The sequence below is a fragment of the Pezoporus flaviventris genome, unplaced genomic scaffold, assembly GCF_033815535.1.
Source record: "Pezoporus flaviventris isolate CSIRO_AGI_PZ_B2104156 unplaced genomic scaffold, CSIRO_AGI_Pfla_v1 ptg000046l, whole genome shotgun sequence".
Lineage (NCBI taxonomy): Eukaryota > Metazoa > Chordata > Aves > Psittaciformes > Psittacidae > Pezoporus > Pezoporus flaviventris.
In genome coordinates, this window is record NW_026892594.1 from 1,145,311 (window position 1) to 1,207,375 (window position 62,065).

General features: G+C 50.7%; 3 protein-coding genes across 9 annotated transcripts; 2 read left to right on the forward strand and 1 right to left on the reverse strand.

Annotated features, from left to right (window-relative positions):
* Positions 1 to 3,805: 3,805 nt before the first annotated feature.
* Positions 3,806 to 13,305, forward strand: IL15RA (interleukin 15 receptor subunit alpha). Of its 3 annotated transcripts, XR_009745995.1 has the most exons (8): positions 3,806 to 3,986; positions 8,468 to 8,668; positions 8,777 to 8,854; positions 9,682 to 9,867; positions 10,276 to 10,305; positions 10,555 to 10,612; positions 10,725 to 11,033; positions 11,899 to 13,305. XR_009745995.1 is itself a non-coding variant. In XM_061467952.1 (7 exons), the coding sequence occupies exons 1-7, from the start codon at positions 3,914 to 3,916 to the stop codon at positions 10,828 to 10,830; spliced, it is 732 nt and encodes a 243-aa protein (XP_061323936.1). In that variant the 5' UTR covers positions 3,806 to 3,913; the 3' UTR covers positions 10,831 to 11,277. The 3 variants fall into 3 exon arrangements, 2 of the variants coding, with proteins under 2 accessions (XP_061323936.1, XP_061323937.1); XM_061467952.1 differs by lacking the exon at positions 11,899 to 13,305 and having other exon boundaries at positions 10,725 to 11,277; XM_061467953.1 differs by lacking the exons at positions 8,777 to 8,854; positions 11,899 to 13,305 and having other exon boundaries at positions 10,725 to 11,277.
* Positions 13,306 to 13,385: 80 nt separating this feature from the next.
* FBH1 (F-box DNA helicase 1) lies at positions 13,386 to 42,848 on the reverse strand. 5 transcript variants are annotated; one of them, XM_061467949.1, is made up of 21 exons: positions 42,644 to 42,848; positions 39,933 to 40,088; positions 37,322 to 37,827; positions 34,862 to 34,992; positions 32,717 to 32,852; positions 31,884 to 32,074; positions 30,017 to 30,130; positions 28,455 to 28,546; positions 26,347 to 26,515; positions 25,333 to 25,561; positions 24,398 to 24,485; positions 23,635 to 23,721; positions 21,239 to 21,375; positions 20,067 to 20,166; positions 19,798 to 19,919; positions 18,345 to 18,420; positions 17,347 to 17,544; positions 16,465 to 16,590; positions 15,804 to 15,910; positions 14,802 to 14,936; positions 13,386 to 13,702 (listed from the first exon to the last, which is right to left on the reverse strand). In XM_061467949.1, the coding sequence occupies exons 1-21, from the start codon at positions 42,651 to 42,653 to the stop codon at positions 13,583 to 13,585; spliced, it is 3,030 nt and encodes a 1,009-aa protein (XP_061323933.1). In that variant the 5' UTR covers positions 42,654 to 42,848; the 3' UTR covers positions 13,386 to 13,582. The 5 variants fall into 5 exon arrangements, 2 of the variants coding, with proteins under 2 accessions (XP_061323933.1, XP_061323932.1); XM_061467948.1 differs by having other exon boundaries at positions 39,933 to 40,091; XR_009745994.1 differs by lacking the exons at positions 13,386 to 13,702; positions 14,802 to 14,936 and adding an exon at positions 16,149 to 16,346 and having other exon boundaries at positions 15,806 to 15,910; positions 39,933 to 40,091.
* Positions 42,849 to 43,619: 771 nt separating this feature from the next.
* On the forward strand, positions 43,620 to 60,296 carry ANKRD16 (ankyrin repeat domain 16). The gene is made up of 9 exons (XM_061467939.1): positions 43,620 to 43,693; positions 44,596 to 44,943; positions 45,478 to 45,698; positions 49,410 to 49,452; positions 50,814 to 50,922; positions 52,479 to 52,640; positions 57,282 to 57,360; positions 59,191 to 59,390; positions 59,811 to 60,296. The coding sequence occupies exons 2-8, from the start codon at positions 44,699 to 44,701 to the stop codon at positions 59,349 to 59,351; spliced, it is 1,020 nt and encodes a 339-aa protein (XP_061323923.1). The 5' UTR covers positions 43,620 to 43,693; positions 44,596 to 44,698; the 3' UTR covers positions 59,352 to 59,390; positions 59,811 to 60,296.
* The last annotated feature ends 1,769 nt before the right edge of the window (positions 60,297 to 62,065 follow it).

A 62,065-nucleotide genomic window follows, 5' to 3' on the forward strand; every position in this document is an offset into this window, starting at 1 on the left:
AGGAGCTTTAAGGTCCCTTCCAACACAAACCAGTCTGGGATTCTACATCCAATGGAGTTTCTTGTAAGTGTGAATAACAGTAATAAAGGAAAGTTTTACAGATGTCTTTGGAAAATCTAGTGTGTGAAACAATAACTCACGAAAGCAGCCTGAGGTCCCAGGAAGAACTTTGTCTTATTTGCTTCTGCTTTTGAGAACTTAACTGTAGTAAACCTGCTAATAACAAAGTGAGCTGCCGTTTTTATGGGTCAGGGAGCATAAGGCAGGTGGGTATTGCATCACCTTGGGCCCAGCACATCCTGTTCCTCAATGACCTGGTGCTAAAGCAGACTTCCTGGTGTTTCTGGCAACCCCAGCTGTTGATTTAGGGTGAAGTAGGGCCTCTGTAGCTATTGAGTGCCTTAATACAACATTTACTGTGCTGCTTCCAGAGAAGGAGGTTTATTCTTGGGCCCAAGTACCTGGAGTGTGCTAGTCGAGACTCCCATCACAGCTCACCTGAGCACCATTTTAAACCCAGGGGTAACAGGCATGGTGGCTTAGCAGAATGGACAGCACAGGGGAATGAGAAGCTGCAGAAATAAATGGGCTAAAACATCGGTGCGGGATTGTCCTTTCTTATCAGCCAAAACCATTTGAGGATCTTGAAGAACACTCAAATAACTTGCTCTTCTCCTTGCATTTAGAAGAGGCAAATAATAGCTTTGCAGCTTGCTCCAGGTCCTTTCTTAGTCACAAATCAAAGTTGTAGCTCAAGATTCATATTCATCCTCTGGCAGGGATGATGTAGGAAAGCAAAGGTTTCAACTGCACCTCAACATAGAATGTTTCCCACTTATTTCCACAGGAAAACTTTCCCTTGGCTCTGCCCTCTCCTTCCAATGTGTCTTCAGTGAGGGAAAGCGCACCTGACTCTTCCAGTCCTCTGGAAAAGAATGGATAACACCAGACTAGGTAGAGGCAGATTGAAAACATCAACCTCAACACAAGAGAGAAGCTCCTGGGACTTATTCAAGGTACTATAAGGAGGGTTTTGTAGCAGGAATGAGGAGGTATTTCTGTGAGAAACTGAAAGTAAATGGAGTAACCGTTAAAAGAGGGAAGCAAATGAGTCTGAAAAGGGGGAAAGTAGGGAAGTGAATGCACCACCCCAATGCATGCAAGTGTTTCATTATCTGAAATGATGATGTGAAGCCAGCAGACATAATGTAAGTAACACATTTTTAGTTGTTCTTTGCTGTTTTCTGGTCTTCTGTCTGGATTCTGGAGTTTCTGTTTGCTGGCACAGAGACCAAAAATCAGTTTTAAAGACAAAACTAAGGTCACTGTGTAATTCCACAACACTGAAGCTGGAATTCATCTCACCTAACTTCATCTATCCAAAACTCAATCATCTCAGCTGAGCTGCTCTTCCAGATTTCCTCTGGATTGAGTAGATGGTGAGAGAAGGAGGCACTGCACAAAGCACCCCATTTGAAGATGGGGACACAGCCACAGGATGCTTCTTCCCACACGTCTAAGCTTCCTCTATGATCTCTTTTGACATGAAGGCCTGAATGAGGTGGCTGTAGTTATACCAGATGACTCCTTCACTTAGACGTGAGAGACTGAAGACAGCTTTTACCAAACCCTGCCCATGTTTCACTGCAGCCCCCAGTGCTCTCCTGACACAGCATTTGCTCACAGGGCTGATCTTCTCTAGACCCCTAAAATGTGTTTGCAAGCCCCAGCTAGCCACAGCATGCTGTCCCCTTCCCTTGACCACATCACATGCTTTTGTCATTCTCTCTACAAAGCAAGCAGACTCAGAAGACATGAGTGAAACTGCAGGCTCAGCACTGCTCCAGCACTGATGCTCAGGTCTATTTAGACTCTTATCTCCATTTTGCAGTTGAGAAATGGTAGAACATGATAGCACCATATGCTGCAGGAGGCGGAGGCATTAGTCTGTGTTGTGACCATAACCCCTTAACTAATGGGACCAGTTTTGTTGTGTTTTCTTTACCTTGGATGTGTTTGGTCCATGGTATCTGCACATGACTGGATGCATGCAGCTGAGCTCCAAGCCAAGCTGATGAAGCAAAGGTGAAGGAAAACAGCAAAAATGAGGCAAGAATGGTCTGTCCTGGCAGGACCACTGAAGTGTTACAGACTTTGGCCTTAGAACCATCCAGAACTGAACCCACAGTCTGTGGCTATGGTTTCTTGTTATCATAGAATGCTTTGGGTTGAAAAGAACCATCAGATCACCTAGTTTCAACCCCCAAATGTAATGTTTAATACAGTTTCAGTGTGGAGCACCCCAAAACCCACATCCTCTTCCCACTCCTAACTCCATGCTCTAGTTGAGCCCACTGTGGAGCACAGCTAATGGATTGGTTTGTTGGACATTAACCCAGAGGATATGATTTAAATTAAATAAGTAACTTGAACTGATGCACTCAAACCCATACAGTAATCAGCCCAAAGTTCATCCCAGTGCACCAAAAGTTACTGCCTTCCTTCGAGCTGTGACTTTCCATCCCTCAACAGACATTCTGGATAGTTTAAAAAATGACCTTGCTCCTTCTGTAATGAATGGCTGTGGAGTATTTCACTGTTCCACATTCCCATTCAGTGGAAATCAACGTGCGGTTACAATTCTGCTCAAGAAGGGGACGATTTGTTATGATCAGTGTTGTCTGATCTTGATTGAACAGTGAATGTCTGACCATATCCACCATGTGTCTTCTGCAGTCACTGAGATCTTTCTGAAACACATCAGTGTAAAGTCTCTCTCCTGTACCAGGGCAAAAGGGAGGGTTGAATTAGAAGCACTAGTTCCATGCAACATCATAGAATCCCAGACTGCTTTGAGTTGGAAGAGACCTTACAGCTCATCCAGTTCCAGCCCTCTGCCACAGGCAGGGACACCTTCCGCTAGAGCAGCTTGCTTCAAGCCCCATCAAACCTGGCTTTAAACCTGCTGCTCACGCTCTGGGGGTGCAGCCCAGCACATGGGGGATTTCTGGGCTCAAGCACACAGTGAAGCTGTGTCATGGAGAGCTTCTCATTGACCAACACCCCTGAGTCCTTCTCCTTAGGGCTGCCCCATTCAGTCTCCCCCAGCCTGTGTTTATACTTCAGATTGTCCCAGTTTGCACTTGTCCTTGTTGAATTCTGTAAGGTTCGCACAGTCCCACCTGTCCAGCATGTCCCGGTCCCTCTGAATCCCATCCCTTCCCTCCAGTGTGTCAACTGCACCATATAGCTCAGTGTCATCAGCAAACTTGCTGAGGGAAATCCATGTCACTGACAAAGGTGTTGTTCACCACTGATCCCAGCACCAAGCCCTGAGGAATACCACTCATCACTGATCTCCATTTGGACATCAAGCCATTGACCACAACTCTTTGAGTGGGACCATCCAGCCAATTCCTTATCCCCCAAATGGTCCATCCATCAAATCTGTGTCTCTTCAGTTTCATCCTTGAGATAAGGATTAGTGGTGAACTTGGCAGTCCTGGGGGAATACTGGACTTGGTGATCTTAAAGATCTTTTCTAACCTCATTGATTCTATGTAGTGTGGGAGAGCATCAAATGCTTTGCGTGTCCTCCCCGACACCCCCTCACCCCTCGCCCCATCACTGCATCCCCACCCGGACCTGCATCCTCCCTCGGGAACTGCATCCTTCTCCCCGGTTACCGAGCCTCGCCCGGAGCACTGCACCCCACCTCCCCGAGCTCCCCATCCCGGCAGCGTGGCGCGTCTCTCCCCGTCGCATCGGAGCAAAAGCGAAAGCGAAAGGAAAAGGAAACGCCGGGTACGTCCGACGGCGGCGGCGTGCAGCGGGGAAGCGCCACCGAGCCGCGGCGGGAGCCCTCAGCCCCCCGGCCCGGCGCCCGTGCCGCCGGTGCAGCCGGCGCCGTCCCATGGAGCGGCCGCTGCTGCCGCTGCTCTGCGGTACCGTCGCTTTCCTGCTGTCCTGGGTCGCCGCCGACAGCGGTAAGTGTCTCCCCGGGTGCTCATACCCGCCGCGGGGTGCCCACGATGTCCTTGGGCTGCTCGCTCTGCTTCCCAGGGTGGCAACGCTGCTCCCTGGGGTACCCATCCCGGTCCCTGCATGCCCACGCTTCTCTCTAGGTGCCCCACAAGCCACTGTGAGGTGCCTACACGTACCCTACAGTGCCCAGTCTGCACCCCCTTGTTCCCCTTGTGCCTTCCTGGAGGCTCCTGCCACCTCCCCACCGGTGTCCAGGTGATTTTTAGGATCCATATGATGCACCCACAGGAGATGTATCATGGTGGGATGTCACCCTGGTGGGCTCTGTGGGGTTTCCATGGGTTCTGTGAGGTGCTCATGGCTGAGCATCGCCACTGGGTAGGAATGTTGCACTGCGTCATGCCTCTCCAAAAGCACAGTCATAGAATTATGGACTCATGGAGTTATTTAGGTTGGAGAAGACCCTTAAGATCATTGAGACCAATTGCTAACCCAGCACTATGGACAAACTATGTCCCCAAGAGCCACATCTACACATCTTTTAAACCCCTTCAGGGACGGTGACTGCAGCCCTGCCCTGGGCAGCCTGTTCCAATGCCTGAGCACCCTCTGGGGAAGGAATTGTTCCTCAGCTCCATCTCAACCTGCCCTGGTGCAGCTTGAGGCCGTTTCCTCTTGTCCCATCCCTTGTTCCTTGGGAGCAGAGCCCAGCCCCTCCTGGCTCCATCCTCCTCTCAGGCAGTTGTAGGGAGCCATCAGGTCCCCCCTGAGCCTTCTCTTCTCCAGACTGAACCCCCCAGGTCCCTCAGCCCTTCCCCATCACACTTGTGCTCCAGGCCCTGCACCAGCTATTGGACACCCTTCACTATCTTTGGACACAGCAGCTTTGGGAAACACTGTCACAGATCAGCGCAGAGAGTGGAGGATGCCAACAGCACCAGGGAGCCACTGGCGGCAGTGGAAAGACCATTTAGGAAGCACTTAATGAATTGAAAACGTGGGAATCATGAAGGATTTGTGTGGAAGCACAGGTAAAAAGGCTGGAATGTAGCACAGAGCTTCAGGACAGCTTTAGCTTCTCCAGGTTCCCGTCTGCTGCCAAAGCTTCAGTGCTCTAGGATGTAGATCTGTTTCTCAACAGCCGGGTGCGGGCAGGGCTGTAAAATACTCCAACAGCAAAAATAAGGCCAGAGAGCTGTGTTTACTGCCAGGGATATGCACTGGAATGGGCTAAAAATAGCTTTCTCTGAAGGCAGTACCCCCAGTGGCCCCCTCCCGGACCTGCAGGCAATGTTCCTGGCAGTGGTGATGCAATTGGGACTGCCTTGGGGCTGATAATGTGGCTGAAGAACAGAAAGTGTTCATTGCTCTTAGTTCAGTTGAATCCATCAACTGAGTTAAAAGCCCCAATACAAGAGGGACGTGGAGCTGTTGGAGCGAGTCCAGAGAAGGCCACGGAGATGCTGCGAGGGCTGGAGCAGCTCTGCTCTGGAGCCAGGCTGAGAGAGCTGGGCTGGGTCAGCCTGGAGAAGAGAAGGCTCCTGAAGGGGAGACCTTAGAGCAGCTCCAGTGCCTAAAGGGGCTGCAGGAAAGCTGGAGAGGGGCTTTGGACAGGGGCCTGTAGGGACAGGCCAAGGGGAATGGCTTTAACCTGCCAGAGGGGAGACTGAGATGAGCTCTTAGGCAGAAGCTCTTCCCTGTGAGGGTGCTGAGGCGCTGGCACAGGGTGCCCAGAGAAGCTGTGGCTGCCCCATCCCTGGCAGTGTTCAAGGCCAGGTTGGACACAGGGGCTTGGAGCAAGCTGCTCTAGTGGAAGGTGTCCCTGCCTGTGGCAGGGGGCTGGAACTGGAGGAGCTTTAAGGTCTCTTCCAACACAAACCAGTCTGGGATTCTATGTAGTTACTCTCCAATGGGTTTATGCATGGTAATTAGATTATATGTGGCTTCTCCCTTCTACTGATAATTTTCCAAGAAAAATGCCCAAGCTTTCCTAGTGTGGATTCTCTGCTGTCTAGTTGTGGTTGTGCAGCCCATTGGATCCCCACAAAGCCAACCATGGCTCTCCCCATCCACTCACATTTTACACCCTTTCCTATTCACTGCTGAGGTATAAAAGAAAGGCTAAATCTTGGCCACACATCAAATCAGGCTGTAGCAGCACTGGGAACCGAAATTCCCAAAGACTTCCTCCCTTTCTTCTCCTTGGCATGTGTTTCATCTCATGAAACAAACTGAAATCAGTGCAGCAATCCTGGAAACCAGAGACATGGGGTCTTGTCATCATGACAAGATGATGATCAATGATGACAAGATGATGATCATAATTTTGGGCATTTTTGGAAAGAGAAGATCATTTTACAGCCAAGTCAGCTGGAAAGAAAGTGTTTTGGTGGGATTGGGATGAGGAGATGAGGTGTAAAAGCTGAAAGGCATAAGCAGGACTCACAGGTCCATGTTTTTCCTGGATTTTGTTGCTGCTTCTAGCTGGAATTCCCTCTGTGCTCCCTTTGTGGACATGGCTGTGAGTTACCTTGGCACTGGAAGGGCTTTTCCTTCATGTTATGGCATGGCTTCAGGTCTGGCAATGTGTGAGGAGGTTCTGAAACAGCCTCACCCCTGCCCTCCCCCATGCAACTTTTTGGGGTGTCCCCATGCCAGGAGACCCTGCACAGACCCACCCAAGCACTGATTAGATTCTCCCCAGGATGTCCTGGGGATAGATAACAAATTGGGGCAGGAGATACTTAGGATTAAAGAGATTTTCATCTCTGGGTGTTTTGGGTGCCTGGGGGAGCACGTTGTGGTCCTGTTCCCATTCACATAGTGCTCCCATCCCTCTGCCATCACATTCCTGTCCCCATCACTGGTGCATTCCAATCCCTGTCGTGCTCCCATCCCCACTGCCACAGCACTCCCTTTCCCACTGTGCTCCCATCATCATCCCATTCCCTATCCCAGCCCAACCAAGCATCCCTCCCTACTAAATGGACACCATCTCTGCTGTGCATCACTCCATTCCAGCTCTGGACCACTCATTCCAGCTCTGGACCACAGAATGGCTGTATACTGCTTTATCCCAGCCATTCATTGTTCCATCCCAGCTCTGGACCACTCCATCCTGGCTGTATACTGCTTTATCCCAGCCATGCATCACTCCATTCTAGCTCTGGACCACTCCATCCTGGCTGTATATTGCTTTATCCCAGCCATGCATCACTCCATCCTAGCTCTGGACCACTCCATCCTGGCTGTATATTGCTTTATCCCAGTCATGCATCACTCCATCCCAGCTCTGGAACATGACCATCACGCAGTGGCTTACACTGGGGGATGGGAGCTGACAGCAGCTGTCCACATGTGGTAATCTCTGGGTAACCAAGAAACTTTCTCCATCGTGCCAGAAAAAGAAGTGAACTTGTAACATCCTCTTGCGAAACTGACCTCAAATCAAGGCCACAAGGGAAGCACAAACCTTTCTAGGAGGAGGAAAAGCCAGAACTCACTGCCCATCGCAGCCCCACTGCCCAGCCACAGGATGATAATTGCCTTTCAACCACCTCCAGGGCCATAGGCTGCAAGCTCCAGTGGGAAAACTGCTGGGAAGTGGCTGGAGAACTCGCAGAACACCTAGAAGTTTTCACATCCAGCTGCAAAATAAACAGGAAATGGGGGGTGGTGAATGCAGCCAGGACAGAGCAGCTGGTGGTGGGATGGAGCCTGGATGTCTGAGAGAAGCCTTCAGTGACCAGAGGAGCTGCTTCAAATGGATCTTAGATCCCAGACTGGTTTGGGTTGAAAGAGACCTTAAAGCTCATCCAGATCCAGCCCCCTGCCACGGGCAGGGACACCTTCCACTAGAGCAGCTTGCTCCAAGCCCCCGTGTCCAACCTGGCCTTGAACACTGCCAGGGATGGGGCAGCCACAGCTTCTCTGGGCACCCTGTGCCAACTCCAACATCTTCCATTTTGTCAGGGCCAAACATGACCCAAGTCCTGAATTAGGCTTCATACACCCTTGTTTTCCATTCTGCAACGTGCCTGTGAGCACATTACCATGATCCATACCATCACTCAACTAATTCCCTTTCTACACAAGGTTCATGTGAAACAGCAGAACCACTCAAAACAGAACGCAGCAAATACAGAAGAAACCCAAGGAAAACACCCCAGCTTCAGATGTTTGAGAGTACCTCATCTGGGGTCTTTCTTTTACGTACTTACAACTAAAAGGTGACTGCAAACATGCTGGAAATGGAGCTTTGCCCTTCTCCATCCCATGTGCACAGGCACAGCCATCTCACACTGTCTTTCTGCAAGCTGGATGAGGCTTTTCCAACCCCCGGGCAGCAACAACTTCCCATACCCCCCCTCCTCGGGCAGGATTTGACCACCTTGGTTGCTATTCATCACAGTGAGCCAGGGCCAGAGGGTGCCCAGTCTCCCTGTTGTGACCCCCATCTCTTTGTTTCTTCTCTCCCCTCCAGTGCCAATGCGATGCAGCCGCCCCAAGGACGTGGCCAACGCTCACATCGACGTGGGCAACAACACCCTGCTCAACACCCGCCTGCGCTACACCTGCAACGCCGGCTACAAGCGCAAAGCCGGGACCTCCAGCCTCATCCAGTGCATCCTGCGGGATGACTCCAGCGAGCCCGACTGGACCCACACCACGCTCCAGTGCATCCGTAAGCCTTTTCTGGGCAGCTGGGATGTGATGGGGAGGTGGTGGAGGAGGATGAGGGATGGTGTGGGAGCTGCTGCTGATGGTGTCTCCACGTTGTGTCTTCCCAAAGGGGACCCAGCTCTACCTCCGGAAACCCCCAGCCCTGAGGTCCCAATGGCGCCGCACACTGAGAGGATGGCCCCAAAGGGTGAGGAATCATAGACTTATCTGGGTGGGAAAAGCCCTTTAAGCTCATCCAGTCCAACCATTACTCCAGCACGGCCAAGGCCACCTCTGACCCATGGTGCTGAGGGCCTTGCCTCCACGCTGTGTGAACACTTGCAGGGACGGTGACTGCAGCCCTGCCCTGGGCAGCCTGTTCCAATGCCTGAGCACCCTCTGGGGAAGGAATTGTTCCTCAGCTCCATCTAAACCTGCCCGGGTGCAGCTTGAGGCCGTTTCCTCTTGTCCCATCCCTTGTTCCTTGGGAGCAGAGCCCAGCCCCTCCTGGCTCCATCCTCCTCTCAGGCAGTTGTAGGGAGCCATCAGGTCCCCCCTGAGCCTTCTCTTCTCCAGACTGAACCCCCCAGGTCCCTCAGCCCTTCCCCATCACACTTGTGCTCCAGGCCCTGCACCAGCTCCGCTGCCCTTCTCTGGCCCCACTCCAACACCTCAAGGTCTCTCTTGCAGTGAGGGGCCCAAAGCTGAACACAGGATTCAAGGTGCAGCCTCACCAGTGCCCAGCACAAGGGAATGAAACTGCAAACACAACCCATGGGCTTTGGTTTGGGGTCACCATGGTCGTGGCCATGGCAAACCTACAACCACCATGGTGTAGAAAGCAAACAGTTTGATGGTGTGATAGAATTACTTCCATTGTGTGAAATCACACCGTTTTGTAGCTGCTGGATGGGCTGTTCCCTCACCATAACCTCCCTGAAACAGGCAAAAGGTTGAGCACTGAAAAAATGGTGCTGTTTGCAGGGTGCCTTTTAACTCCTGAAATTGAAAGGTTTTACACTATTTTCCCAGCAGGAACCACTGAAACCAGCTCGACCTCCAGCCCCTCTCCAGCAGCAACACCTGCACCCCCAGCACCTGATGGGACATCACCAGAGACACTTCCACCCCTGCAGCCATCCACACTGGGAGAGGAAACAGCTCCAGGGTCATCGCTGGGGACAACCACACTGCCTGACATCCCCCCAGAGCATGCTGCAGGTTGGGCCACCTCCTTAGGGAAGACAATCCATCAAAGAGGGGTAGGGCCAACCAGCAAAGGCTCTCCTACTTCAGTGCATTACTTCCCTTCTCTCCAAACCCCTTTTCAGTGAGAGTACCTCCTGTATTCCCGGCTTGTCATAGAATCCCAGACTGGTTAGGGTTGGAAAGGACCTTAAGCTCATCCAGTTCCAACTCCCTGCCAGTGGCAGGGACACCTCACACTAAACCATAGCACTCAAGGCTCTGTCCAACCTGGCCTTGAACACTGCCAGGGATGGAGCATTTACCACTTCCCTAGGCAACCTGTGGCAGGGCCTCATCACCTTCACAGGGAAGAACTTACTTTTTCCTTAATATCCAACCTGCATTGCAACTAAAAATCGTAATTTCTCTCTTCTTTTCCAGTTTCCATCCAGACCCTGGCCTCTTCCATTGGTAAGATGAGGAAAAAGTGTATTTTGGCAAACAGGGATTTATTTACTTTATTGCTTAGCTTAAAAGCCCTCCTTGGGGCTGTGGGTGGTTTCTGCCATGGTCAAGGGCAATGCTTTTGATGAGGAAGGATGCAGCACCCAAATTTCTTCACAAGACCACCTTGTGAACGTGCACAAAGTGGTTTTGGCTATTTGAGGAGCTGTTTTGTCTGAGTTGGATGACGCTCATCAGCCATTGGGTCCCCCCCAGGGCTCTCAGTGCTGCTGGTTGCTGGCATCGTGGCCTGCTGCTACTGGAGGATGAGAATGTAAGTGTCTGAACCCCATGAGGTCTTTCCATCCCAATGATGTGTTGCCCTCAGCCTCTGAATGGCAGCGAAAGGCCTTGAGGTGCCAGTGATGCTCCTCTCCCCTCTGCAGGCACTCAGGGCAGAGCCATGCGGTGGCAGTGACAGCCATCCCCATGGCGGCTGTTGCTTCTGAGAACGAGGAGATGCTGCCACCCAGTGTTTACCCCATGGGCTGAGCACTCAGCACCAGGCAAGTCGAAGCACCCACCAGCCCAGAGGATGCTCAAGGCTGGGATGGAAAGCTGAAAGCAGCAGCAGTGCATGGCAGAGCACATCCTAGTGCCCTGTACACGGAGCATCTTCACCCCAGGGACACGTGGCTGCTCTTCCCAGCCTGAACAAGGCACTGTCATGGATGAGACTCCTGCAGCATGCAAAGGTGGGTGCGTGTCCCATAAGGTGGGTGGGTGAGCTCCATGAGCACACTGTGGGGCATGGAGGTGAGAATCTGGAGGTTGGGAGGTGGACCTGGTGGTCAGCAGAGTACAGCCTGGGGGCTACCTGCCCCAGTGGAGGGTATATTGGGTGAAAAGGATGGGGTTTGAGTGCTAGGGGTGAACCTGGGCTCCCCTACCCCAAGAAACACCCATTCCCTGGCCAGGAGCAAGGCCAGTGATGGGGCAGCTGGAAACTCGTTTGGGACAAAAGAGACCTTAAAGCTCATCCAGCTCCAACCCCTGCCACAGGCAGCGACCCCTTCCACTAGAGCAGCTTGCTCCAAGCCCCTGTGTCCAACCTGGCCTTGGATACTGCCAGGGGTGGGGTAGCCACAGCTTCTCTGGGCACCCTGTGCCAGCGCCTCAGCACCCTCCCAGGGAAGAGCTTCTGCCTAAGAGCTCATCTCAGTCTCCCCTCTGGCAGGTTAAAGCCATTCCCCTTGGCCTGTCCCTACAGGCCCTTGTCCAAAGCCCCTCTCCAGCTTTCCTGCAGCCCCTTTAGGCACTGGAGCTGCTCTAAGGTCTCCCCTTCAGGAGCCTTCTCTTCTCCAGGCTGACCCAGCCCAGCTCTCTCAGCCTGGCTCCAGAGCAGAGCTGCTCCAGCCCTCGCAGCATCTCCATGGCCTTCTCTGGACTCACTCCAACAGCTCCGTGCCCTTCCTCTGTAGGGTCACCAGAACTTCAAAGTGCCCCAAGTGGGGTCTCCCCTCCCTGAGCTGCTGCTCATGCTCGGGGGGTGCAGCCCAGCACATGAGGGGGTTGGTTCTGGGCTCCAAGTGCCTCACCCCCCTTCCTGTTCTCTTTCAGCCATTCACTGGTGAACCCAAAAGCTGGTGAAGGTGCCTCATACACAGCTCAGGGATCCTGCAGACCCTGGGTGCCACTGGCAAGGAGCGATTTCACTGCAGACACCATCAGACTGAAGGCAATAAGACAACCTAAGGAAGTATTCCCCTTTGCATGGCTGCCCTTTTTCTACTCCAGTTGTTATCCCCTCATTTCCTGCTTGCTACAGAAGAGGCAGCTGTAGACAAATGCTGGTTTATGTATATATCTGTATATAATGTATATCAAATCATACACAGAGCAGTTGATCTTGTCTGTTTAGACATCCTGGCAGCCCTGAAGGTAGGAAGGATGGAGCAGGGCTGGGGTGAAATCCATCTTAGCAGCAGCCAGGGCTCACCACTACTCTCCAAGGCCAAGGGTGATGGGAAGGTGGAACTGCCTGTTCTCAGATGGACAGGGAAAGGGGTTTTAGAGGTCAGCTGGACATTAATTGATACCTGATACCCAACTTCTATGCCCTTTCCTTGCTGCTTTGTCTTGGCTTCTGGTTGTGCCACTGATCCGGACCATTGAAGCAGGAGGAAGCAGCACTTCGGATGTGACAGACCAAACCCTCTGGCAATGGCACAGCCTCTTCCAATGCACTGGTGGAAGACAGGTGAGGCTGGAAGGGATCCCTGGAGGTGCCTGGTCCAATTCCAAGTCTTAGGTGAAATTCTGCCCGTATTTAGGTGAGAACAGAGCAAGTGGAGTCCACACTTTGAGAGCAAAATCAGAGCCAGTGAAGCAAGTGAATGAAGCAAATGAAGCAATCACTCAGTAAATAACCATGGAAATCAACATGATGCCTTGGCCTCTTCCAGCAGGCATGGCTCTTGGCTCTGGGCCTATGTCCAACAGCTGATCTCTTCCCAAATCACTTTCAGTTTTGGAATGACACAGTGCCTGGCATAAGCCATCATCTGCACCTCTTGCATCACTGCTACTGTGGTGTCTGTCAATAAATGCAACCCCGGACAATTTCTTAACTGCAGGCAAGAGAACAAACAAAGCATGAAGGCTTTTTTAGTTTGTTACAACCTTAATTTCAGGTTTAAAACTCTCTCTGAGACTGAAACCAAATCAAAGCAGTTGCTCAGATGCTGACTCTCTTCTTTCCCTATGGTTTTCTTCCCCAGGGAGAAGGGGAATAGCCTGGGGAATCCCTTGGCTGCCTCATTCAGCTGGGAGAGCTTTAAAGACCTTTTCCCAGAGCCAACAGTGCAACATTCATTTTCTCAGAATAAAGTGTTTCTTTGGGTATTTTCTAGTATTTCCTCTTCTTCCAGTGGATCAAGGGATTTCACTGAGGAACTGACAGGATGGAGTAGACAGCAGTATCCTGGCAGCTTGGTCGCTGGAGGGGTATTCCTTGAGACAGAGGTAATGGAGGGGTGATGCTCAAAAGAACCCAAACCTTGCCCTGTCTGACACAAAGTGCATGTTCTTCTGTGCAGAGATGCAGAGCAGCCCACACTGACCAGCTTTGGAGAACAAAGTGGGGCTGGAGAAAAGGGCTCCCATCTGCCTGCAGAGAGCCCAGAGGGTTCTGCTTGGAGCTGGTCTGAAATCCTGCTCCAATATCCATCCGATTCTGAAGCTGGGATGTGACAACAAGCCTTGGATTGCATCCAGGGTGGCTTTGGGGAGCCAGAGAGCTTTGTTAGAGCTGGATGGGCTGCTCCTGAAGCGCTGGGGAGAAGATTAGTGGTGCCAGGGAGCCAAAGCGCTGCTGTGTGCAAGAGCGACAGAGGTAACCGCCTGCATCCCTGCTGTGGTTGCTCTGTGGGAGAAAGAGAGGAGACCTCAGAGGAGATGAAGGCTGGAGGAACCCAACCTGGGATGCAAGCCCTTCATGTCCAGAGAGGGGAATAAAAATGAACCCAAAGCATCTTCTGCCATCAGGGAAGTCCCTTATGGGGTGGTTTGTTTAATAGGTGCAACCAAAATATCCCTGTGCAGCTGTTTGCTGGTGAAGGATGAGGCTTTGTCATAGAGTCATGGAATGGTTTGGGCTGGAATGGATCTTAAAGCTCCTCCAGCTCCAACCCCTGCCACGGGCAGGGACACCTTCCACTAGAGCAGCTTGCTCCAAGCCCCCGTGTCCAACCTGGCCTTGAACACTGCCAGGGATGGGGCAGCCACAGCTTCTCTGGGCACCCTGTGCCAGCGCCTCAGCACCCTCACAGGGAAGAGCTTCTGCCTAAGAGCTCATCTCAGTCTCCCCTCTGGCAGGTTAAAGCCATTCCCCTTGGCCTGCCTGAACAGCCCCAATGTCCTCAGTGCTCATGTCCCCTTTGTATGGCTCAGAGGCATCTGCTGTCTCCTGGTCTGGACATGGAGCTCCACTGATTTACTGTGTGCTCAGCAGAGAGCTTGGCCTTCACCTTCTAGGATCCAGCCTAAAGGCAGAACTGTGGTATCAAAGCCAAAATGGGACCCAAAAGCCAGACTGTCAGTGAGATGAGTGTCAGTGCTGACCCCAAATGGCTGCTCTATGGCCTCAGCAGAGGCTCCAACGGCCAGATATGGGATCTGACATGCCAGAATCTCAAAACCAGCTCCACTGAGACCACAATCGCTCTCAGAAGAGAGGTGAAGGCTTCAGTGGCTCAGTGGGAACTGCAGCACCCCCCTGAAACATACAGCGGGGAAGTCACCCCCAGTTATTAGCTGGGTGGGAGCAGAAGTAAGAGACTGGGGAGCTGTGGGCATAAGATGCAGCTATGGGATGCTCCCTTCCACTGGAGCTTAGCACTCAGGTTGTCCCTCCCTGATGTGACAGCTCCAAACAGCCCCCAAGCAGAGCCAGCCCACAAGTGACTGTGAAGGTTCCCAATTCAGAACCATCATCTCAAAAGCCCAGGGAGGGTTTGACATACGTGAATCAAAGGGAGCTTCTTCACAACGAGCCCACAGCCAGACTGTAACATTTCTGTACACTGCGGCACAGAGCAAGTGACCGCGGCTCCATCCTTCCCAGCCTCACTCATCAGCTCCACCCGAAGGAAACGCTCCTGAAGAACAAGAGGAGGAGGGAACACATCACTGAGGGAGCTGAGACACTGGGAATGGTTCTTTCATCTCTGTTTTATACCTCCTTGGAAGCGATTTGCAACAAAACCCTGCCCCAAACCCCTGGTGACAACAAGACCCAAGCAGAAGCCAGCAGCAGCAGTGAGGAAGGAAGTGAAGTAAGAGCTGGCAACCACTGCACACAGAAAAGGGAACCTATGGGCTTGCACTGGGATAAGAAGTCAGGATCTGTAGAAGGCAACACCCAAACACAAAGGCTGTGGAAGACAAAACCACTGCAACCTCCTACCCTTGCTACTGAAATCATGGTACAGAGCACAGGAACTGAGGGAAAACCATGACCTCAGCTACTCTGATCCATGCCAGCACATGCAGGGCAGAGTCCACAATCAGCATGGACCTGAGGATCAGGGTGAACCTGATGACAATTCTCTTTTATGCTCCTCTACCACACTGTCCCCTCCAAATGTAGCGACTGGAGATGTGCAGGGACAGGGACACCTCCCACTGGACCCCTTGTCCTATCACTCCAGTCCCTGATGAAGAGTCCCTCTCCAGCATCCTTGTAGCCCCCTTCAGACACTGGAAGCTGCTCTGAGGTCTCCACACAGCTTCTCTTCTCCAGGCTCAACAGCACCAATGTTCTCAGCCTGTCTTCATACAGGAGGTGCTTCAGCCCCTGAGCATCCTCATGACCCTCCTCTGGACTAGCTCCAGCAGCTCCGTGTCCTTCTGATGCTGAGGACACCAGAACTGCACACAGTGCTGCAAGTGGGGTCTCATGAGAGCAGAGTAGAGGGGCAGGAGCACCTCCTTTGACCTGCTTACCTTGGAACAATTTCACTTACCCCAGCCAGTGCTAAAAGGTGTTCCAGGGACTTGGACATGAGCAAATACTTCTTTGCGCGCGTCACAGCTACATAGAGCAGGTTCCACTCATCCTCAGGGTACACGTCTAGGTTGGAGGAAAGACCAGCAATAGCTTTAGAGCACAAGAATGAACAGCTCTGCCTTCAGCCTAACGCTTCAGCTGGTGTTTCTGCAAGGACATTGGGTGCTTCTGCAGGAACAATGCTGTGTTTGCTGTGCAGCTCCTAACAGCACTGATAGCTCCTGCCTTGCTCCATGTTCCTCCCTCCAGGCAAAGGCAGGACTCTACATGAGAAGCAGCTCATTGGTAAGTGTTCTCCCACCTCCCAGGCACAGATGTGGCACTGGAGGAGCTTCCCTGCCTCTAGGTTCCCTCTGCAGCCACCTCTCTGCTCGCTGGGAAGAGACCAGCCCTTCCAAAGCATGCACCTAAGGAAAGCAGTGTCTTCCCCAAGCATGGAGTTGGTCTTTCTCTGTTGCTAGATGCCTACAAGCTCGAGTACAGGAATACTCCTACCTTGCTGTGAAGGAAACTACAAGATCAATAATCCCTTGACAGTGGCACCTGATGGCACTGATAAGCAGTCTTGCTTTTCACTTGCAGATCAGGATGGGGACCACACCAAGCTGTTCCCTTACCAATAACAGGCTCAGTTCTAATCTGGTAATTCCCATCGAGAGCTGGTACTGGCACAAAGTCATCTGCAAGCAGCACCGTGTCAAACTCCAGGCCTTTGGCTTGATGGACAGTCCCTATGAGGTAATCTGGGACCAGCACATGTGGGGAAGAAGAAGGAATAAAGATCAGGCACTGCAGTACAAATGGAATTTCAATGTCACAAAGCACCAAGTGAAACGCAATGATTCCATTCTGCATTCACTTCACTTCTTCACAAATAGAAATCAGAAGCAAAGCACCTCTATTGGGAATCCAGACTGCTGAAGACAACTTCCCTGCCAAGGAAGATGTCTGGTTGTCAGCAGCCTGGCTCCTGCTTCCAAAGAGGTATGCTCTTTATTTGATGTATTTTTCACTTGGTTGCCTTGTCCCCTTCCCAAGTTTCAGTCAGCAAATTGCAGGGCAACTCCACCAGGAATCCCAAAGAGCAGGTTAAGTCCTAGGGCTTTCCCACCATAGGAAATACTCACAGAATCCCAGACTGGTTTGTGTTGGAAGGGACCTTAAAGCTCACCCAGTTCCAACCCCCTTCCACTGGCAGGGACACCTTCCACTGGAGCAGGTTGCTCCAAGCCCCTGTGTCCAACCTGGCCTTGAACACTGCCAGGGATGGGGCAGCCACAACAACCCAGTGCACACTGAGCCATCCTTTGGTGGCAGATTCGTTGCACTGAACCCCACCTGCAGTCACACATGCACGCCAAAAGCTGCTCTTTCAACTTCCCTTCTCCCTAAAAGCCCAATTTGATCCAAACTGAAGAACAAGGGGGGTTCAGCACTGATGCTGTGTTGAAAACAAGCCCTGGATTTGCTCCTCTGTCAAAGACGCAGCTTGGCTTTACCTGGCCCGGCTTCGTGTGGCACGTGGCTCCTCTCAATCTGCTGCACCAGATCAGGGATGCGCTCTCTGTATTTCTCCACTATGTCAATCTTTGTTTGCAGCTCTTTGTCACTGACGTGCTTTGCATATTCCTTTAAACCAAAGAAGCCCTGAGTTTCTTCCCATTTCTTGATGAAGGAGTCAGTTATTACCAGGTTTACTGAAAAGAGAAGGAGCAGATGACAGGAGCTTTTCGACAGACACATGTAATAGGAGCTTTAAATTCTAATCGAGTTTCAGAGTTGAACTACACTTAATATTTAAAGAGGTGATCCTGTCCCTCTACTCTGCTCTCGTGAGACCCCACCTGCAGCACTGTGTGCAGTTCTGGTGTCCTCAACATCAGAAGGACACGGAGCTGTTGGAGCAAGTCCAGAGGAGGCCACGAGGATGCTCAGGGACTGGAGCACCTCCTGTATGGAGACACGCTGAGAACATTGGGGCTGTTGAGCTGGAGAAGAGAAGCTGTGTGGAGACCTCAGAGCAGCTTCCAGTGTCTGAAGGGGGCTACAAGGATGCTGGAGAGGGACTCTTCATTAGGGACTGGAGTGATAGGACGAGGGGTCATGGGTTCAAACTGAAACAGGGGAAGTTCAGGTTAAAGATAAGGAAGAAGAATCCCTGTGAGGGTGCTGAGGCGCTGGCACAGGGTGCCCAGAGAAGCTGTGGCTGCCCCATCCCTGGCAGTGTTCAAGGCCAGGGTGGACACAGGGGCTTGGAGCAAGCTGCTCTAGTGGAAGGTGTCCTTGCTGTGGCACGGGTTGGAAGTGGAGGAGCTTTAAGGTCCCTTCCAACACAAACCATTCCATGATTTTCTATTTCTGTTTCAGTGGAAAACTGACAGTGCTTCACAGGAGAGATTTCTTCCACATATTTTATCTAAATCTCCCCTCTTTCAGCTTAAAGCCACTGTTGGAGGGTCACACAGACACACACAAAGGAGGGTGAGGAGATACTCACATCTTCTCCGTTCATCCACAGGCTGACTGAGCTTCCAAAGATCATGGATTTTCCTCAGGCCAAAACGAGCAAGCCCCTAAAAAAAAACAGTAATGGAGCCTTAATATCTGGGAGTAAAGGTGCTGTGTAGAGTCTGAGATAAAAAAGCAAAGTCCAGTGGTTATTGGTGTTAAAAGTGGGGGAATACGGGAAATGTGATGAAGATGCAGAGCTGGTTTCCTGGAGCTGTATCACAAGGGGAATGCTCCAGCCCAGTCTGCAGACAGACAGATGGACAGCAAGAGGAGAACAGCACATTTACTGACTGCCATTATCACAGAGCTGTGGCAGAACTTTATATTCAAAGGTATTTCAAATATATTTTTATCATGTTTTCTCTTGCTCATTAAAAAAGGTTAATTTTGGGGGCATTTTAGCTTTGCAAATGGCATTCTAGCTTTGTTAAAATGAGCTTTAGAAGTCTCTTGTGCCACAGATGCTGCTGGCCTGTTGCCTCCATACTGATGGGGAAAGCCAGCTCCAGGCACAACTGCATCCTCGGACCTGAAGCGATGGTCCATGCAAAGAGGATAAACCTCGCTCAATGGGCTTTAAATGCTTCAGTTTCAATATCAACTGAAACCAAAGATTTTGCTTTGGCAAAAAAAAAACTTTTTCAGGAAGTATTTTTCCCTCTCTTGTTTCCAAATCCAGTTTCTTTAGTTCCATCGAAAGCAGCATCAGTCCGAATTTAGCCTTACTCCACAAACAGGTTTCCAGTAGCAAGCATCCAGTTCAAACACTCTTTGCTTGTAACACACAGCTTTCTAGTGGAGAAACGATGGACTTGTAATTCCCTTTCTGAAGGGGTCCACACAATCCTTTCTCCTTCAGCTCCATGAGTGAAAACTCAACACAAACCTCAGAGCTGTTGCTCCTTCAAGGGGTTAACATCTGTCACTGCTGAAAATCCCTATTTCCTTCACTAAAAAGGCTGGTGCCCCAACTTGTCCTGGTTTTCCTGCGTGTATTGAGCCAGGGAGCAGACCACCACAGGGCTAGAAGTTTAGCAATGTGCACAGCACAGCTTTCTGTAGCATCTATGACACCTTCAGCTTCAACTGTTGTATTGTCCCTTCTGAGAGCTTGAAATGCTCATTGTCCCTCTTGCCCTTCCCCAATCCCACCCAGCAAACTGGAGCTGTTGCTGTTTCAACTGAGCTTGATGGAGAGAGATCCATGGGCCTGAAAAGAGACCCATGGGCCTGAAGAGAAGCCCTTGTCTGCACAGACTTGAGAAGAGCTGCACCAAGACTCCTCCCCATCCACACCAGATTGCTGCTTTCTCCCACAATATCAGTTTTAAACCACAAGCAGCTCAGCCACAACCTATTTCAAGCCTCCCGTAGGTGTCATTGCTCCAAGTGCCAACAGGCTTGGGAACTTGGAAGTCATGTTGGCAATCTCCCCTTACCCCAATCATGTGTATTTTAACTGGTCTGTCTTTCCCAGTGAGTGCCACAGCATCCTCAAACACATTGAAATTGCTTCGTGATAACAACGTCAACTTCCCTTCTGTGCTGCCTCTCACATCACCTGCATGGAGAAACTCCCAGTTAGAGAACAGGGATCTGAACCCAAAGTAAATCAGAGATCAGGATGAATCCTGAGGCGTTTTATTATGGAGCAGTTCAATGTCACTGAATGGAGCTGACTGAGCTCAGAGGCACCAACACAACTCACCCTTTTGGTTTCCACCCACTAACGTCTTATTCCTGATCCTCTTGCAGACATCCAGAATGGTTGCTCCAACGTAAGCTATTTCAGGCCCAAATCTGAAACTCTACGTGGGAAAATGAAGGGAACAGCAGGAAAAAGCAGAAGAATGTGTTAGAACCTGAGAAAAGTATCACTATATATGGAACTCTGCAATTCCCACCAACCTTCTGGACTTTCTCTTAGAAAGAGCACACAAATCCTTTCCTGACTATTCCTAGAAATCCTCGTCATCCTTACACCCAAGGAGATAGGAGCTGTGCTGTGAGATGGGACCAGCAGACAGGGCAAAATTCACCTCCTTTGCTCCCAACTCCTTTATCTCTCATGGGACCCCACTGTTGTAACTGACCGGCAATGTAAGCACGGATACATCCCTCCCCTGCCCACTCAGCTGAGCTGAGAGCTAACCCAGAAGAGAGGGGATCCCCTTGAAAAGAGGGTAACAAAGATGAGCAGGGGCTGGAGCAGCTCTGCTCTGGAGCCAGGCTGAGAGAGCTGGGCTGATTCAGCCTGGAGAAGAGAAGGCTCCTGAAGGGGAGACCTTAGAGCAGCTCCAGTGCCTAAAGGGGCTTTGGACAAGGGCCTGTAGGGCCAGGCCAAGGGGAATGGCTTTAACCTGCCAGAGGGGAGACTGAGATGAGCTCTTAGGCAGAAGCTCTTCCCTGTGAGGGTGCTGAGGCGCTGGCACAGGGTGCCCAGAGAAGCTGTGGCTGCCCCATCCCTGGCAGTGTTCAAGGCCAGGTTGGACACAGGGGCTTGAAGCAACCTGCTCTAGTGGAAGGTGTCCCTGCCCATGGCAGGGGTTGGAGCTGGAGGAGCTTTAAGGTCGCTTCCAGCCCAAACTCTTCCATGATTCTATGAAGCAAGCCATACATGAAGGTCTTTAGCCCGGTGCCCATTTTGCAAGCTACGTGGCTTTCCTAGTGATGGGATCACTCCACTAAGAGTACCAGGGGAGTTTTGCAGTGTAGAGTGTGAACAGCAGAGCATGCCACCAGCCCAAGGCAAAGCCAACACCCCACAGTGACAGACTCCAGGATCCTGGCTATTGAATGCCTGCTGAAAAAGGATGTGGAACATTTTCCACTGCATTAGGGCTGTATCCAGGGAAGTACAGCAGCAGATGCTCATCTTACCTGGGTGAGGTAGTAGACATGGGTGTGAGGCACTGAGTAGAGGGTATTGACAGCACCTCGGAAGGTGTAGATCTGCTGGTGAGGGTCTCCCACAAGGATTATGCCACATCTCTGTGACAGCACAATATCCACGATGGCTGCAGGAAAACATGGGAGCATTAAGGGGTTTATAAGCATAAGTCTGCTTATAAAGCAGAAGTGAACCATGCAACATCTCTTGCCTGTACAGGCAGCAAATCAAAGTGCTGGGTCCTGCAGTTGGGCCACACCAATCCCCTGCAACGCTCCAGGCTTGGGGAAGAGCAGCTGGAAATTGCTCATGGGAAAGGATCTGGATTGATGGAGCTGAACGTGAGCAGCTTGTGCCCAGGCAGCCAGGAAGCCACCAGCATCCTGGCCTGTACCAGCACCAGTGCGGCAGCAGGGCCAGGGCAGTGACTGTGCCCCTGCACTGGGCACTGGTGAGGCTGCACCTTGAATCCTGTGTTCAGTTCTGGGCCCCTCACTGCAAGAGAGACATTGAGGTGCTGGAGTGGGGCCAGAGAAGGGCAGCGGAGCTGGTGCAGGGCCTGGAGCACAAGTGTGATGGGGAAGGGCTGAGGGACCTGGGGGGGTCAGTGTGGAGAAGAGAAGGCTCAGGGGGGACCTGATGGCTCCCTCCAAGTGCCTGAGAGGAGGATGGAGCCAGGAGGGGCTGGGCTCTGCTCCCAAGGAACAAGGGATGGGACAAGAGGAAACGGCCTCAAGCTGCCCCAGGGCAGGTTTAGATGGAGCTGAGGAACAATTCCTTCCCCAGAGGGTGCTCAGGCATTGGAACAGGCTGCCCAGGGCAGGGCTGCAGTCACCGTCCCTGCAAGTGTTCACACACTGTGGAGACGAGGCCTCAGTGCCATGGGTTAGTGGTGGCCTTGGCAGTACTGGGAACGGTTGGGCTGGATGAGCTCAAAGGGCTTTTCCAGCCTGGTTGGTTCTGTGTTTCTAGTATCTCTTGCCTGATGACTCACAGCATTTAAGAAGAGGACAACACAGCTGCAGGAGACCCCAGGCTGGGGAGAAGCAAATGGATGCATCCGGCTGACAGGGAGCTGCCAAACATCCTCCCACTATTACAGGCTGACACCATACTTCCCTGGGCTGGAGCTGCAACAGCATCATTTTAATCCAGCACAACACCAGCAATCCCCAGTGCCCTGACCATGCTGCATGTGTGCACAGTGACCAAGCATACACCTCAAAGCCCTTCAGGGCCTTGAACAAAGCCTGCCCAAGGCTCATGTGGTGCTGGGAGAGCAACCTCTTGTACTGCAGTTGCAAAAGCACAGCCAAACACAAGCACAGGTCTCCAGAGAGTATGGGTGGGAGATCTGATGGAGCTTTTGCTCCGATTTGACAGCAGGGGCTTTCTTCTGTCCCCCTTTTGTTCCTCAGCACATGGTTTGGTGCGCTCAGATCCCTTTAGTACCAATTCAACCAACTCTGCAACAAAGAGCTACTCCCTGTATCCCTGGTACAGAAAGCAGGTTTCTGCCATGATTCAGGAATCCCCAGAGTGGTAGAAAGCATGGGCAAGACTCGCATTTTTTATGCATCTCTAGGTCTTAAGGCTCAAAGCATGGTGCTAAAGCAGAGTGAATACACTGACAGGCTGAGAGAGCTGGGCTGGTTCAGCCTGGAGAAGAGAAGGCTCCTGAAGGGGAGACCTTAGAGCAGCTCCAGTGCCTAAAGGGGCTGCAGGAAAGCTGGAGAGGGGCTTTGGACAAGGGCCTGTAGGGACAAGCCAAGGGGAATGGCTTTAACCTGCCAGAGGGGAGACTGAGATGAGCTCTTAGGCAGAAGCTCTTCCCTGTGAGGGTGCTGAGGTGCTGGCACAGGGTGCCCAGAGAAGCTGTGGCTTCCCCATCCCTGGCAGTGTTCAAGGCCAGGGTGGACACAGGGGCTTGGAGCAACCTGCTCTAATGGAAGGTGTCCCTGCCTGTGGCAGAGGCTGGAACTGGAGGAGCTTTAAGGCCCCTTCCAACACAAACCAGTCTCGGATTGTATGGAGCAGCTCTGCTGTTCTGGCAGCTGAACCATTTAATGTCTCACCACTCTCATAATAAACCATGTCCCTGGCTCTGCTGTGTTCTCTTTTTCTCTGTTAGCAACAAAGCAATAGTGAAAGGGTCTGGGTGGCATGCATGGATGCTCACAGCAGCTGGAAACAACCCTCAAGCTGGTGCACATGTGCTCTTCCAGCTGCCTTCCTGAATTTGCATGGATCTGGGATCAAGCAGAAGGTCAGTTCAATGTTATAGCAGATTTCCTTTTAACTGTGCTACTTCTCACAGCCCCCAGCGCAGGAACATCCTCTCTTAGTGCTTAGGAGGGCTGCAGCTCTGTCTCCTGTCTCCACTCACCTGGAGTGCAGTCCTGTGCTTCATCCACAAAAATGCCATCATACCCTGAGAGCTGAGGCTTGCTGAGCTGCCAGAGCTTCAAATACCCTGAGAGAAACAAGGCATGTCAGTGAGCAGGTAGCTTCCCATCGTAAACCTCCATGACCTTTAAGACAAAAGTCCCCTTTTTCTTAAGGAAATGAATGGTTTTGACTCTATTTCTGGCTTGGAATTTGCATGACATTGGAGGGGTTGCAACAATCCCTACTGCTCCCAGATGTTGCTCTGTCTGCCTTGGCTGGATGAAGGACGAAACCCACCACCCAGACAAAACAAGCTAAGTGCACTGGAGGAAGGCAGCTTTGCTGCTGACCCCAGGATCCTAATGCACAAAGGAGATGGCACAGAAGACAGTGCCAGAGGTAGCTTGTGCTGGGGAAAACTATCTGCACATATGCTAAGAAGAGGAAAGGACAAGCAAGAGGAAAGGACGTGCTGGCAGCAGTAAGGAGCGAACACTCACTGTTAGCACTTGCTCCCCACTGTCTCACGCATTATTTGTATGGTTTTGCTCCATACCTCAACAGTCCCATCATTTTTCTAAGGAAAAATGAACGTCTTCCTCCCTTTGGGCCTGCTCTGAGCTCCCTGCTGAGCCAGTGGCAACAGAACAGGACTTTTTGATGCTCATCGCTGGTGCACAGCCAGCAATAAGCAGCATGAATCCATTTCATTGTCTATAATAGCTCTTTACCTGAAGGCATTTACATCTGTGCTCTCTTACCATCACAAGTCATCTTGTATTTCTTCTCTGCATCCCCATCCAGCTTCTTCATGTTGTGCCAAATCTCTTTGGCCTCTTTGACATTGATCTAGAAAGAGCAAACAGAAGGGTCTGCACAGATTGCTTTGAGCAGAGAAACAGCCCAGGCACAGGAGCTCTCAAAAGGCTTCTCTGCAGTCTTTCTCCTCCTACTTCTGTGTCACCACCAGTTAACTCCTCCCCAACACAGTCTTTTCCAGATACAGGAAAAGAACACTTCTCTGGCTCAGCTACTGATGTCATGCATCCCCCTTCATTCTGCACATTAACACCACACTTGGTGTTTATTTTGGCTTCTCTGGACAGCTTCAAGGTATTGAGGGTTTTGAGGCTGTCAATTCACTTCCTACCAGAAATACCAACTTCAAACGGGGTTTCTGCTGCCTGGATTGGATGTGATCGGATATGAGCAGTGCAGAGTGGAAAGGCTGATATCCTCCACAATGCCACCCCATGTTGTTTGCAATGGCAATGCTTGCTGTTGCTATGATGTCTGTCCTCTAAATGAGAGCTTTTGGGTTTGGCTCTGTGTATCCAAATGACTACAGGAATGCTTATTGCCTTCACATGTAAGAGCACAACATTCAGGCACTGATATAAATCCATGGAACCTCTTCTCTCTTTTTCCTTGCAGGGAAGACACATCTGCACTGAGCAGAGCCAGCGATGACAACCTCTCTAGAAGCCAGCTGTGCAAACAGGGACAACAAAGAGGCCCTGGTTCCTTTGGATTTGTCACAAATAACCATGGAATAACCATGGGATAACCATGGAATAACCATGTTTTGACAGTCAGTTCTGAGAGCTGAAGCTCAAATACCCATGAAATAGGAGAGATGCGGATGGGAGATGAGGCCCTTCTAACCCTTGCGGTCTTGCCCAATCCAGATACTCACTTCCTTTTCTGCTTGACTGACAGCTTGTGTCTGGCCATGAGTGTTTCTGAACCAATGAGGAGAGTGCTCTTCACAGATCTCTTCATCTGAAGAGGCAAAAAAGCTTTCCAGGGTTTGGGAGACCATTTTCCCTCTTACAAACAGAGACTGGCCCTTCTGGTTCCGTAGAAGGGAACTGATGGAATAAACTGACATCTTGGAGAAGTTCAGCTTGCCTTTTTCCTTATAGCTGGGCCACAGATGACACAAAACAAGAGAGACATGTTGAAACACACAGGAAAAGCCTAGTGGAAAAGCAAGCTCAGTCTCCTTCCTGTTGCACACTAACACTTGCAGATAGAGCTCTGGTTTATACACCCACTGTAACCTGGTAATGGAATAGCTTTTAAATCTGCACGCATTCTGTGGTGGAAGCACAAACATGTTCATTTTATAGATGGAAAGTCGAGCCAGTGAGATATTCCCAGCATTCCCCTCTGCAATTACAGCGTTTCCAGAGCCAGTTAAGAGGATTACCTCTTTCCAGGATGTGGTTCATTTTCCCTCTCATCTGCAGTTTAGATGTGCCAGACAGTGCTCATTAGAATAACTCAGGTTAAAACAACCACCTCCTCTAAAGAAAAACAGCATTTAGCGTGGTTGTACCACTGAAATGTAATTGGGAAATGGGGAAAAGACATTCTCAGTGGCTTCTGTCTCCCTGTGAAGTGCTCCTTGGCTATAAGCACAGGATGAACAGCCCCCAAACCAGCGATGGGGCTTGTGTCAGCACTCTATGCCAGAGCAGGGCAATGATTCTGTTTCCCAAGGCTCCTTTGAATGCTAAAATCACTGAAAGCATTCAGAAACCATAAATCACAGCCCGGCTTGAAGCAGGAGAAAGAAATCATTTCCCCCATTACTTTTGCTTCCTCAGATCCTGGAGGGTTACTTCAAAATCAGACTTCCCTTTCCTGCCTTGTCTTTTCCCTGCTGCATTAGCCTTCAATGAAGAAATCCAAAGTCCCCACTCACGGTTTGCCAACACTTCCATACGCCAACGAGTGGAAAGTCCTGCACGTGACATTCTTGGGGAAGACACTTTTCCCCTTCTCTGCAACTGCTTTGTTAAATGCCACGTAAAGGAACTGCAGACCTGCAAACTTCTCCGCATACTTGACCAAGGTCGAGGTCTTCCCTGAGCCTAAAGAACACAAGAAAGCAAATAATAAAGCATCCAGAAGCTCTTCCCTGTGAGGGTGGAATGGGTTGAATGGAGAAGCTGTGGCTGCCCCATCCCTGGCAGTGTTCAAGGCCAGGCTGGACAGGGCAGGGAGCAACCTGCCCTAGTGGAAGGTGTCCCTGCCTGTGGCAGGGTGTTGGAACTGGATCAGCTTTCAGGTCCCTTCCAACCCAAAGCGCTCTGCAATACCATTATTCTATGATCCAGAGTCAGGGATGAATGAACCCACACCCCTCTCATCAGCTTCACCTCCTCCCTCCTACTGTCCTAAGTGCACAGCAGGACTATTTGCAGCTAATGGGAGTTTATTTACCAGCTCCAGTGAAATCAGCAGAAGCCGTGGAGCAAAAGCAGCTTTGAAAACTTACAGTCTGCATCCCAAAAGCTTTTAATAAAACCCCCTTTTATCACCCAGTATTGCAGGAATCTGAACATACCAGAAGGTCCTAGTTCTCCTGAAAGACAGCTTGGTAAATGGAATGTTAAAATTGCTCTTATGAACGACTGTGCTCTGGCACCTGGAGCATCTCTTACCCTTTTCATTGACTCTGGTGTCTGCAGAGTTGTTTCTCTTATACATTCTCACTCCTGTCTTTAGCTGCATGTTTTCCCCTTCCCTTCTTAAATACATTACCCCAGAGGTGGTACCAGCATCACTGATGGGCTCAGCCTTGGCCAGTGGTTCTATCAGACACAGGGGAAGCTTCTAGCAGGTTCTCACAGAAGCCAACCTTGTAGCCTCCCAATACCAAAACCTTGGCACAGAAACCCAAAGTGCCTGGTATGGATACTGGGCTCACTGGTACATTGCTCCCATGTCTCTCTCTAACTCCACTGCCACAACAGCTTTCAGCAATTGGTTTGGCCACCTCACCCTCAAGTTCCTTTACATCTCCTGGGTGATGCAGTCCAGAGCATGAAACAACCCACCAAGGGTCTCATCCATAACCTTTCCCATGTGGATGTGAGACTGACCCTTTGGTGGACCCCTACAGAGAAGGATCCTGAGGCTGCTCCTTTCCAAGACCCTCTATGAGGAACATGGATGGATGCAGAAACACATTGAGCCGCTCTGTCACTGCATCATTCCCTCTACGGCATCCTTTACATCGCAGTGAGCTAAGAGAGGCTTTGGCAAGCACCCTCACCCACATGTCTGAAGAATAATTACACTCTTTTATGCCTTTTGTCAGCTCTTTTTCAGCTTTGTTGTGGTCACATGAAACCTCTGTTCATGTATGTTCCCTTCTGCATCATGGGGGCACGGTGACTTTGTGCAGACATAAGAAACCACCCTCAGTGGCTTCTGTACCGTGGTGTTCTGCTGTACGTGTCCTTTAGCAGGTCTGTTCTGGCACAGAGCATGCATTAGCTTCGAGGCCCCAGGGTTGTGTCTTTAAAGGGAACTCTCTGGAGGTGGAAGGAGAAAACTGACTTTTCCTTCTCTTTATAAACAGACTTGATTTTATCCAATTCCCCTTTTCAAAACAGTGTCAAGCACTGAGGAATTCTTAGCTTGTGCTGCTTCCACAGGGATGCTAAATCTGAACAAGTCAGACTGGCTCTGTCTAGAGGCCTGTGGACAATAACACTGCGAAACAGCAACACATGGAGCTGCTCTTCCCCTCCTGGCTTCCCTGACAAGCTGCTCTGGGCAGTCACTGACACTTGGTTTCAGTTTCACATCTGAATAAGACACTTACCCAGCTTAAACGGCAGCAACCACCACGCTTCCCATCCCCATTTCTCTGCAAAAGCTTGCTCTGATTGTTTTTCTATTGATTAAAAGTAGGGTTCATCCCCTGGTATCCACACAATTCCTTGGATAAAGGAGCAGGGGGGTAAGGGGCAGGATTAGAGGTTACACATTCAGTCTTACAATGTAAGTTTTGGCTCTTACCTGCAAATGCCATAATCTTCACTATTTGACCATGCTCAATTTTGTGATTCAGAACCCTTTGCTGTTCGTGGGTCAGCTTTACCTCAGGCCAGCTATTAAAAGCAGAAAGCAACACAAAGGGAAAGGAATGAAGGGCATAAATCCTGCCACATAAACCAACCACATCAACTAAGGGCAGAAGGAACCCAATGGAACGACTGATCCCCTCCCACAAGCAGGAAGGTGGCACTAGTGCTACTTGGTTATTGTGCACAGGAGAAGAGCAGGGAATGAGAAAAGACTGGAGATAGCAAAGGTAAAGAATAAACCTGGGGAATGTTCTATAGGAAAAGATCTTCTCAAGGGGCCTAAGCCTTTAAAGATGAATCTGGCACTGTGGCTCCTTAGGCTTATTGAAAACAGTGACCTGGGTTTGGAGTGTTTTGCTGCGCTCTGATGTCTGAGCATACAGGACAGATCCATTCTCCTGCCTCCCAGAGGAGCCGAGAGCTCTGATTAACATTAAGAAAGGCACTCAGTGCAGTTGTTGTCTTCATAAAGGTCTAAATCCTGTAATTGGCCAACAGCATGAACCACCTCTTTGTGCAGGGTCCTCTCCAATACCACGGAAGCCTTGTTTAAGCATCCTTGACATTCCACAGCTGGCAGTCAGGTGACTGCCCCCAGGACACATCTTTTACTGAACAAGCAGATTCTGCTTAGAAGACTTCAAATGGAGGGGTGGAATGAAAGGGCTGGGAAAATAGCCTCTGATTTATTCATTTTATTATAACCTCTAGCACTGTTGTACCTTGGATCATCAGTGGTTGGATTTATCTTTGCTAGATCCCTGTCACAGATGAAAGCACTACCCCTTCTGTAGGTAAGGATGAGGAAACTAAATGACTCTACAGCAGAAGTGGAACCAAGCCTGGACCTCCACAGGCCAAGAAAGCATTTCATTCCTCACTGTCCTTCCTTTCTAGGCAGTAGTTACCAACCAATGCTAACCTGTAATATCTATAACATTATGTTAATATTCACATGGTATTAATATTATGTTAATATGTTCCAGTTATCCAACAGGATCCAGAAAACAGGAGCCAAAACAACGCCCTGGGGCTGGTATCTAATTTCCTCCCATGCACAGAAAGCAGTGCTCACAAATGAACAGCCTCAGCAATGCCACCAGCAGCCAGCCCCTGGACTGACTGCACCTTGTGTTTCCAGAGGAGCCCACTGCTAAATTTAAAGCAGGTTCTCTCCCCTCCTTTCAGAGCTTCTTATCCATAGGGAGAGTGGTGATTTGGGAAGAGCACATGGAACTGTGCTCCACCAAAATATAGATCCATCAGTGAATAATGACTGCTAAATTTACTCAGTGCTTGGAAATTCAATTTGTACAGATTAAGGCCTGATTTTCCTCTGAGAATTCAGGGAGAAGAGGGAAAGGAGCAGAAGAAGGGTTTGTACCAATCCTTACGAGTCTTGTCAATCAGCTCCTACCAGGAAACATTTGCTCGCCCTTCAAGGTTCATCCCTCCACCAGGACCCTGCTTACTTATCACCTACAATAGCATTACCCAGACTGTAAGTCTTGTCTGCAGCACGAAGCCACCGCATCCTCTTCCACTGTCTGCATTGTCACAGAAGCATTTTCCATCAGGTACAAGCAGTAGAAAATGCTGTAATGGATCCTGGTAGAAGAGACAAGAGACAAACTATCACTGAGAACTCATCAATAGCAAATGAAGTGTCTGCAGCTACCTAAAAGACCACCAACACCTCAAATAACTCCACTGGGATGGGGCACAAAGCCCCAGGCACTCAGGGAGTTGCAGGAGACTGTGTTAAGAGTAGTTAGTTCTGCCTCAAAAAGTGAGTGCTCTGTTTGTGGCCTCCTCCTCCTCACTCCTGCTAGGTTTGGGTTTCAGGGTCTGCCATGCAAATGTGACGTGGGATCAGTCCAAAGCATCCTTTTGCTCTCCTGAACCACTATGAGCAACAGCCTAGGGGAGTTTGAGAGAGAATTTGGGGCTAGTTCAGGCTTTTGAAGTGAACCAGTTTCATCAACTGCCTTATGACGACCCCCTGACAATCCTTCATGGTGCAAAGAATGGAGCTCAGAGACTCTGTGGCTTTACTTGTGCTGGCAACAGCAGGTATAAAATGAACCTCCATGGCACACCAGGGTTGACACCACTGTGGTTTTACCTCTTTTAGTCCAGTTTTGGTCCTGTGGCCTAAGAGGGCCACACTCCAGGACAAACCTTGTGTCTCACATTAGGTGACCTGCACTCTCAGATTCACATTGCTCAAGGAGCTGCAAACAGGATTCAGACAGTTCCTCAAGGCCAGGTTTTCCTCCTCACACCCCAATCACAAACCTCGTGGGGTTTGAAGAGATAATGGCAGAAGAGATGTGGTCATTCTTACCTCTTCTCTCCTCCATTATTTAAAGAGGTGGAGATGAGACATGGGTGACTTTGACCATGAACTCTCATTGCTAGCAAGTACATCCTCTGTCTGCCACACCCTTAGAAGGTGTTAACTCAAGTTAATGACCTTAGCCAGCAATCAGCAATCACTAACAGGCCAAAGAAGCATCCTGATTTCCCTGTTTGGTAGCCTGAGTACATGGCCCATGCCTGAGTAAGCAGAGGATGAAGTGTCTAACACAGGCTGATCTATACCGTGCAGAAGGCAGCTTAAAGAGCATTCTTCTTCCTGGCTATAGATCCATTTTCAGTGCAGTTCCTCTCAAGTCTTCCCTTAAGAATCAATTACAAGTGTCCTTACTCCTTATCTCATCCTCACTGTAATTCTGTGGGCTCTTACCTGCATTACCAGGCACCTCTGTGAACAAAAGACAAGAGGATGGATCGCTACCTACAGGCAGAGGGAAGGTAATACCCACATTAAATTGTGATGTGCATCTATTTCTAAGCAGGAAGTTTATATAATTGCTTTAAAATCTGCTTTTCTTTCTGAAAAAAATCCTATTCCTTGAGCTTTATCTCCTGAAAAACAAGTGGATTATAGAACAGTCCTGGAACTAAAGCAAATCTAAAGGTAACACTCCTGAATGTTCCTGCAACAAGCTAGGAATGTGCACACTGTTCCCAACAAACTGTACACTGAGCAACCAGAGAGCCCTAAGAGGAATATTATGCTCATGAAATATACAGAAAATACATATTTCATATATATATGTTCACATATATTTATGATATAAAATATATATTTATATGTATAATAATATGAATATATTACATATATTAAATATACATATGTTAATACATATTCAATATATATTTTATATATAGAGAAATATATGCTCATGAAATATATAGAAATATATGCTTATGGGCATATATTCACTGTATATACTCCACATTATTATAGCTAGAAAGAGGCAGGCAGACAGGGAGCATCTTCCTCTTCCTTTACCTGTTAGTGATGACGATGCCCTTGTTTCTCATTGCACACAGCAGTGTTGCCATGCAGTAAAGTGTCTCGGTCACATCCACAACAGAGAGGGTAGAGCAGGGTCTCTGCAGACATCTGATCAGCTTCTGGATGTCGCTGACGCCATCGGAGAAAAGCACCATGACCGCAATGATGGCCCAAGTGCTCTCAGGCTGGGGGAGGCAACCAAGAAAATGAGCAGAAAGCCTGTAGGAGGCTTTAGGAGCAGGGAAACACTGCTTCCACGCTGGAAAAACACTTCTGCCTTGACAAACTCATAACCCGGAGCAGCTCTGCTCTGGAGCCAGGCTGAGAGAGCTGGGCTGGATCAGCCTGCAGAAGGCTCCTGAAGGGGAGACCTTAGAGTAGCTCCAGTGCTTAAAGGGGCTCCAGGAAAGCTGGAGAGGGGCTTTGGACAAGGGCCTGTAGGGACAGGCCAAGGGGAATGGCTTTAACCTGCCAGAGGGGAGACTGAGATGAGCTCTTAGGCAGAAGCTCTTCCCTGTGAGGGTGCTGAGGTGCTGGCACAGGGTGCCCAGAGAAGCTGTGGCTGCCCCATCCCTGGCAGTGTTCAAGGCCAGGTTGGACACAGGGGCTTGGAGCAAGCTGCTCTAGTGGAAGGTGTTCCAACCCTGGAAGGTTGGAACTGGAGGAGCTTTAAGGTCCCTTCCACCCAACCCATCTGTGACTGTATGAATAGTATCAAATAACACCCCAAAGGGAAAACCTTCAGATGCAGGAGGGCAGATCTGTCTTCAAAGCACCAGGAAATGCTAAACCTGTTCCATAAACCAGGTAATCGCTGTTAAACCTACCCCAGCCCTGCTCTGTAAATGTGGCAGCTTGTTGACAACACAGACTTCAGCCTTTGAGAAGAGGTGATGACTCTTCAAACACCGCAGAACCGCACCGGGATCTACCTTCCACTTGGTGGGTATGGCAGACACACACCTGCACAGAGTGGGAACAGCAGCATTTGCAAAGAAGCCTTATCAAGTGGGTTTATTCACCTGATATATAAATATATACCAAGTTTATATAGTGATGTAAATAAAGCCTTCTCCATAATACCATCGTTTTAGTCTCCAGTTCTTTCTGGCTGTCTCAAAGTCTCCTTTCAGAAGATGGACCCACTTTGCTCCTAAACCAATCTGACTCTATTGGCACCATCTAACTGCCAAACATCAGTCCCTCTAGACTACAGAGGTCTGAACAGTGCACTTGCTCTTATCAGGGACCTGGCTTGGGCTTGGCCTTGACTGATAAGTCACTGCAGGTCCAGGAAAGCAGCCTTTCAGGAAAGGAAAAGATGGGAATACATTGGAGATGGGAGGGACCAGGAAGAAGAGCTCAAATCTCACACCCTCCATGAGATCCTTGTATTTTACCTAAGCCCAGGAAATGTTGAGCCTCTCTGGCTCATCGGGAGATGGAGAAGCAGAGCTGACGTGACAACTCCTGAAACACAAAGTGATGCTGAAAGGGATGCTTACATTGGCCTCACTTTCTCCAGCACAGTCACCCTGCAGGAAGCAACCATGGAACATCCTCCCCCAAGCTTGTTGTTGGGTGCCAGAAAGCAGCAAGTGACAGAGCAGCCCATATTTGACTCTGTCATCTAATGCTTGTCTTGGAGCTCCTGGCAGCTCCTCTCAATTGCTGAACCGAACCTGGCTGTGCTCCGACATGCAGGTCCATCTCCAGAACCTTCCTTTGAGCCTCCAAATGCAGCAGCTGCTTGTTGGCACCCTCTTGCTCAGGCTCTCCTCACCTCTTTCCTCCTTTGATGTAACAACCATCTCCCTGCCCTCCAACAGGCAACACTATTCAAGACTGTTCTTCCACCCCCTCTTCCCAGTCCAGCTTCTCCATCTCTTAGTAGAAGGCTATCCCCACCCAGCCTCTCACTTAGCCATCACTTCTCACTTGCTATCAATGATGCAAACTGCAGAAGGGACTTTGGAAGCCAACTGCTCAGTGCAGGGGCAACTTCAAGGTTTGGTCATTTGTCCACTTGAGGCCTGAGCATCCCTAATGATGGAGATTCCCAAGCTCTCTGGGTCAGTGTTTGGCTGCTCTCTTCATATCTAACTGGATTTCCTATATGGAACTTGTGTCCATTGCTTCTTGCCCTCTCACTGTGCACCTCCAAGCATCATGCTCTCTATGGCGTCTTATTAGACACGGGAAGACAGCGATTAGATCCCCTTTCCACCTTCTCTTCTCCAGATTTCATCCTCTACTTGTATATCTCCTCAAACACCATGTTCAGTTTTGGGCTACAGGAAAGACACTGAGGTGCTGGAGTATGTGTCCACGCTGCTGGTGCAGGGACTGGAGCACCAGTACTAAGAGGAGCAGCTGAGGGACCTGGGGGGTTCAGTCTGGAGAAGAGAAGGCTCAGGGGGGACCTGATGGCTCCCTCCAACTGCCTGAGAGGAGGATGGAGCCAGGAGGGGCTGGGCTCTGCTCCCAGGGAACAAGGGATGGGACAAGAGGAAACGGCCTCAAGCTGCACCAGGGCAGGTTGAGATGGAGCTGAGGAACAATTCCTTCCCCAGAGGGTGCTCAGGCATTGGAACAGGCTGCCCAGGGCAGGGCTGCAGTCACCGTCCCTGGAGGGGTTTAAAAGATGTGCAGATGTGGTGCTTGGGGACACGGGTTAGTGGTGGCATTGACAGTGCGGGGTTAACAGTTGGACTCAATGATCTTAAAGATCTTCTCCTAAATGATTCTATGACCAAGTGCTCCAAACAGAACAAGGAAGAGAAAAAGGGAAGTTTTTCACCTATTTCTAGAACCCTTGTAGTGATTTCTATTCATCTTCCTGTCCATCTCCCTCCTGTTTAGAAGACAAACCCATTGCTCTCCTGGCAATTCACAGGCTACAATGGAAGAAGACCCAAAGCAAGGAAGGTCTGAGGATCTACAGGTACAAGTCAATGCTGAACTGGACTCACCTGATCAGCCCAAACACGCATCCTTCCTGCTCCTTTGTTATGGCAAAATCCTGCATGACCTGTTCGATGCTGCGCAGGGCCGTGGCCTCCTTCTTTAGGTACCGATGGTACAGCTTCTTCCAGGGAATGAACTGGAATGTGAAGCACATAGAACCATCTTTCACCTCACAGCACTGGAAAATAGGCTTCTTCTGGCAATAAGCTCATCAACATGACATCCAAAGACCTGGAGTTCAAAACGCCCCTGGAGCTTGATGGAAACACCTAGCATGAGATGGGGAATGGAAGAGGAAGGAAAGAAAGACAGACTTGTTCCTCATAGCCTGCAAACATGCCTATAAGAGGCTGGTTTTAATAGTATTATGGGAACAGGGTGATGCTAGTTCAGTTTCAAAACAAAAACATTACAGGAATGGGAATATTTTCAACACTATTGCACAGAGCTGCTCTGAGTGCTTAAAATCCCTACATCCATGAAGCCTGACCTTCCCGCAGCCTGCTGTTTGGACTTCTTTGGTACAACCACCAGGACCCTGCCTTTTGGGCTGTGTACAGAGCACAGAGCAGATTTGGGAGAGGACTTGAGCACACTGAGCAGTCAATGTATGCACTTGTTAAGCATCGCTAGTTCTTCAGGCTCAAAACGTGCTGCTAAAGCAGAGTGAAGGGCATTGACAGGCTGAGAGCTGGGCTGGTTCAGTCTGGAGAAGGTTCGAAGGAGACCTTAGAGCAGCAACCTGCTCTAGTGGAAGGTGTCCCTACCCATGGCAGGGGCTTGGAGCTGGATGAGCTTTAAGGTCCCTTCGACCCAAGCCATCCCATGATTTTATGACACCTCCTGCATTGCATCCAACCTCACTCATCCCAAGTTATCAGCAAGGCACGAACTAGAACATGGACCCCAGGAAAACCTGGGCTGTGATCAGTGCCCCCTGGCTCTGTGCCAGGCTGAGGAACCTCTTTGTACCAGCTGAGTGTTTCCAGTGCGAATGGAGCGAGCTGAGCAGCTCTGGCTGCCTCTGAGTCACCTCTCGTTGGATGCAGAGATCTCACTGCAGCCAAAAGGGGGTCACCACTGTTTGTACTGTGAGAGCCTCGACTGCAGATGGATCCAGCTCCACACAACCAGAGCTAAAAGCATTTCCTCTAAAGCCATTTGACTACAAGAGACACCACACACACAGGCTGGGGCATGGGACATCCACCAGCCACAAGAGGACACTGCCCAGTCTGGAGCCAGTGTCCTGCATGACCCCTGTCAGATAGAAAGGAAGATTGTGTGCAGTCTTACAGGATGCTCTATCCATGTTATGGGAAGTACTAAAAGATGTTAGCGATTTAGCTTAAATAAGTAAGTTTTAATTGTTTGAGTCAGAGTATTGTGTGGTTCAGGATGCTGTTTGCTCAGCTTTAGCTTTACAAAGCAGCTAGGTTGGCCAAAGCCTTAGGCCAGAAACTGTGGACTTTCACCAAGAGATGCTTTCAGCTGGAATAGAGTTGGTTTTCCCAGTATTATCCCCAGAAGCTGGCGCAGTGCTGTGTTTTGTCTTTAGTGTGAGAAGAATGTTGTGATTACACTGATGGGTTTAGTTGTTGCTAAGTCCTGTTTATCCTGAGTCCAGGACTTCTTCAGTGTCCCATGCTCTGCCATTCAGCACAAGAAGCACAAACCAGAAGATAAGGAGGCTCCTGCTGTCTGCAGGAGCTGGAGCTCCACATGATAACAAGAGCTGCATCCAGCTCTGGGGCAGCAGCACAAGAGGGATATGGAGCTGTTGGAGCAAGTCCAGAGGAGGCCACAGAGATGCTGCGAGGGCTGGAGCAGCTCTGCTCTGGAGCCGGGCTGAGAGAGCTGGGCTGGGTCAGCCTGGAGAAGAGAAGGCTTCTGAAGGGGAGACCTTAGAGCAGCTCCAGTGCCTAAAGGGGCTCCAGGAAAGCTGGAGAGGGGCTTGGCCTGTAGGGACAGGCCAAGGGGAATGGCTTTAACCTGCCAGAGGGGAGACTGATATCAGACATTAGGAAGATGAACCTGAAGCAGGAGGAAGAAGCACATCTGAGCGTGAGTGAGGAGTCAAAAGGGGCACCCATGGGCTCACTGCAGCCACCCGCTGCAAAGGGACACTGGTCCCAGCAGTTAAAGTCCCAGCTGCTGTGTGTGTGATCCCTTGGGTGGTGTGTGAATGCTCAAGCAGCAGCTTCTCCCTAAAATAAGAGGGCATCAAGGGAAGTTACACCAGTATTGATTTTCCAATAGAGGCTGGCATCCAAAGATGCCACTGGGGTCCAGAGGACCACAAATTGACAAAAGAAGACAGGATGTGGGCATTAGGAACAATAAACAATTTAAAGAGAGAGACACAGCACGGATGCTCCTACAGCATGTGTAGCCACAAGACTAAGAGCAGAGCAGAAGAGTAGGAGAGGGAAGAGGCTCAAATCAATATCACAGCAAGTCCTTACCAGTGGATCACTGACTATGTCCCTCCAGCAGTGACACACCAGGCTCAGGTTCTGATACAGATCAATCACTGGTAGGAAAGCAAAGATGTTCCTAAGGACTTCGACAGGCAGCATATCAATATTTCCCTGAGGCACTTCCCAGGTCCGAGTCCCCAGGAGTCCATAGTGCGTATCAGGGACTGGCTCAATTTCCATATCATCAAGTTCCTGCTTGATCCAGCTGTGTTCTGGATGAACCACCAAGGGCTTCTTCTCAGGTTCAGCCCACAAATCATGCTCTGGCTTGAGGGTACCTGCAGCGGACAGAGGCCGCTTCCTGGAGCTTTCCTTAGGAGCTGGTATAAAGTCCTCATCCTCCAGAAAAGCAGAGTCATTGCTGAAGGAATCATCAGCAAAGGTGGGATCCAGAAGCTCTTCTTTGATTCTCCTGTCCTTCGTCCCACCAGCAGCCACCTGTTGTGTCCCAGGGACCTTGAAGTAATCAGCGATGTTGAGCTGACCTTGGCCTGCAGAAAGAGAAAGAACACGAGTGGGGTGAAGAAGAACAAGGGCAAAGCACACTGCTTCTGAGCTAAAAAGGAGCCCAAAGGTTGTGTAAGGTGGTGGTTATCTCCACAGGGCTCCTCATAGGTGTATGAGCTTCCTACAGGTGAACTATCCTGCTTCATGGTGCTTTCCTGGCAACTTAGGCAATTCAACAGAACAACGTCCATCTCTTTCCACTGTCTACAAGAAATGAGAAGGAAACAAAGGCAAGGCTTGAGCTGTGGTCGTGTTCCTCAGTCTGAGGTTGGGCTCCCAGTCGTTATCACTGGTTTTCACCTGGTGAGAAGGAGACTAAGATATTAGAAGAGCTTCAAGGTTTAACTACTCTGCATCATGAGGTCACAGCACCAAGCCTCTGCTGCTCCTACCACGGTATAAGAAAGACCAATGCCTTTAAAAGGATAAACAGTGATTTCTTGCCTGGCTGCGCTGGGGACCATAAAGGAAACTGAAACTTGGCAAGAGACTGCTCTCAGCAGCCTTTCCTTCCTGACAGCCACACAGTCCCTGTAGCACAGCCTAGAGTTATCAGCACTGATAGGATTCTTCTGTCCTTCTCCCAGAATACCCTGATGCTTGGCTGAGAAGCAACTCGAGAAGAAACAAATCGCAAGCAGCTACTGCTGATGCTTGATGCTTCAGGATGCTCCTGAAGGTGAAGCTGAAAGAGGTCTGATTTGAAAGACACTGCGTAAAATGAACAGGGAACGCTCGTGTCCAATAGTCTAAATCCTGCAGCATCCAAGATAATGAGGTATTTTAAAGTGAGACAGTCAAACGTATCACTGCTATGAAGTGGAGAAGTCTGAACACAGAGTCCAGGACTCTGATGTCTCGTCCGGCCTCACTTCAATCTGTGAAGCGAGTCACCTTACACCAAGGTACAGAGAGATTCCCAAGCATCACAGGGAAACACCACAGTGCTCCTAAGTCTCATCTCCACAGTGACCAAGGCACTGAGGAATGATTCAGGATATAGTTCTTCTTTGCTTTCTACCTGTCTCCTCAGCCACACATGTATGTAGCATCTCCAAGCTGGGTATCCCAATGTTTCCCACTCCCAGGAAAGCTGCAGATCATTAATATCAGCAACACTTTAGCATCCCATGTACCTAATCAACTCATTATTAGTTAATAACGACCCTAAAGAATATCCAGAAACAGGAATCACATCATTAATAGTTTCTAACAGGAGTGTTCCTCAGGGAGAGCTGCTGCTCTTCACAGGTAGTCTCCAACAGCTAAACACAAGAGACATGGTGGCATTTCTGGTGTGAGGAGAGACTAAACACATGCAAAGACAAACCTGACCCCCATAGACGGAAGCAGTCACAGAATCTCTTTCTGTAGCTACCTGGTTTTGCAGAGGCAGAGATTAACCCCGGTTTTGCCACGCAACACTCAAAGCCAACCAATGTCTTCTATTTGGCACTACTCCCCTTCAGTTTTGGTCCCCGCTGTCTCAGTTGTGGTCCCCACAATCTCAGTTTTGGTCCCTGCTCTACAAAAGAGATGTGGACAGGCTGGAGACGAGCCACAAAGAAGATCCAAGGACTGGGAAGCGTGTGAGGAAAGGCTGAGAGAGCTGGGGCTGTTTAGCCTGGAGAGAAGAAGGCTCTTATCCCCTCCTTATCCCCACCATCCAGTGTTTAAAGGGTGATACAAAGACGATGGAGACTCCCTTTGTACAAGAAGTCCCATGGAAACGACAAGGGGTGATGGCACAAGTTACTCCTGGGGAGATTCCAACTGGACACAAAAGGAGAATTTTCCACCATGAGAACAATCAGCCATTGGAATAATGTCCCCAGGGAAGTGGTGGATTCCCCAGCATGGACACTGCTAAGATTGGGCGGGACAGGGTGCTGGGACATCATGTCTAGGTTGTGCTTTGCCAAGAAAGGTTGGACCAGCTGATCCCTGAGGTCCCTTCAAGCTGGGACTCCATGACTCCAACCAGCACAAGCGCAGGGATGGATTACACAACGCCCTTTTGCCCCACACTGTACTACCAGCACTGCTCTCCCCCAGACCCCTCAGCCTTCAAACCATTCAAAACCGGTACCTCCTCGATGTCTCCGTGTCCGGTGGCTGGGATGGAGGCCCCTGTTTACATCTCCTCTGCTTTGGCTTTGACTCAATGGCTGCGTCAGGGAAGATGAACCTTCAGCAAGAGCTTCGCACTCCTGGGCTGTCAGATGGGTTTTCTTGAACCTCTTCTCTGCTTTGCCAACAGGCAACAAAAAACAGACCCCGAAGTATAAGCAAAGAACAGAATAAACCCCATGGCTCTGACAGAGGCATAAAACCAGTTTCCCTTTGGAGCTTCAGCCAGAAGTTTCTCCAAATAAGTCACAACTGGTTTGGGTTGGAAAGGACCTTAAAGCTCACCCAGTTTCAGCCCCTGCTACCCGCAGGGACACCTTCCACGAGAGCAGCTTGCTCCAAGCCCCCGTGTGCAACCTGGCCTTGAACACTGCCAGGGATGGGGCAGCCACAGCTTCTCTGGGCACCCTGTGCCAGCGCCTCAGCACCCTCACAAGGAAGAGCTTCTGCCTTATCTCCAACCTGAGCTTCCCCTGTTTCAGTTTGAACCCATCACCCCTTGTCCTATCACTCCAGTCCCTGATGAAGAGTCCCTCTCCAGCATCCTTGTAGCCCCCATCAGACAGTGGAAGCTGCTCTGAGGTCTCCACACAGCTTCTCTTCTCCAGGCTCAACAGCCCCAGTGTTCTCAGCCTGTCTTCATATAGGAGGTGCTCCAGCCCCTGATCATCCTCATGGCCTCCTCCAGACTTGCTCCAACAGCTCCATGTCCTTCTGATGTTGGGGATACCAGAACTGCACACAGTGCTGCAAGAGGAGTCTCATGAGAGCAGAGCAGAGGGGCAGGATCCCCTCCTTTGAGGTGCTGCTCATACTCCTTTTGGTGCAGCCCAGGATAGAGTCACAACAGAAGCTCATACAATGCTCTGCTGAGGAGCTAAGGAGGGCAATGCATCACATCAGGGCGACACATCTGCAGTCACTGCAACAGCGACTTCACCCCAGGTCCCCTCTCCTGCGTTGTACAAGGCTTCAGAACAAAAGGGGACAACATAAAACCAGAACCCTTGCAAGCTTTGTGGCTCTCTCTGTAATACCATATAATACCAACAGCAATTGTGTAACAGCAAAGCATCATTAGGAGGACGCTGAGGCAGACTATGAAGGCTGAACTGTGCCATCACACAACAGTGATTCACCCAAGGAAGGTCAGAACCAACATTCAAACACACAAACTTGAGCCTCTCACAAACAGATCCAGCTGGGATCCTCCACTAAGGAGGAATCACAACCCCCTCACAGAACAGTGCTTCCCCACGAGGATGGGTAAGAAGCAGCACAATCTGTGTGAAGAGTTAAGAAAACCTTACTTGAAACGTGCACGAGCTCCTCTCTTCCATGCACAGGGGAGCCAGCAGGAAAGGAACACAGAATGCAACTCACTGCTACCAGAAACGCTCACGGGAAACCCAAAACGATGGCACAGGACGGGCTCTCTCCTGACTGAGCTGCCAGCAGAGCACTGCTCATGCAGGTTCACTTCTACTTTCCTACTATGCTGTGGTGCAGAGGATAAAGTTCTCTAACGTGTCTATGGCAGCCGCAAGTGATGGACTGATCCCATCCAGCAGGATCCAAGGGTCAGTTCATGACACTGCTTCCTGCCGTTCAGCCACGTCAGCACAGCAGAAAGGATGTTTTCCGACTTCATGCTCTCAGAACACAGCAAATGAGCCTTGAAACAGCAAATGAGGCAAGAAGATAAAAAGCAATGCAAGCCAGTCCTGCGACACTCAGGGACATGGGTTAATGCTTAGCCTCGATGAGCTTCAAGGTCTTTTCCAACCTAAAAGATTCTTTGATTCTATGATTCTACTTCAAAATGGTTTTTCTCACCCAAAATGAAAACCTTCTTTTGGATTAAGCAGTGCAAAGCATTAAAGGGCCCCAGTTCTCTGAAGCACACAGAGACTGCAGATGTCAGAGCTGAGGTGCCTGCTCAGTCCAGTCCTGGAGTTGTCAGACACAGAAAGTTCTTGCACAAGATCAGAACTGAGGGCAAAACCACTGCTCCCTTGATGCCAGGACAGCAAAACCCCACAGACCAGGACCATGGCAGAGGGTTCAAGTGCACAAACCCAACACAAGATAACCCATGTACTGCACACCAACAGTGTGAGCAGCAGTGAGCACCCCCCTGCAGCCCTGATCCAGCTCTGGGGCAGCAGCACAAGAGGGACGTGGAGCTGTTGGAGCGAGTGCAGAGGAGGCCATGAAGATGCTGCGAGGGCTGGAGCAGCTCTGCTCTGGAGCCAGGCTGAGAGAGCTGGGCTGGGTCAGCCTGGAGAAGAGAAGGCTCCTGAAGGGGAGACCTTAGAGCAGCTCCAGTGCCTAAAGGGGCTGCAGGAAAGCTGGAGAGGGGCTTTGGACAAGGGCCTGTAGGGACAGGCCAAGGGGAATGGCTTTAAGCTGCCAGAGGGGAGACTGAGATGAGCTCTTAGGCAGAAGCTCTTCCCTGTGAGGGTGCTGAGGCGCTGGCACAGGGTGCCCAGAGAAGCTGTGGCTGCCCCATCCCTGGCAGTGTTCAAGGCCAGGTTGGACACAGGGGCTTGGAGCAAGCTGCTCTAGTGGAAGGTGTCCCTGCCCGTGGCAGGGGCTGGAACTGAAGGTGCTTTAAGGTCTCTTTCAACCCAAATCAGTCTGGGATCCCACGACCAACTCACGCTTCACCTGCACTCATGTTTTTCCCCTTTTCTCCAGTTTTCCCTTTAGTGACAGGAGGTGACACATGTGCTGAGCAATCGTTGCGTTACGAAGCCCCATCACCATTCATGGCTTCCATCACTGAGGAGGACGCTGAGGATCAGAGCCAGTCAGCCACAGGAAGATACTCCAGCTGCGAAGTGAGAGGATCAGCCTCAATACCAATGGTGCCCCTTATTGCAATCCCTCCTGTGTTAAGGAGCCTCCCCTATTATCAAGCCCCACCCCATGCCAAGGGCCCCCTCACTGCTAAAGACCCCCATTACCAAGCCCCCCCATTATGAACCCACCACAATACCAAGGGTCCCCATAACAAAGTCTCCCCCACGCCGAGGAGACCCCCCAATTACCAAGCTCCTCCCGTTATCAAGGCCCCCCATTACCAACCCCTCCCCATGCCAAGTTCCCCCCAGTGCCACTGCCCCAAGGCCAAGGACACCCCCATCACCAATCCCTTCCCATTATCGAGCCCCCTCCACTGCCAAGGCCCGCCCACAACCACGGAGCCCCCCATTACCAGGCGCCCCATTCAGCCTTAGCCCCGCCTTACCCCCCATAGCCGCCACAGCTCCCGCACTTCCCGCGCGATTTCGCCAACCCCGCCCATTTTCGCCCTATCCACCAATAAGAGAACGCGCCTAGCCCGGCGCTAACCGCGCGATGCCTCAGGCTCCGCCCCTCTGAGCCCTTTTGGCCAATCATAAGCAGCGCCGAGAGTGACGATGCCCAATGGCGCGGCACTTCCGTGTTCGGGAAGTAAACAACGCGGTGGGGCCGCTTCCCTCCCCTCCCCTTCCTGGCATTCCCGGTGTGACGTCACGGCCGGAGGGAAAGGCCGGATCCTGGATTTGCTGAGGGAACCGGGTTTTCCCGCGGGAGACGGAGAATTCCCGGTTTTCGGGAGGGAAAAAGGGAGTTTCAGGTTTTCCTGAAGGGTAAGGGGGCGTCTGGCTTTCCCGAGGGAAATGAGTGGTTTTCCAGGGGAAACGGGAAAATTCAGGTGTTCCTGACGGAACGGTGGATTTCTGGATTTGCTGAGGGCGCAGGTGATTTTCCGAAGAGGAAAAGGAGTATTTTAATTTCCCGGGGGAGAAATGGAAATTCCCAATTTTCCTAAGGGAGAGACCAAATGCTGCTTTTCCAGATGGAAAGGGGAAAGTTACTTCTTCCCTGCGGAAGCAGCTCGCTTCTTGTTTTCCCAAGGGAAAAGGAAGATTGTGTTTTCCCTGTGGGAAGAGGCGGGTCTCTGGCTTTCCTGAAGAAAAGGGAATTCCAGGTTTCCTGGAGGGAGAGCTGGGTTTCTGTTTTTCCTGATGGAAATGTCCGGGTTTCCTGAGAGAGAGCCCCTTCCTGGTTTTCCTATGGGAAAAGAACTTTTTCCCCTCGGAAACTTCAGGTTTTCCAGGAGAAGTTGGTTTCTGTTTTTCCCACAAGAAAGGCATTTTCTGTTGTTCCTGAGGGAAAAGGGGATTTCTGTTGTTCCCAAGGGAGCAGCCAGTTTGTGTTTTTCCTAAAGGAAAAGGACATTTCTGGTTTTCCTAAGGAGGAGATTACCTTTTTCCTAAGGGAAAGGCCAATTTCTAAGCTTCCAGACTGAAAATGAAATTACTGGTTTTCCAGAGGCACACACCTTGTCCTGGTTTTCTGAGGGAAAATTAAATGTATTTTCCTAAGGGATAAAGGAGTTTCTATTTCTTCTAAAGGATGGGCCACTTTCCGCTCTTCCCAAGGGAATTTCTGGTTATCCTGAGAAGCCGGTTTATGGATTTACTGATGGAAAAAAGGAATTCCTGTTGTTTCTGGAGCTAGAGGTTGGATTCTTTTTCTCCTATGGGAAAAAGTGATCTCAGTCCATCCCACCCCAGGCAGCAGCCATCGGATTGAAACCATCATCCTGATTTTTCCCTCTTTTCCCCCAGATCTCCAGCTGTGGCGGAAGGGGAGAAGCCGAGGCGGCTCCTCCGGCTGGTGCAGGAGGGACGCCTGGATCTCCTCCGGGATGAGCTGCATCCGGACAATGCCATGGACCTGGAATTGCAGCCCTGGCGCTATGGGCGCCTGGGGGACACGCTCCTGCACCACGCTGCCCGCTGCGGGCACTGGGATGTCCTCACCTTCCTGGTGGAGGACCTGGGCATGGATATTGAGGTGGTCAACGGCGACTACAAAAGACCCCTCCATGAAGCAGCCTCCATGGGCCATGAGGAGTGCGTGTCCTTCCTTCTGGAGAGAGGAGCCAGCGTGGACTGCTTGAAGAAGGCAGACTGGTAGGAGGCTGGGTGTGAGGTGGAGGGATACCTGGAACGGGTTTGGGTGCAGGAGGTGTCAGTCAGCATCATGGAATGGTTTGGGTTGAAAGGACTTTAAAACTCACCCAGTTCCAACCCCGGCCACGGGCAGGGACACCTTCCACTAGAGCAGCTTGCTCCAAGCCCCTGTGTCCAACCTGGCCTTGAACACTGCCAGGGATGGGGCAGCCACAGCTTCTCTGGGCACCCTGTGCCAGCGCCTCAGCACCCTCACAGGGAAGAGCTTCTGCCTAAGAGCTCATCTCAGTCTCCCCTCTGGCAGGTTAAAGCCATTCCCCTTGGCCTGTCCCTACAGGCCCTTGTCCAAAGTCCCTCTCCAGCTTTCCTGGAGCCCCTTTAGGCACTGGAGCTGCTCTAAGGTCTCCCCAGAGCCTTCTCTTGCTCCTTCAGCCAGCAAAGTTTCCTACTGCCTCTCAGTAGAGGATCAAAAGCCATCAGGTTCTTAGGGCACAATCTCTCAGGTTATTCTCTTTGCCTCTTTTTTTCTCTCAGGACTCCCCTCATGATGGCTTGCACCAGGAAGAACCTGGAGGTGATCAAAGCTCTCGTGGAGCACGGAGCCAACCCGCTGCTGAAGAATAAGGATGGCTGGAATTGCTTCCACATTGCGAGCCGGGAGGGCCATCCCCAGGTCCTCAGGTACCTGCTGGATGTGTCCCCATGCAGCTGGGACACGGAGAGCACGATAAAGAGAACACCTCTGCACACAGCAGGTAAGAGTATCCCTTTGCCATCAGATAGGTTAGATGAGAAGAAAGGGGGCAGTGGAGAACCAAAAAGGGCTTTTTTTTTGGTTTATGGTTAGTTTGGAAAAGCCAAGTGTGGCCTGTCCTGATACAAAACCACAGGGAAACAGTTTAATATGAAGTTATTGCAATTAAATGGAAGAGGGTAATGGTGGGAGTTAGTGGGAAACTTGCCTCTCTGAAGGTCAGTGCTCTGCTGCCTCTTTGCAGGGTTTCCCCTCAGGACAAGCACTCATTTTAGTTGCTTTCACATAAATAGCAAGAATTAGCTTTCATGGTTCTTAATGGTGCACCAAAGACTGAGTTTGTGAGGTTGGGGGATCCTCAGTTCCCATTTCAGTGGCTTTTGCCTCTGCTCGGACCATGTTTTTGTGGTGAGTAACAGTTCTGTTCTCTTGGGAGCAGTGGATCCATCCCAGGAGCACTCATGGTGTCCCACTGACTTTGGCCTCCTTGGAGCAGGGTCTTGGTCTCCGTCTCTGCCTCCCTGGGGCAGATATGCTCAAGCTCCTGTGGCTCAGAACATCTACAACGCTCCAAGCTTATCCTGGCATTTTAAATGTCCTGAAAGCAGCAGAGCTGTTGAGAGGCACCTTTTGGGATCTGTCTGTTGAGAGCCAGTTGTAACAGCCTGCTTTATCTTGTTGTAAGGTTTTGTAAGAGAAATACCTCTCAAAATGATCTTTTGTCCTCTGAGTACTTGCTGGATTAGGTCATTATTGAATCATAGAATAGTTATGGTTGGAAAGGACCTTAAGATCATCCAGTTCCAACCCCCCTGCCATGGGCAGGGACACCTCACACTAAACCGTGTCACCCAAGGCTCTGTCCAGCCTGGCCTTGAACACCACTAGGGATGGAGCATTCACAGCTTCCCTGGGCAACCCATTCCAGTGCCTCACCACCCTAACAGTAAACAACTTCCTCCTTCTATCCAATCTAAACTTCCCCTGTTTAAGTTTGAACCCATTACCCCTTGTCCAAATCAGCAATCAGAAGAGATATGGGGTCTCCAGGCATAACCTCAAGAAGAATCGTCACAGGTCATGGTACTCTCACATAAGGAGGTTGTATCTAGTGAGAAATCCAGGTGGCCTTTCTGCAAAGGAGAAGGATTGTTCCTGCTGGGAATACTCAGGAACTGTTGTTAGGGTTGTTCAGTTCCCCTTCTCTGCCCCTTTCATTGGTTTTAAAGGACACATCAAGGGAGTGAACTGGTTTGAAGAACCTCAAATGACGTCAGGCATGGTGGGGAGCAGAAGGGCAGAGCTGGCTGAATGGTTGCATTTGGTTTCTGGCTTTCTGACTCTTTTATCTTTGAGATGGAGTGATTCATGTTAATGAATCCATCCATAATTCATGGATGATGCACAAGATGGGCCTCAGTTAAGTTCTCAGAGTCTTAATAAGTTGAATGGCCCAATGCAGAATTAAGTTGGTCCTGCCTTAGAGAGTATTGGGTCTGGTTTCCCCCAAACTTGTCTGAGTTAGGCAGTGCAGGTAAAGCATGGATGTTCCCAGAGCTTAAATCCCTTTAGCTCTGCTCTTAGGAGCTGCAGTGAGGTTGGAGGGTGATGGGAGAGGTGTGTGACACCAAGCCAAGGTGACATTGTGGGGCAGGTCAGGGCTGGAGGGTGCATGGAGGAGGAGGTTGACCTGAATCTGAAACATGTAGGGATCAGGATGTGTTTCCCTGGGCTTGGCACTGTCTGCAGGTTGAGTGTGAGGAGCCACTGCTCAAACCTGCAGCTACCAAAACTCATTTCCTAAAGGATTTAATAGGGATTGACTCTCTGGAAAGACCCGAGGTGTTGTGAGGAGACCCCTGCTGTGCTGTAATGAATCTGTTGGGTATGTTGCTCCTTGCTGTCGCTCCCATTCCTTCTCCAACCCTCACTAGCTGCCCTGTGCTCATCAGCTGTGACAGCCCCAGCCCAGGAGCATTGTCTGTGCCTTAGTCCTTGTGTTTGACCTGGGAATGATGATGAGTTGCTTGATGTTTTCAGGCTGGGTGGCGAGGAGCAGGGTGTGTGAATGGGATGCTGATCCTTGTGTATCTGCGTGTTCTCCTGCCCCTGCTCAATCCCAGCTCTTGTGCTTCCATGTCTAGGCTGGTAAGATGGGCTCACAGCCCCCTCTTAACCTTCTCCCCGCACAATCTGGGGGTTGAGGGTCTGGGGACAGGGTCGGGAGCAGGATGAGCCCTGTCCTGAGGAAGAGGGGTGCTTCTGACCTTGAGCTTGATCTCCTCCCTGCCTGATAGCACTTGGAATATGGGGGTACAGACAGTGATGGTGGGATCCGGCACCCAGTTCTCGCTGCTTCGTAGAGGTGTTTTCCCTCTGTGTCCCCTCCCGTGTTTGATTTCCACTGTGGCCAAGCCCTCATGCCATGATTTGGGTTGATTCCTAGTTATTTCACTGGTCCAGATTAGACCTTGACCACAAGGTGGGGGAGCAGCAGCCGGTGGGGGAGCAACTGGGCAGCAGGAAAACCTGGAGCTGCTTAAATCACCTTTGTTCCCAGCATGGTTGTAACCCAGGGTGATGCTGGAGGCTGCTGCTGGGTGGGTGCTGGTGCCAGCACCTCCACACACCCCACCATAAAGCCCAGTTACATGGATACAGCTCCTGAGGCAGGGGTATGGACAAGGGGCTGGAGATGATGCTGGGGGAAATCATGTCAAGACCAAGTGCTGTCTCAATGAGTTGACATCCCAAGGGTGTGGATATGAGCACGTTAACCCATGACCAGGCCAGCTGGCTTCCTGGCACAGTTATCCCTGCCTAATCTTCTCCCCTGTGCAATCCTTTTTCATGTTGATTCCTTAAGCTTTGCTGCTTCATGTATCCGTAGCCTGAGGCAAAGAGAGCAAATGGCCAAGATCTGGGAGGATGGGAGCCCTTCCTTGGGTTTTCAGAGAGCAGCTATTGTGCAGCTGTGTCTGAAGGTTATTGCTGGTAACACACATGTGCCGGGGGCCGTTCTTCCCTCACACACAGTTAATAGCCTGTTGTAGCAGCTCTGGGCTTGGTCTGCTGTGGTTTTGCCTTTAATGTGTTTCATTTGGTTTGCAAAATGACCTGAAGGGGGGCGGGGGGGAAGCCAAAAAGGCAGATCAAGGTTGTCCTGACATTGTAAGAATATAATGTGTATTACTACATCACTGTAATACAATGTCAGTGTGGTTTGGTTTTATTATCAGGGCCTGATGTTCAAATCCTCCCCCACTGTTGTTGTTTTTCCTCAGAGATGCTGCTGTCTGGGTGAGGATTCTTCATTAGGATGATGAGACGGGAGTGATGAGTAGTGGCTGAGAAGGGGCTGGAAATACTATCCAGCTTTTCACCAGCTCCTTACTCTGTGTTCATCCTGCTTCTCCCAGATTTCACTCCAGGGATTACCAAATACTTGCAAGAAGAGATCTTTGTGTCAGCTTAATTGCTTGTACTCAGCAGGTAGAGGCAAGTGGTGCTTTTTCTGTGGTTTATCTGGTGTTTTCCTATAGGATCAGGGGAAGGGAAGGCTCGAGGTATGGAGAAAAACCCCAAAGCTTTGAATTTAAAGCCTCTTGGAAGCCATTCCCTCATTGTCAGTAAGCCAAAAAGGTCAGAAAGGTGATTGTGTTTCACTGTATGGCATGAAAGCATAAATCAGTGGCGTTTCTCTCTCTCGTAGCAATGCACGGCTGTTCCGACGTTGTGGAGCTGCTCCTGGTGCGGTAAGCAGGAATTCTCCCAGCTCTTCCCCACCTCCCATCCACTGTCAGGCTCACTCCAGCCACCAGGACACAAAAAGGCATTCATTCTATTCGGGAAGCCTGGCTGCACAGCTGCCCTGCATGCGATCCCGAGGCTGTGTCCATTTCCTCTGGGATTTTTCACAGCTGGTTAGAGCCCTCTGAGACACGGGTGCTCTCTGGATAGGCTCTGACTTGGCTATGACATAAACCCTGGTTGTGTAACAGCTCCTTTTCTGTGCTGATTCATTCCCAGTGTGTCCAAGGCCACATGATAACAACAAAACACTTTTCTGACAGCTCAGTTCTGGGTGCAGCTGCTCCAGAGCCATAGAATCACAGAATCAACTGGGTTGGAAAAGCCCTTTAAGCTCATCCAGCCCAACCGTTCCCAGCACTGCCAAGGCCACCACTAACCCATGGCACTGAGGCCTCGTCTCCACGCTGTGTGAACACTTGCAGGGACGGTGACTGCAGCCCTGCCCTGGGCAGCCTGTTCCAATGCCTGAGCACCCTCTGGGGAAGGAATTGTTCCTCAGCTCCATCTAAACCTGCCCTGGGGCAGCTTGAGGCCGTTTCCTCTTGTCCCATCCCTTGTTTCTTGGGAGCAGAGCCCAGCCCCTCCTGGCTCCATCCTCCTGTCAGGCAGTTGTAGGGAGCCATCAGGTCCCCCCTGAGCCTTCTTTTCTCCAGACTGACCCCCCCAGGCTGGGCTTAGCTCCCAGGCTTTCTTCTCAGGCTGTAGCTCCCAGGATACTGCTGTGAAATGGCTTAAATCAGCTTTAAATCTCATCCTGACCCTGAGACCTTCCAAACCAGCACTGCCAGAGCTGGAGCAGCTTTCCCTGGGCATCACAACCATAGCTCCTCTTAACCAGCTCATCCCAGCCTTAATTCCTGGCCAGGCTTGGCCCAGCATAAACATATTCCTGTGATGTGAGCCAGGATTTGCATTTTAATTCAGCCTTATTTCAATGGAGCTTTAATCTGAGTGAGATCTCTGGGCTTTGATTTTGTATGGGGTGGTCTTACCTGAGGATATGGCTTTGTCCTCTGCCTCTTACCTCAAACACATCCTGGTTTTGGGAGGCAAGGGAAATCATCTGTAGAGCCTTGGCTTTCCTGTAGCAAGCCGCATTAGCTGAATACCAGATCTCTCACCCCAGAAAACCCCAGCATACCACATCCAGTCCATAAAGCAGTGAGATAGGTTTATCCATGGTGTATGCCATTTCCAAACCCATCCACAAATAGTCTCCCACCCCAACAGTGCAAAGCAACTCATACAGGAAGGATTTTGGAGCCAGCAACAACTTTGTCCTGGCTTTTTCCTTCCCTCCCAGGTGCCACTACAAACCTGACAGCAGGGATAAATGTGGAGTCACTCCCTTTATGGATGCTGTCCAGAACGGGCACATCAGCATTGCCCGGCTGCTCCTGGAAAAACACCAGGTAGGTGCCAGAAACCTCAGCTCCCTCCTCCAGAACCTGACCCAGAACTGCCAGGACAGGTAATCCATGTGTTCCTGTGGAGCAGATTCCCAACGTGTAAAGAAGTGAATTGCAAAAGAAGGGGAATTTCCCCTGGAGATGAGCACCAGGACTTAACTTGTAGTGCAGATCCTGCCCTGTGGCAGAGATACATCCCTGTAGCTGGTGAATGGGGATGGAGACACAAGGCAGTGGCAGGAGGGGACAGGATTTGCTGTGTCAAAGCCAATACCAGCACTGGGGAGTGCCAGGGCTCAGTGTGGTGGTGGCTCTGGTGGCAGTGCTGAGGGTGGATAACACTGAGATGTCCGGCTCTGCCTCCCTCTCTCATGGCAGCTGCTGTTCTCATGTTATCTCCCAGTAATCCCTGGTTTTCTCCAGCACACAAGGCATAAAGGAATGTCATCAGAGCCAGTTGTACATAGCAGGAACCTGACCACTGCCTTCTTATTGCCTGCTGGGTTGCTGTGAGATGGCTGGAGCCCACCACAGAGGTGGGGTTGTGCCTCTTTGTCTGCTTTGCCTCTCCCCTGCACCAGATCTGGTGTTCATTGGGCACCATCGTGAACCAGTGCACGTCACTGGCCTGGCAGGATGGCAAAACCAGTCATAGAATCACGGACTCAATCTGTTTGTGCCACACTGGGAGGTGGAATTGGCCACCTGAGCCCCCAGCATGGCACAGAGCGGGCCAGGGAAGGGGGTACCACACTTCTCAAAAGCATAAGCTTTGGATTTACTCAGCTGTAATACAGAGATGGTTTGATGCCCATGTTGTGTTTGAGTGCGTAGATGCTTGCTGGCTTCAGATGTTCTTGTGCTTCTCTTTGCTCATCTGGCCCTTACAGGATGAAGCACTTGTGAAGGGTGGTTATATTCATAGTCCCACGTTTCAGGCAGTGAAGATGGAACAGTTGATTTGATTTGCTCCTTGTGATGCCCTGGCTTAGTGCCATGAAGCAGCACTGGAAACACTAATGGCAGTGTTGCTACCTTTTAGGATTATAAAACCATGAGTCAGGCCCACTAGACTTCAAGAGGGTGTATTATACCCTTTAAGATGAGTGTACTCACTGTGTATTACTTCTGTTACCCTTCTTTATTTAGTGTCATTGTGGTTGATGGTCAGAGACTCACAGAAGAGATCTCATAAGGTCGTCCAGCCATCTCCCTGTCTCTACCTGTTTTCAGCTGCTTCTGCACCAGCACAGCAGTTGGAGATGGGTTGTTTCTTGCTGGTTTGAAGAGCTAAACCCCCTTGTATGTGCTCCAGCAGAAGAGAGAATTGGCTTTGCTCTTTTTTGGTACTAGTTTTGCTTATCTCTTAAGATCAGCAGAAAGCCTGCTCTGGTCTGCAAATGGTGGTGCCACCAACAGCAGTGATCCTGCTGGGGACATCCCACATGTTCATCACCATGGCCGTGGCAAGCAGACAGGATTCTGCTCCAGCTGTGATTGTCCTTGAAGGTTTGGCCAAGCTGTTCATTGCTTTTCCTTTCCCTTTTCTCCTATTCCAGGCCTGTCCTACAGCCATGGATGCGCTAGGTGCTCAAGCTCTGCACAGGGCAGCAGTTACAGCACAGGATGAAGCTATCCAGTTTGTTGTCTCTGAGCTGGGTGTTGATGTCAATGAGAGAGCGACAGCCCTGCAGCTCACAGCACTGCACTATGCAGCCAAGGTTTGTCACTCTACAGCATCTCTGCCAGTTTGTTGTGCTACAAGCAGGCATCTAAACCAGGCTGGCTTCAGTGTTCACCTCTGATGGAGCATTTACACTTCAGCTCATCCTCTGTCACTGTCTGCTCCTGACCAGTCCCATACCCTATTTAATGGGTTTTAGACCCTCATGAAGTGTGTCCAGCTGTGCACAGGGATGGTGAGTATCAGTTGCTCTGTTCACCACCCTCCAGCCCACACCATTGACTGTGCTGAGGGTTAATGAGCCCTCTTGCCTTGCACGTGACTGTGCAGGAGTGGAGGTGGGTGGTGATGGGACTCAACTCACCACTCATCCAGTTGGCTGTGCCTTGTATAGGGCTTGACCCACACTCTGACTCCAGTCCACTGCCTTTGGACCAAAGTGCATAGTGTAGGGAAGAGAGCTTAAAGCTTCTCCAGCTCCAACCCCTGCCACGGGCCGGACACCTCACACTAGAGCAGGTTGCTCCAAGCCCCTGTGTGCAACCTGGCCTTGAACACTGCCAGGGATGGGGCAGCCACAGCTTCTCTGGGCACCCTGTGCCAGCGTCTCAGCACCCTCACAGGGAAGAGCTTCTGCCTTATCTCCAGCCTGAACTTCCCCTGTTTCAGTTTGAACCCATCACCCCTTGCCCTGTCACTACAGTCCCTGATGAAGAGTCCCTCTCCAGCATCCTTGTAGCCCCCTTCAGACACTGGAAGCTGCTCTGAGGTCTCCACACAGCTTCTCTTCTCCAGGCTCAACAGCCCCAATGTTCTCAGCCTGTCTCCATACAGGAGGTGCTGCAGCCCCTGATCATCCTCATGGCCTCCTCTAACAGTTCCATGTCCTTTTTATGTTGGGGACACCAGAACTGCACACAGTGCTGCAAGTGGGGTCTCATGAGAGCAGAGTAGAGGGGCAGGATCACCTCCTTTGACCTGCTGATTATGCAGAAGAGAGTCCAGCCTGCTCGTTGTTGGGAGCTGTTGGTACCAGCACCTCATGAGTTGTGGCAGCTCTTCACCAATGTCTCCTCACTCACCTGGCAAAAGAGATGTGGATGGAGTGCTGTTCTGATTTCTTTGTCTGTCTTCAGCCCTGGTGGTTTGGGTCCCAGTGGGTCAGCAGCCACTCTCCGTGTCAGCAGCATCCTGGACGGAAGATGTGCTGTGAAACAAGTTTGTCCCAGCAGGTTGGAATCTGGCTTGTCCATGGCCAGACATGAGAAAGGAAAGGAGAAGAGGTGGAGGGAGCTCCTGATGCTTGTCTCTGTCCTTCACTCCAAGCTGTTTTGAATTCCAGGCAGCAGGAGTTGTTTGAGCTTTCTCCTCCTCTCATCTCGTATCTGTGCAGGAAGTGGGTCCTGATGCGCTGTGGATCCTGCAACGCTCCCTGTGAGTGCAGAGCCCATCCCAAAAGCACGAACCAGGATCCCTCCTAGGAGCCTGCTGCCTCCCTTATGCTTGGTGCTGTCACAGCAGTGTGCAGCATGCTAGCTGCCAGCAGCAAGGGGAGGTCCCTGCTCCGATCCCTGCGTGTTAAACCCTGTGAGCTCTAACATGCAGCATTCAGAGCCCAGTCTAGACTTGCAGTGGGAATGAAGCAGCACAACCCAGCGCCCCGCTCCCACAAAAGCATCAATGACACTTACTTGGAGTGCTGGCAACAGCATTCTCCTCCAGCAGGACCCAGCCGGGCCATTTGCTGGCTCCCACAAAAGAGGTCTTTCTCCCAGCTTCTCTTCCTCGTGCTCTAAGAAGCCACGTTGAAAGCCCTTTTGGTTGCCAAGGGTGCGCTCAACAGCAAGGCTATTGGGGAGTATAATGTGCCTTGGAGAAGATCCCAGCTCTGTCTTGGGGAGAGATTTGATGCGTTTCTCTTCCTTCCCGAGGCTCGGTGTCACTTTATATTTACAGCATCATTTGTTTGGCTGGTGGGTTGATGGGGTTTTTAGTTCTTTTCTTATTACTTTGCATTTATAAATATATGAAAATCAAATCATGCTTTCAACTCCGTTTGCTGCCAAGGCTGTGGCAGCTAAAGCAGCTCCTGGCTCACTGTCTTTGCTACATACAGCAGGCAAATGGGAGCCTTGAGCAGGGGAGGGGAAGATGCTACTGAGTCGTATGATGATGATGGGGGGGAAAAGAGGGGGTGTTAGGGCTAAAAATAAGAGCCTTCCATTCTCATACTACACAACAAAGACTAATTCATTGCACTGAAGCCATCATTACAAAGTCAGGCGTGTTATTCAGGGAGAGAGGGTTTATTTATGGAGAAGGGAGCGGAGAGGAGGGCTGTGGGGGCTGTGCTGCATCTTCCCCTGCTGCGTTTTAAATTGGCTGCTGGCAGGGGGAAGGCAGAGGACGCTGTGAGTGGTGACGGTGTGTGAGTGAGCGTGGTGTTCTGCTTCTGCTCACAGGGAGTTACAAATACCAGAGTAATCCTTGAGGAGATGCTGGTGCTGAGGGTGCTGTGGGATGCGCAGCAGTTCACATCATAGGATCATGGAATCAACTGGTTTGGAAAAGCCCTTTAAGCTCATCCAGTCCAACCATTCCCAGCACTGCCAAGGCCACCACTAACCCATGGCACTGAGGCCTCGTCTCCACGGTGTGGGAACACTTGCAGGGACGGTGACTGCAGCCCTGCCCTGGGCAGCCTGTTCCAATGCCTGAGCACCCTCTGGGGAAGGAATTGTTCCTCAGCTCCATCTAAACCTGCCCTGGTGCAGCTTGAGGCCGTTTCCTCTTGTCCCATCCCTTGTTCCTTGGGAGCAGAGCCCAGCCCCTCCTGGCTCCATCCTCCTGTCAGGCACTTGTAGAGAGTGACAAGGTCCCCCCTGAGCCTTCTCCAGACTGAACCCCCCAGGGTCCCTCAGCCATTCCCCATCGCACTTGTGCTCCAGGCCCCAGCTCCGTTGCCCTTCTCTGGCCCCACTCCAGCACCTCAATATCTCTCTTGTAGTGAGCAAGTTCTGCTCCCTGAGCTGAAATGCACCATGGTAGGAGCTCTTCTAGGTCCCTGTGGTACTTGGAAGTGAATTTACAGTGTAGGAAAACAGGGCTTTTTGCTGACATTTGGTCCTTTTGTCAGCTGGTAGCCAGTTCTGGAGGGGAAATCAGGGATCCTCCACTTGTGGGACCTGCTGAAGTTAAAAGCAGTTTAATTGAGTTTCTTCACTGGCAGTGAGGACTGGAGAGGCAAAGGCAGGATCAGGGGACAAATTAGTGCCCTAACTTCTGTTAAGAAACACCTTTAGGTTGTGTCACCCGGTTCTCCAAGGTCCTTTCTGTATTAACTCCTCCAGAGCCACACTGGGAGACAATCCTCCCGATTCCTCATGCCTCCAGCTGTGCAAGGTGGATCTATGGACCACAATCAGAAGGATCATACGGGACCTACAGGTCTAAAAGCAGATCTGAAGCTGGCTGGATCTGGACTGGGTTATGTGTCTATCACATGGCTCCTGCCAAAGCATTGCTCAGTGTTTGGTGGTGGAGCTACCACCACCACAGACAGCTCTGCACTTTGATGTGATTTTAAGGACTATTGGACATAATTGAACACTTTTGATTTTAAAGCATTGTGTTAAATGTTTGAGAGAAAATGATAAAATCCCAGAATGGTTTGGGTTGGAAAGGACCTTCAGATCATCCACGTCCAACCTCTTCCACTAGAGCAGGTTGCTCCAAGCCCCTGTGTCCAACCTGGCCTTGAACACTGCCAGGAATGGGGCAGCCGCAGCTTCTCTGGGCACCCTGTGCCAGCGCCTCAGTACCCTCACAGGGAAGAACTTCTGCCTTAGATCTAACCTGAACTTCCTGTTTCAGTTATGCTCCTGGGATGCCTCTTGCTGGGTTGAAATTGCTTTCAGGCCATGCAAGATGTGCAGGCACACTGACTGAGGGTCAAACTCCCAACTCCTCTCATGCGCTACCAGTGGAAGGGATGCAGAAGGTGTCTGGTGGCATGTCTCTGGCCACCTCCCATAGGACAACAGCAGTGTGTTTGCTGTACCTGGACCATCCCTGCCTAAAAGCCCTGATGGAAGAGAAGAGAAGCTGCTTGGTGACCTCAGAGCAGCTTCCAGTGTCTGAAGGGGACTACAGGGATGCTGTAGAGGGCCTCCTCATCAGGAACCGTAGTGATAGGACAAGGGGTGATGGGTTCAAACTGAAACAGGTGAGATTTAGGCTGGATATAAGGCAGAAGCTCTTCCCTGTGAGGGTGCTGAGGCGCTGGCACAGGGTGCCCAGAGAAGCTGTGGCTGCCCCATCCCTGGCAGTGTTCAAGGCCAGGTTGCACACAGGGGCTTGGAGCAAGCTGCTCTAGTGGAAGGTGTCCCTGCCTGTGGCAGGGGATTGGAACTGGGTGAGCTTTAAGGCCCTTCCCAACACAAACCGGTCTTGGACTTTATGACCCTGATTTCCTTTGGAACCTGGAGCAGCTCTTGGTAGCTGCACATCTGACCATGACAGATGAGGTTTGTGTCTATGCCCTTCCAGCTGCCATATGCGGTTAGGACCAGCTCCCTTGTGGCCTTCTTTCTCTTCAGGCCTGTGTTATTTCTGTTACATGCATAGTTGGGAATTGCACGTTGCTGACTCTTCCTTGTGTCTGTGCTCGCTGCTGCAGGAAGGACACGCACGCACCATCCAGACACTGCTGTCCCTTGGTGCTGATGTCCATGCAAAGGATGGGAAGAGCCGTACAGGTAAGGCTCCTCTGAGCTATTTGTTCACCCTCTGTATGACAGCAAGAGCGAGCTTTAATAACAAGCCCAACCTCAAAGCAGCCCACACTGTGTCTGTGAGGAGATGCTAGAAGCGTGTATGCAAAAGATTTGGAGCAGCCTGACATGTGAAGCCTGGGGGTTTTCTTTGCAGCTTTCATTCACTGGCTCTCTTCCTGCTGGACTGCTGATGCTGAATTGCCAGCCTGCTCTGGGCCTTTCCCCAAGGGGGATAGAACCCAGATGCTAATTTCTCTGTACCCAGCTGCTTCCTTTGTATGGAACTCTCAGGACCTTCATATCTTTGATACTCCTGCCTGGCCATCAAATTGGGTTGAAATTAGCCACTCTGAAACCATTAGGATGGGCAGACAAATAGGATTCCACAAGCTCTCAAGCCTCAGTTCCTCAGCAAACTGCCTAGGAATGGCTTATAGCAAATAATGAGAGCTTGAACGTGAATATAGTTGCTATAGTAATGCCAGGGAGTTGGCATTCCCAGCGTGAGAGTCTGAGGCATCTCTTGTATCACGTCTCCCTCTGACAAACCCTCCCCTATATATAAATGGTTTCAGCTATTGCTGAGATTGGCAACTTTCCCATTTCTCAGGTTTGCTTCATGCCTCGCTTCACTGGCGACCATCTCCCCCTCCAGTGCCTCGGGGAGTAAAGCTGAGCTCTTCTGACCATGTCCACATTTGGGGTGGCTCCTTGTGCCTGTCAGCTGCCCAGCACCTGTGCTGTAAGGGAGCTAGAGCACTCCAATGTGGAGACAGGCTGAGAACAGGGGGACTGTTGATCCTGTAGAAGAGAAGCTGTGTGGAGACCTCAGAGCAGCTTCCAGTGTCTGAAGGGGGCTACAAGGATGCTGGAGAGGGACCTTTGTAAAGGACTGGCCCCTGATTGTGCAGGTTTAGTCATCCCATTCCTGCTGTAGGCATACATGGCTGCAGAAGCTGAGTCCTGCTGTGCCATTCCTTGTGCTTGGCTGGGTGTTGCAGCTGGGAAAAGTCATCTTTCACCCTCTGTGTGTTCCCTTGGCTGGCTTTGTTTCCTTCTATGAAAATCTAATGCTTGCATCTGGAGCAGGCTGAGGCCAAACCCACAGGGCAGTATCAGCTCCTGTGATGGCACACAATCATGGAATGGTTTGGGTTGGAAGGGAGCTTAAAGCTCATCCAGTTCCAACCTTCCAGGGTTGGAACACCTTCCACTAGAGCAGGTTGCTCCAAGCCCCTGTGTCCAACCTGGCCTTGAACACTGCCAGGGATGGGGCAGCCACAGCTTCTCTGGGCACCCTGTGCCAGCGCCTCAGCACCCTCACAGGGAAGAGCTTCTGCCTAAGAGCTCATCTCAGTCTCCCCTCTGGCAGCTTAAAGCCATTCCCCTTGGCCTGTCCCTACAGGCCCTTGTCCAAAGCCCCTCTCCAGCTTTCCTGCAGCCGCTTTAGGCACTGGAGCTACTCTAAGGTCTCCCCTTCAGGAGCCTTCTCTTCTCCAGGCTGACCCAGCCCAGCTCTCTCAGCCTGGCTCCAGAGCAGAGCTGCTCCAGCCCTCGCAGCATCTCCATGGCCTCCCCTGCACTTGCTCCAACAGCTCCACGTCCCTCTTGTGCTGCTGCCCCAGAGCTGGATCAGGACTGCAGGGGGGGGTCTCCCCAGAGCGCAGCAGAGGGGCAGGATCCCCTTCCTGAGCTGCTGCTCGTGCTCTGGGGGTGCAGCCCAGCACACAGGGGGGTTCTGGTCTCAAGCACACACTGAAGCCAGGTCATGGGAAGCTTCTCGTAAACCAACACCATCTTGTTCCCCCACAGCTCTACATGCAGCCTGTGCTGGGCAGCAGGCGGATGCCGCACGGATCCTGCTCCGCGCTGGGCTGCAGGACACCCCGGATAGCACAGGCATGCTGGCTCGGCAGCTCGCAAGGAAGCCAGATGTCATCCAGGTTTTCCAAGATGCAGATGTCAGCACATGAGATGTAATGGGAAAGAGAAGCCTGTTTGATCTCAGTGTGGTATGTTAGTTATCACTTAAAAACTGTTCAGATTTAAGCAGACCTGTTTAAAATGAGGGGATTTTTGCCCAAGGATTGAGTAGAGAAACAAAGTTTGACGCTTGGGAAATATGGGAGAAAATGTGTTTTAAATAGGATTATGTCAAAATGATAGTCAGAATCCCAGCCTGGTTTGTGTTGGAAGGGACCTTAGAGCCCATACAGTTCCAGTCCCCTGCCACAGGCAGGGACATCTTCCACTAGAGCAGCTTGCTCCAAGCCCTGTGTCCAACCTGGCCTTGAACACTGCCAGGGATGGAAGCATGCTTTAAATAGGATTATCTCAAAAAGATAATGGATGTGGTGGGTCTGGGCTATCACGCTCCTGTGCTGACCCTATTGTAAATTTATGATTATTCTTCTTTCCCTTCCACATTTCAGGGCTGAACTTCACCTCTTCCTGTGCAGCACCCAACACATCCAAACAGCTAAGGCCCCAGCTCCATGCAGGATAACCAAGGAATGTGCTCAATGGGCTACTGTTAGATGACTTCTGGGCACCTGCATGGTTTGAATCTCCTGGGATGTCTCCTAAGCTAGAGTTTACTGGGAGGTAGGCATACAATGGACATCCTGAGGGAGAAGATGCACCTGAAGCATTGATTTTTATAGCCCTTTATAGACCTGCTCACCACTAATCTCTTCAGTTGCTTTGCGTGGCCACCTCTTATGATAGCCCCTGAGCGAGGCTGAGCGTGAGCAATGAGCCCTTGGTGACTCTTCGTCAGGTTTGAGCTGCAGAGGACAAGAGTAGGGAGCCTTCAAGCTTCATCAGCCTATTTCCTGTGGATCCCAGAGGCATCTGAAGTCAATAGTAAGACCTCAACCTTACAATGACATCATGGGTTTTTGGATCAGAGTGGAAAATAGAGGAAAATAGAGTGGAAAATTTGTTATTCCGCTCTTGCTTGGCACTTCTCATCACTGATGAACTTTACATAGTTTTTTTGAAGTGTATAAGGAAATGGGTTAATATTTAATGTAGCCAATATCTCTAATGGCCTGGAATACATGTGAAGGTGAGAGCTCCTGTTGCTCTTTGGTTTTATTTGTATGTATCTGGAATGATGAGGTCATTTTTGCATAGACCCATGGCACACCACTGTCTGTAGGTAATATCAAGACATAAAAGCCAAAAGGATTCTGCAGGTCTGATGATAGCAGATGCTAAAAATCAGGCCTATAACTGAGCGAGCTGGGCTATAACACGAGCCCAAGCCGTGGTGCTCATGTTAAGGTTTAATGCACAACCCATGTGCTCCCCAGTGGTGGTAAGATGATGCTGAGCTGTGTTGGAATGAGGAATTCCCACCCCATGGTCCCTGGAGCAGAATTGGCTGTGATGATCCTAAGCCAGAGCGACAACAGTGCCGTGCTCCTCTTGAACTAAACAGCTTTAGCAGCAGGGTTAGGGCCTCCTCTCCTCTCCTGGCATGCATTGCATGAGAAGAGGCTGTGTACTCACAGGAATGATTTGGGGGGGCTGTAAGAGGGGGAGGAGAGGGGTTTGGAAGCATCTTAAGTCTCTTCCAAATGTGCCTACAAAGACTTGGGTTTTGTCAGTGTTCCCCTGTCTTGTTTTTCCATTGATGAAGGGCATTCTTCACCACCACAGAGGGAAAATGAACTCGTGCTGGAAGGTGTTACTGGTGTGGGATGGTGGGAGCTGCATCAGCTCCTGGGCAGGCGAGGAGGTGGCTTTATTGCTTTAAAGATCCTGAATCCTTCCATAAATCTAGCCCTGGCCTATACACAGCAAACCCAGTAAATGCAAGGGGCTGCTATTCCCACTTCCCATGATTTTAGCAAACCGTGAAGGAGGTGTTTCCACCCGATATCCCTCCTTATGAACTCAGGTTGCTTGTGAGAAAACAAGTGACAATGTTTTCCAGTGCCTGTCCATAGCTCTCCTGGTCGTGGCAAACAGGGAATTTGCATTCTTTTGAAGGTGCTTTATGATTCCCAAAGGCTTCTGTACAATAGCAGAGGGTCTGCCCACCTGGGATGGGGAGCTCGAGCACTGCGCTTGCATCCGAAAGTGAGATGTAATGGCACAGCTCCAGCACTGTCTGTTGTGTATTGTGGCTGCCCCATCCCTGGCAGTGTTCAAGGCCAGGTTGGACACAGGGGCTTGGAGCAAGCTGCTCTAGTGGAAGGTGTCCCTGCCCGTGGCAGGGGTTGGAACTGGATGAGCTTTAAGGTCGCTTCCAACGCAAACCATTCTATGTTTTACCCTTCATTTAGATCTGCCCCCCAGGCGGTAAAAGGGTGCACAGAAACAAACTGGCTGCTGTTAGTCCAGAAGATCAGGTACAAAAGGATATTAGAAAAGGCTAAGGGATTCAGAATCATCCCAGGGAAGAGCCCTTGGTGTCTTTCTGCCTGCTTCTGCTGTTGGTCAGTCACTGCAAGGTAAGAACAAGGGGTCAGAGACCTTTGTGCCCACAGAGTATGCCGCAGGGAAGAGCTCAGCAGTGTGTGTGTGTGAATCCCAGTCGTATTCCCAGCACACACCTCCCATGGAGAGACAGAGCAGGCGGCTGCTCCCTGGGGAGAAAGCCCAGGAGCTGGGCTCGCTGCCACGAGGTGCTGAAGGCAGCTTGGAGAGAAGCCCAGCAGCCGGCACATGGCTTCAG

Excerpts from the sequence above, each read along its gene's own strand:
- FBH1 (XM_061467948.1), bottom strand. Across the intron at positions 34,993-37,321 it reads ACATAGTCAGTGATCCACTG|TTCATTCCCTGGAAGAAGCT; the intron begins GTAAGGACTTGC and ends TTCACATTCCAG. Across the intron at positions 15,911-16,464 it reads TAGAACTGAGCCTGTTATTG|ACGTGTACCCTGAGGATGAG; the intron begins GTAAGGGAACAG and ends CCTCCAACCTAG.
- IL15RA (XM_061467952.1), top strand. The coding sequence starts at position 3,914 with ATGGAGCGGCCGCTGCTGCCGCTGCTCTGCGGTACCGTCGCTTTCCTG. Across the intron at positions 8,669-8,776 it reads CACCACGCTCCAGTGCATCC|GGGACCCAGCTCTACCTCCG; the intron begins GTAAGCCTTTTC and ends GTCTTCCCAAAG. Across the intron at positions 9,868-10,275 it reads CCCCCCAGAGCATGCTGCAG|TTTCCATCCAGACCCTGGCC; the intron begins GTTGGGCCACCT and ends CTTCTTTTCCAG.
- ANKRD16 (XM_061467939.1), top strand. The coding sequence starts at position 44,699 with ATGGACCTGGAATTGCAGCCCTGGCGCTATGGGCGCCTGGGGGACACG. Across the intron at positions 45,699-49,409 it reads AACACCTCTGCACACAGCAG|CAATGCACGGCTGTTCCGAC; the intron begins GTAAGAGTATCC and ends TCTCTCTCGTAG. Across the intron at positions 50,923-52,478 it reads TGCTCCTGGAAAAACACCAG|GCCTGTCCTACAGCCATGGA; the intron begins GTAGGTGCCAGA and ends CTCCTATTCCAG.